The 70,991-nt window shown below is 38.4% G+C and overlaps 6 protein-coding genes across 9 annotated transcripts; 4 read left to right on the top strand and 2 right to left on the bottom strand.

The window, feature by feature from the left end:
* Positions 1-22,686: 22,686 nt before the first annotated feature.
* gtf2e2 (general transcription factor IIE, polypeptide 2, beta) lies at positions 22,687-31,325 on the top strand. Of its 2 annotated transcripts, none has more exons than XM_088419528.1 (8): positions 22,687-22,898; positions 23,928-24,108; positions 28,283-28,365; positions 28,942-29,049; positions 29,177-29,359; positions 29,465-29,558; positions 30,076-30,191; positions 30,749-31,325. In XM_088419528.1, exons 2-8 carry the CDS (start codon positions 23,949-23,951, stop codon positions 30,866-30,868), a joined length of 864 nt encoding a protein of 287 aa, XP_088275654.1. In that variant the 5' UTR covers positions 22,687-22,898; positions 23,928-23,948; the 3' UTR covers positions 30,869-31,325. The 2 variants fall into 2 exon arrangements, with proteins under 2 accessions (XP_088275654.1, XP_088275655.1); XM_088419529.1 differs by having other exon boundaries at positions 23,940-24,108.
* smim18 (small integral membrane protein 18) lies at positions 25,071-27,023 on the bottom strand. 2 transcript variants are annotated; one of them, XM_088419532.1, is made up of 2 exons: positions 26,807-27,023; positions 25,071-25,512 (listed from the first exon to the last, which is right to left on the bottom strand). In XM_088419532.1, exon 2 carries the CDS (start codon positions 25,505-25,507, stop codon positions 25,187-25,189), a length of 321 nt encoding a protein of 106 aa, XP_088275658.1. In that variant the 5' UTR covers positions 25,508-25,512; positions 26,807-27,023; the 3' UTR covers positions 25,071-25,186. The 2 variants fall into 2 exon arrangements, with proteins under 2 accessions (XP_088275658.1, XP_088275657.1); XM_088419531.1 differs by having other exon boundaries at positions 26,803-26,969.
* A 217-nt stretch (positions 31,326-31,542) lies between the features above and the next one.
* On the bottom strand, positions 31,543-33,756 carry dctn6 (dynactin subunit 6). The gene is made up of 7 exons (XM_088419530.1): positions 33,610-33,756; positions 33,313-33,377; positions 33,095-33,200; positions 32,434-32,519; positions 32,286-32,333; positions 32,056-32,198; positions 31,543-31,955 (listed from the first exon to the last, which is right to left on the bottom strand). Exons 1-7 carry the CDS (start codon positions 33,636-33,638, stop codon positions 31,863-31,865), a joined length of 570 nt encoding a protein of 189 aa, XP_088275656.1. The 5' UTR covers positions 33,639-33,756; the 3' UTR covers positions 31,543-31,862.
* Positions 33,757-34,080: 324 nt separating this feature from the next.
* Positions 34,081-40,711, top strand: hgsnat (heparan-alpha-glucosaminide N-acetyltransferase). Of its 2 annotated transcripts, none has more exons than XM_088420501.1 (18): positions 34,081-34,274; positions 35,060-35,178; positions 35,252-35,388; positions 35,666-35,781; positions 35,860-35,929; positions 36,035-36,104; positions 36,259-36,362; positions 36,786-36,862; positions 36,954-36,984; positions 37,070-37,230; positions 37,306-37,421; positions 37,546-37,667; positions 37,801-37,927; positions 38,035-38,121; positions 38,482-38,559; positions 38,970-39,040; positions 39,114-39,226; positions 39,420-40,711. In XM_088420501.1, the coding sequence occupies exons 1-18, from the start codon at positions 34,106-34,108 to the stop codon at positions 39,599-39,601; spliced, it is 1,950 nt and encodes a 649-aa protein (XP_088276627.1). In that variant the 5' UTR covers positions 34,081-34,105; the 3' UTR covers positions 39,602-40,711. The 2 variants fall into 2 exon arrangements, with proteins under 2 accessions (XP_088276627.1, XP_088276629.1); XM_088420503.1 differs by lacking the exon at positions 34,081-34,274 and adding an exon at positions 34,661-34,776.
* An 861-nt stretch (positions 40,712-41,572) lies between these two features.
* On the top strand, positions 41,573-47,568 carry LOC148421067 (recombining binding protein suppressor of hairless-like). The gene is made up of 11 exons (XM_088420210.1): positions 41,573-41,638; positions 42,134-42,172; positions 42,297-42,392; positions 42,476-42,641; positions 43,840-44,014; positions 44,104-44,241; positions 44,357-44,469; positions 44,978-45,118; positions 45,456-45,611; positions 45,708-45,811; positions 46,216-47,568. The coding sequence occupies exons 1-11, from the start codon at positions 41,619-41,621 to the stop codon at positions 46,550-46,552; spliced, it is 1,485 nt and encodes a 494-aa protein (XP_088276336.1). The 5' UTR covers positions 41,573-41,618; the 3' UTR covers positions 46,553-47,568.
* Positions 45,913-58,258, top strand: LOC148421068 (stromal interaction molecule 2-like). Its single transcript, XM_088420209.1, has 13 exons — positions 45,913-45,926; positions 48,438-48,577; positions 50,683-50,813; positions 51,900-52,011; positions 52,093-52,204; positions 52,291-52,406; positions 52,676-52,853; positions 52,930-53,107; positions 54,038-54,199; positions 54,669-54,769; positions 54,872-55,125; positions 55,222-55,405; positions 55,500-58,258. The coding sequence occupies exons 1-13, from the start codon at positions 45,913-45,915 to the stop codon at positions 56,965-56,967; spliced, it is 3,150 nt and encodes a 1,049-aa protein (XP_088276335.1). The 3' UTR covers positions 56,968-58,258.
* The last annotated feature ends 12,733 nt before the right edge of the window (positions 58,259-70,991 follow it).

A 70,991-nucleotide genomic window follows, 5' to 3' on the forward strand; every position in this document is an offset into this window, starting at 1 on the left:
TGTAATGATGCGTCCCATCTTGGCTGTTACTGGCTGCATATGTTCCCATTACATTACTTGGCCAATTAGTGCTGCAAGAGATTCAGTGTGCCCAATAAACATTTGACTGGTGTGCTAGCTAGTTGTGTGAATTCTTAACAATTTATTCTATAAATTGTTCTTGAATTATGTTGAGAAAAAAAAAGTGGTTGGAGGAATAAAATGGCAAACAAATCCCTGGATTATTATTTTGTTTTAAATACCATTTGTTAAAATGTATCATTGCAACCCTTTTTGAGGATGCTATAAAACCAAGAAAAGGAAAATACTTTGCTGTGAAAATGACATTAGGGTGGTACTTTCCAAAGTAAAGTCACACATTTCTGAACTTGTTTCTCAAAGACAACAGCAGATGCCGCACTGATCTATAGTTATGTCATTTGTTAATTACGTGGCAATTGCGTGGGACAAAAAAACAAAACAAAAACAATTAAAAAAAAAAAAAATCACACTTATGATTACACTACAGAGAATCTAACCACGAATCTCAGAACTATGAGATAAGTACTAGACCGCCATGCTGCCCATTCCAGCAAACTGTACTTAGGGAAAAATATAGCACACCATAGGAATTCTCAAGTTCATATATTGGCAAGGTCATAGAGTTCATAGACTCATTCAATCGATGTGTGCGAAGAGCTGTTCCTTGAAATGTTTTACAGTTTTATACACCTTTTATCTAACACATTACTAGTTCAACTTATCATCTGTGTTATATAACTGTTTATTTTAAAATGAGCCTCATCCATCAAGGAAACTTAATTTTCTCATTGTGTTGCTCGTCCCAAATCCCCAAGGATGGTCAAATCAGGGCTTGTGTATGAAGACAATATGCGGCTCATCCGAAGGCCTTCTTCGCTTTAAACTGATTCGGGGGAGTCCCAGGCGTTTAGCCACTGCGAGGTTGTTATCAAGGTCACTCCTACATCTCGGTTCATTAGTTCTACCGACCGTTGTAATGACAGCCTTGAGAGAAACGTTTCAGTCACCTGAGGGAGAAAGTAAATGACAGCTGTTGGAGTATTGGGAGTCTCAAGGGGCCAAAATCTCCCAGGGGTTGGGATGAAAGAACTTTGCTGCCGGTGGGAGATAAGTGGCATCATAGACCTCCTCTGTTTCTTTGCCAGATGGTCTCTTTTTGCCAAGTCTATCTGTCCTTTCTCTCTAAAACCATCTGTAATGTGACATTTTCTGAATAAAAACTAAAGTTTAGAACTTATGTACAGTATCAACTATTGTTAGGCATACACAGCATGACTGCATTGCCTTAAGATTTTAGTCTTCCAAATCTTCTACCCCAAACATCTATCAAAACTAGGCCTGTTACAGAACCGGGCGAAGATCAGGTTTTTGACATATTGTGTAGCGGTAAACAGAAATAATGGATGCCTCATGTCATGCTGTGTAACAGATTTGCTTCCAATCTCGACACTATCTGTCACATTCTTAGCGAGACTGCAGCATACTAGATTTTTCAGTGTATGAACTGACAGTAATGGTTAGAGACCAAAACATAGGGGAAAAATACAAATACAAAGAAGAAAAGAAATAAGCAAGATCCTGATTTAAATCCCTACTTTACATAGAAGCTAGCTTTACAAATCTGGGTTGATCTGACATCGACTGAGGGCTATTAATCAGTATTGTTGTGTTGCGGTTTGCACTAGACTATCGGAAAACTGATAAATGTTAACTTTTGCGCCTTTTAAATTTCTCAATATGATGCTATGCAGTTCCATAATGCTGCAAATCACAACCACAATAATATACACATTGTTAAAATAACACTTCACTGAAAGTGTTCAAATTGAGGACTCACTTGTTTTGAAGGTTTATGCAACACGAGTTGCAGGTGGTGTGAATGGGGTTCATAAGTGTGTGGTCTCATTAAAAAAAAAAAAAAAAACTACTGAAACATATAATCAAAAGATATCGACTCACTCTAACACACTTATGAAAAAGCATATGAAAGTGATTCCTAACTGTGCCAATGCCGTTAATTCAACAAGCTCCTTACAATCCTGATGAGATAAAAAGAAATATATTTTTTGTCCTTTCTGCTGCATTGCAAAGTTTTTACTCCCATTTAATTAGTCAGATTTTTCTGAAAGCAAATACAGTACGGTTCAAATTGTAAAAACAATAATGGAAAAAAAAAGAAAAACAACCACACGCATATTTTGTTTCCAACCTTGGACACAAACAGGATTGATGCAATCAAAAGAAGCTGTGACCTTAGTCAGCCAAGCCCTCGTGAAGAAGAACAATATCAGCAGTCCCGAAACACCTGAACCTTCAAACACACATACACACACGTACACACGCACACACACGCATGCACGCACACCCACACACACACACACACACACACCCACGCACACACACACACAGACTCTCTGATAAATTACATATGCAATAGTGGAGAGCGAGAAAACAGTTTTGTGTTTATTCATCCCACCACCACCACCACCACAATACTGCAGTAGCATAAAGAAAAGGCTCCCCAACATCCCCACATCTGACCTTCAGTGTTATTAAGGAGCCTGCTTTATTCCTGACACTCCCAGCCCTTACCCAAAGAAAGCAATTCATCCATTTTCCAATAACTTATCCCTCTAGGCAATTACGTCTGTTCTTCTGCCACCTCTCTGCTTCTCAATAAAGTGTTCATAAATGGGGGGATCAAAGATCTGAATCAAGGAAGTGAGTCTGAAAAGATTGCTAGGAGTGTGAGGAAATGAAAGATATTGTGTACGTGTGCATGTGTGTGTGTGCGTGCACATGTGTGTTTATGTGTGTTTCTGTGCCTCTATGACAAAAAAAGAGAGAGAGAGAGAAAAATAGAGTGAGAAATGGCTTCGTTAAGAGAAGTGTGAAGATAGCAAGTTTGATATTCATAGATGGAATGGGTTAAAAGAGTGACTGGTTGGAAGAACTTGTGAATTTGAATCTGCACAGTGGATGCATCATGCTCAGCTGGGTCTGAAATATTGTCCTAGAAACACCTGCGGTTTTAATAAAACTAAAACAAACCCAACAAAAATTGAACAAGCTTTTGTGTGAATGCTGTGTTGAAAGCAACACAACCAAGCGAATGATTTAACACAGTTTTTATACAAAAAATAGACAAATTAGCATTAATTTATGAGTATAGTTGAAAAAAAAATAGATACCAACTGAATATCAATACTGAACTGGATGTACAAAATAACGAAAATTGAAAAATACAGTGGCAACCGTAATATTAAGGGTAAATTAACAACAGAAACTGGAAGGGAAAAACAAGATATAGCACTGCAAAGTGCAAGATAAAAACAAGACATGGGGAAGAAAAAAAACATCAGGAAACAGGAGTTTAACTACACACTTCCACTAAACTGGTAATGAGGAAAAAACAGTACTTTGTTACCCTGACTAAACCTAGAGAAGGAACATGTTCATGCAATTGCTTATTCCAAGAGAGGCAACTGGCACAAGACAAGACAAATAAAACAATAGTTCCACAGCTGGCAACTGCTTCCCCGGAAGCTTGAAAGCTCAAATGATTGTAATGCAGCTCAGGTGTTTGCTGGATACTCCCCCATCCCTGGCAGCTCTGGAAAACATGTCCCTTTTTCAGACAGTAACTTTACTATAACACACACACTTTTATTATATATATATATATATATATATATATATATATATATATATATATATATATATATATATATATATATATATATATATATATATATATATATATATATATATATATATATAGTGCAGTTGATGTCTTCTATTTCTCATGCCATATTTGTCTATTAAACCAACAAAAAAAGTCCACTGGCATAAAATAAACCAAAAATTAAGCATATATTTTTAATTATCTGTTTCATTCTTTTGTCAAATTCCAAAATTTGGGTGCTTTCTTTTGCCTGCAATATTCTGGATTGCAATAAATATTGATCATCATTAAATGTAAGCACTCCTTGTGTGTGGGCTTAGGTGCACCTACAGCTTGTTTTATATGTATGTGTGTTTCCATAGTGATGGTGGGAATAGGAAAAAATGATTCTAACACCAAGCCATTTAATAAACAAACTCACAACATGAAGTAAAAAGATAGGTAGTAGTGAGAATACTATGAATAAAGCATTACAATAAGGTGCAAAAAAATTAAAAGGTGCAAAAATGTACCACTTGATTAATAAATATGATCTACAATATCACTCTTAGCAGTGGACATACCTAATAATAGTAAAATATTGGGCCTCTTTTGTTGTTGTTGTTTTTAGAGATGAGTTCAGGGACAGAAATGAAATGGTCTCGCCATGATGTCATAGTATCTCCGGAAGATCACTATCCTCAATATATTTATTCTTTTGGCATTTGAGTTTAGTGAAAGCTGGGTTGAACGATGCTTGTTCATCTCCTCTTTGGGACAGTTTTTACACAATCCCAAATACGGGGCACTCAACTGCATATTCACTCACTAACCAAGTGGGTACATTATTGTCAACGGAGCTGCCAAACCAAATAGTGGATATACAGAGACAAGAGTAAATGCATTGGATTTGAAAAAAACAAGGTTTTACTCTTTTGGCAGTGTTGACAATTTTCACCATGGAAAAAATGAGGGAGCACAGAAATCACTAATGAAATTTGACGTGATCGAATTGAAAGTGTTGGTGGAGGAAGCAAGCAAAAAATGATTGAGTTACAGAAAATAAACAAATCATTCCAATGAATATGCCAGTAAATGTGGCCATCATTTATCAGTGGTAGGACCACCCATGTGTCATTGATACTCCGTCATTATTTCAAGACGAACAAAACTGTAATTCCCAGTCTTTTAGTCCTTTGATTTTATTATTTATTATTATTTAACTACACTGCTAAATTACATTTCATCACTAATGTTTTAGAACCATTAGGCGGTCTGTTCAAATTATTTTAACCATGCAAAAGTACATTTCTTTTTGCATTTACGATTGTGATAATAAAGATGTCAATAATGATAATTACAAAAACAGGAACAGGGACAACAATCGTATTTGTTCAAACAAAACAGCTAAATTGCAGTTTATTGCTACTAAAATTGTAGCCTTCATCGTTGTTTTAGAATGACCGATCTCCTTTTTCTGCCACTTCTTTGTACACCATGCACATTTGCAGAACAGTGTATCTACTCCAATAAAGAAACGCTACATACCTTGAAAACTAAAACAAATATGACTCAAATATCCATCCATAGCAATATCCATCCATCTATCCATCCAGCAGAGCTAAACCCTGAAGTGGTTGCCAGCCAACTACAGGGCACACAAAGAGAAACAACCCTGCAATCTCACACAGAGAGAGCATACAAACTCTGCACAGAAAAGCCAAAGCCCAGAATTGAACCCAGCTCAGAATTTGCATTGTGAGGGGAATGTGCTTACCAGTCTGTGAACTTTTGTTCCCTTGACTCAAACCGCCAACAAACAAACACAATACAACATACCGCATCATGCGCTTTGTAACTCATTAGTAAATAAATCCAAGATAATAAAATCCATCCACACGACTCCCGCAGTTGCACCATTGAGCCATTGAGCATAGAGCAAAAGTGTTGCCCAAATCAATTTTTTTTTTTTCACAAAATATTCCTGAAGTATATATATATTTTTAATCAAGATTTAACAGAAAATAAATTAACATTCAAGTTTATTTGGAAAAAAACATGTTTTGTTTGAATAAACACATCGAATAATAATAATAATAATAATAATAATAATAATAATAATAATTTCATGTTCAACATGTTTACATGATCATCCCTTGTGACAATTTTAATTAACTTATATTAAACCTAGAATTGGTTATAGAATGGTCCAAACAGTGCAGATTGTTAATCCAACTTTAGGCAGAGTTTTCACATAACCCGCCATTCGTAATAATCCATGTTGACTGCTTGCTCATGCAGTACGATGGATCCTTATGCATTCTTATGCGTTTTTATGTGCAACAGGGGAGTTTGATATACTCCCTCAGAGGTTATTTGTATTGTGATGGATATTTATTGGAAATGCAGTCTGACAGAACAAGATTTGAGAGGGTACAGGCAGAGAAAAAAGACGATAGCAGTGGCACCACATTTACCTTGAAAAAGCAACTTACTTCAATGATGACTTGATTTCAAAAGTAATAAAATTAATAATTGCATCATTTTCAAAGAAACTAAATTATTTACTGCTTTTTTGCTTGCATTCAGCGGCCTTCAACAATACTTCATCAGCATAGAAATAACTATGGGTATAGCCAAAAAAAAAACAACAACACTGCCACACTTCAGTCGCACAGTACCTCCATCTACCTGCCTGCAATGCCTACCAGTCACAGCCAGGCAAACCAAGAACCTGGTCCCAAGAGCCATGCCCTGGGCCTAGTGACAATTCACGTTCCATTCCTTCACTTTGATAACCAAGTCGTCAGCTACCTGTGCCACGTTGAATGATTGTCTCACTTTTTTTTATTCATACAGTATATAATTGCTACTGTCTTATTTTGCACTGCCTGTGTGTTCACACCTGTGGTGTCGAAGCTTTGAGCCTTATCCAGCAAGAGGTCTTTTGGTTATCCTGCCTCAATGTCACCTCCACATGACTCACAGCGGGAATGCAATATCATGGCTTCAGCCGCCACAGGAGGGTGGCTTTGAAATATCGCAAACAGTTAATAGTTAGCGACAAATTAACAGAACACTCAGGTCATGAAGGCTGCTAAGACAATGTATCTGGGAATTGGGTGTGATCCCTGTGTGGTTTTTTATCTCCTCCCCCCTCATCCAGTCTCACATACATTTGGACACGATTTCTTTGTGTTTTTGGTCCATTCTACTGTTTTTTAATGTGAATGAGTGTGATTGCCTGCGCTTATTCATCAAGGCCATTTGAAGCTGGATCCATAAAGGGTATGCAGATATTGTCAGTTGGCCTTTTAGCAGCTAGCTTGTGGTCCTGACTATTTCTCTTTTCTTTCTTCATCTTCTTATTTTTTTAAGTATACCAAAAACAAAAACGGATAAACTATTGATTGTTTGTGAGGCACAGCACAGCTTGAAGAACACGTTGTCACAGCATCTTATAAAGGACATTTCAAGTGCTCCTTCTTGATGAATATTTTTTCATTAATTAGCTTGTCCTGATTCATTCACCATCTGAGTGCCTCGCTTAATTTTACCTCTCTAGTTGATATCAACATTGCTTATGTCTCCAGGGAGACTAATAATAGCCTCAGCTGGAAAAAAAAAGTCTGTCCATCCATCTATCTATCTTGTGCTCAATCTTCCTTTTTTGCTGCTTTCTATAGTTCCTTTGTCCATTCAATTCTTGATATGTCCTCAGTTTTTGCTGAGTGTGTAGAAAATGGATGGAGGGAGAGAAAGATGGATGGATGGATGGATGGATGGATGATGGATGGATGGATGGATGGATGGATGATGGATGATGGATGGATGGATGGATGGATGGATGGATGGATGGCTATGTCTCTTGCTGTTCATTCAATATATCTTGCTCAATCTGTTTTCTCAGTCCAACTATCCATCTCTTTCTGTTGTTCTGTCCATCAAGCTCTCCTGCCCACCCGCTCATTTGTCTACTGTAGTTTTTGGTCCACTTATATGACTAATAATATGACTAATACATAATCCAAACTATCCATTCTCTGCATGGCTCTCCCATGTCTAGCCATCAAACTATCTGGTAATCCCTTCTGGTAATCTGATAATCTCTTGGTCCAGTTGTCCATCCTATTTTATATCTATACTCTGCTTTCTATCACTTCACCTCTCATCTTTTGTATCCAACCAATTATTCATTTGAATTCAATCATGTATGTCCAAATATAATACATCCATATATAACCAATAACTCATTTAAATGCATTCATTTATGTCCAACTATAGAACATATGTATGTCCAACAACGTATGTTTCAATCTTTCACTCTATCTATCGATCTTTGCCTACTTCGCTCCAGTTTCATTCTCAGTCCATCCATTCATCCCTTGGTCCATCTTCTATATATCAGTCTTTTCATGCATGTTTTATCCTCTTCTACACATGCATCAGTACTCAAATACACATTTCCTAAGTGAAGCAGTTCATATTTTCATCAAGGGTAGGGTTTTTCCGTTTTCGCATCTCAGACACTCACAATCACAAACACTCTAATGTCGCTTTCATGTTTCCTTTACTCTATTTCTGTGATCTCAAGTGGCGCATGATTACTGGAATGGAGATTGAGTGACATTTCAGGCCCTGTTATGAGCATTAGCAGAAGTGTTCATGTATTTGGGTTTGGTTTGGTTCTGTTTGGGTTAGGTTCTCAGACTTCCACACATATAAGCGTGAATGCAACAGTGAATGAGTTCTTCGTGCAACAGCTTCACATGGATTCTTCCGATCGGTTCAAGTCAGTTTTCAAGTGTTTGCTTCACGGAGCTCTGCTCTCCCCGGCCAACCTTAGCTCACCCACTATTGGAGATGTACTTGAAGTTTCTTATGAACATATTTTATGGATTCAAGCAAATGACTCCCTTCTTCCCCCATGTCAAGGACTGTAGTGTGTGACGCTTAAATGGAATCAGAGGAGCTGTAACTCAAGACAGCTGTCTTCAAGAACAACACAGGTGCATAACAAACTTTTTAATGCGCGTTAGTGCACCGACTTGTGCAAAAATGCACAAACTTAGATCAGCTCACCTGTATGCAGATTGCTGTAGACCGCATCTTGTGCAAGACTTGCATGAGGCAAGAAAATAGAACCCTAAATGCAGCACCTTCAGCACCTCTTGGTGTCCGTAATGAAAATCGGTCTAAATCCTACAAATTGTCCCTTTAAGGGATTGTTATTTAATTCACCACATTGTCCAAACCCAGACAGTGGTTGCCTTATTATTGGAACAGATGAATGGGATAAAGTGAAATATTGTGCCAGATAGAACCTCATTATTCAAATGGTTTTCCATTTTGGTCTGGGAATGACTTGTGAGAAGAGAAGAGGATTATAAGAGAGGCTGAGAAAGTAACGGCTGCCATCTGATATCAGGGGAATCCTTGAATAAATGAAGCACACAAACACAAACTGACCCTCCAAGTTCCCATGACATCTGCTACCACACAGTCCAGCTGGTCAAAGCTAAAATGATCCAACCTCAAGCAGAGGAATTAATCATTGTGAAATAGCTAGGAACAACAGAAGTATTTTAGCAAACACTTATGAACAGGAGCTTGACAAAGTAAGGTCAACCTTTTTCTTTATTACTGGTGACACAACTGAAACCCTGAGTTATGTTTATCTAATAATCATGAGAACTGCCTTACCATACGGAACCTAATGACTGCACATAAAATATAATTAAATAAACCCTGGAAATCCTGATTTCCAAATGTTATGGAAGCAAGATGATTCATTTACAACTGCTATTTAGATATGTTGCTTTGCTTGTTCAACCAGGCTTTATCTATAGTTTGTACAAAATATGCAATATTAATAAGCCAGTTTGAAGTGTTACATCTTTACTTAACCACAAACTATGATTAGGAACACTTCATACCATGACATTGAGGTCGCTACCTTGGAGATTTTCCACAAGCTCCTTTCTTTGGTGGCTGATGTAAAACTTGCCACTTGTAAAGCAGATAATGCGGCTGAAATGCTATTTGCTTAAATTAATGCAGAGAATGAGAGATTGTGATGATCAATGTATCATAAATGGTAAAATGGATATTCACTTATATAGTGCTTTTCAACCTCTGGTACTCAAAGCTCTATACACTACCTACTGATGATGCACCTTCAGGAGCAACTAGGGGTTCAGCGTCTTGCTCAAGGACACTTCAACATGCTCACAATGGTAGGGGGATCAAACCTACACTCTCTCAGCTGCGAGACAACCACTCTACCGCCGAGCCATGCCGCCCCCATACACATTTGCATGTCTAGGTATATTGTGGCACTGATGACGCACATTAGGCAAAAGAAGACTTTATTGAGCAATCAGCAGGAAGAACACGCCAGCATCTTGTGCAGCTCGTAAATCACCAGGTTACTCCTAGCCATTGCTGCCACTGTTGAATCAAAAAAGAAGCTTAATTACTTTCCTGATTACATGTCTAAAACGGGTTTTGTTTCTTAAATAGTTACTTGACTTAAAGTAACAAAGTTCAACTACAACTTACTTGAATAGTGATCATAAAGTAATTCTGAGTACATTCACTCAAAATCTTTGCTTGTTTGAATGAGTCTTTGGTAAATGGCAAAGTACTATTGAGGTATTGCTTTTTTTTCTCCCCAATACAAAAAGTTTGGTACTTTGTGCAGTGCCTCGCCAAGCGTATTCCAGTTATACTCGTTTTCTTAAAGCAGAATTTTAAGAGCATGAAAAAAACTTTCTGTCAGAGACGCCATGGACATATTTGCTCCTTGACTCCTGGGAGCGGAGCTGTGATGTAGAGCCTTTGACAGGCAAGTCTGGATTACTATTAGCTGTCCCAGGCAGCACCAAGAGATGGCCCAGTCAACGATTTGATGTCACATCCGTTCCCATAATGATGCGCGCAGTCCATTTAAATGAACTAAGTGACAAACTGTTTTGGCAAATACAGGACTAGACACAAAAATTGAAAAACCAAATATTTATCAAGCTTTACAATATTGCCGTGTTTTATCCATCAAGACCTGAATTTCTGACCTCTGGCGGTACACTTTAATCACATCGACAGACATTTGCGTGGACTGCTCTTGTCACAAGAACATTTTGAGCATGTTCACTAAATGTAATTGTGAAAAGAGCCGAACAGGTGGGCGTCGGTCAGACGTATGTAAATATGAGTTGTGAACACTACAACTTTACAGGAACAAAAGAGCTGCTACTTTTGCTGACAAATGTTCGCTAGTCATTAGTTGTAAGGGCTTAAATCAGTTGTATTTTTTTATATTTTTAGTAAAAACGTACACCTGCAAATCACCTATGCACTGATTATGTTCATTTTATTGTTAGCTCATTTTTAACATGCTATTTGCATTATGCAGAATTATTGTTGGCTTAAATGAGGGTTGTCCATCCGAATTGCACAAAGGCCACTATCCTGCATGTTGTTGGTATATCCGTTCTACAAGACACCTGATTCAAAGGATCAGGATCTATCTGGCTTCTACTGAGCTTGTTGATGAGCTGAGCTAGCATTAACAATATTTTAAACAAAATATCATCAAAATGTATCCTAATTGGTAGAGGCCGGCACTTTGTCAGCACTGGTGGACTGTCCATCAGTCCGTCACCCACAGATGCGGGTTTTGCTGATGGACCGATGAATGATGGGAATGCTAAAAAAAAAAAAAAAAAACACAAAATGTTGAATGTTTTCATTTGTTGTTGTCGCCGGGATGGACATTACGCCAGGTGTCTGTCATACGTCCGTCAGCTCACCACAACCCATTTTCGCCAACTGAAGTATAATTCAACTGACTTAGACGTTCATCTGCTATATTACTGCATCATTATAATTGTAACTGCAGTCACCAGTCAACGTGACAATTGTCACTATAGTCTCTTTCCAGTTCCACCTAGGAGTGGAGAAATATGTACAGTTGAGTAATTAAATGAGGTTGGTAAAATTCTGTACTTGTCTTTCACAGCTATAACGCAGCACACTTTATCATAGATATATTTGTAGTTGCTCTGTTTCTTAGTCCTGGATTAAAATCTTCCTGGAACCCATGAAGGCAAACCAAATTCGCATCATTTCTCTGATTGGCTCTTGGCCAGGAAACACAAAATAAAAATCCCGAAGTACATTTTTAGTAAATTCAACTTCATCAATACTTTATTTCACTTATGGTGTATGTGGTGTGGCACATTAAATTTAGACAAATGTGGACACATGTTAATGAAACCGTCTTCTATGCTTGTATCGCAGAGTCGTGTAAAGCATGATAATGGCATCCAAGGGACTTGATTGTTAATTGCACTCTTGTCCCCTGTATTGGACATGATGGTGTACTAGAGCCCTCGGTTGAAACCCTTAGCTGGCTTTGTTTGTGTGTTTCACGGATATTACTGCATTGTGTTTCAATTGCGGTGTAACTGTGGAACTACAGACATAGTGTTAACTTTAATTGTCGTTAATGAAACAGAAAAATAATTAATATGAATGTCGGACTAGCAAAAAAAAGTAAGTTGCTTATATCTGTTAATCGATTCCAATATAATGACTACACAATTTACACTTTGTTGCAGTGCAGACAGATAGATGTACTGTGTGCAACCCCCTTGAGTTCTTTAACGATGTAACCCGTTTGTTTACTTGGTCAATTTGCATATTTGCACTCCCAGTATAGTAATTTGGAAAATGTGCAGTAGTAGTGGGAGTTTTGTTGCATGACAATATTTTTGCCGCATTTCTGTGAACACTAAACACCATTATTAGAGGTTCTGGTCATGAGAGACAACCCATTGTCACTGTTGTCATAGAAACCAATTGCAAAAACTCTCTCTCTTCAAACTCTCTCATTCTTTTGTCTTTTGCACAACCCTCCGACCCCACTATTGGTGGCCTTACGAGCTCCTGCAGAGTTTGACTCCATTGATTGAAAATTTGCAACTTTGTTTTCCTGCATTTCAAAACTCCTCATATTGTGGGTGTGCATTTTAGAAAGGTTGTGTTTATCAATATGAGATGTGGAGCATGTGGAAGAATTTTTTAGAAAACCACATCTTGGCACAGTAATCAATATTTTATTACAGACTAGTTCTACCTGTGTGTTTGGACAGCATAATCATCAGTGTTTGTACTCAAATAATAACTTGTCAAAAAGGAAAGCAGGCTCAGAGAACAGTGGGGGAAATAGAGCAAGGGAGGAGATGGCTGAGAAAGAATACATCAAGCATGGCTTGTTTGCTGTTGTGCATTGTCTTATGTTTTGCACAGTCCCAGCTGGCAGAAAAAAAAATGATGTGTTGCTCAAAATCTCCCATGGAAAATAAAAACACAAACAAACATTAGCATCATAAAGTAACGCTTGACATATTCTGCTTTCTGTTTCATTTGGCAATGATGGTCAACAATTCTCAAGCGAAAATTGTGGATTTGGATCCAATTTAAGTGAATAAGAAAGGACCGACTGGTGACAGACTGTAGGCGGACAAGGCGAGGCTGGATCCAGCACCAGGCTTGTTGTTTGTTTTTTGTTTTTTTTTTCCTTCGCACATATTATTCACATGGGCAAGTGATATATTTGATTGATAAAATATGGATTTCTCAATTATTTTTAAGGTTTTTTTTCAATTATTATTCATTAACAGATCATTTCTTGCAGTTGGCATTGGCAATGAACTGAGGTAAGAAATATGACTGACATTAACACCTTTGGATTCAAATGGTATCAAATACATCAAGAAGTCAAGGAATCGGGCTATTAACACAATTAACTTACTTATTTACAGTACGCACAACTATGTGCAGATTTTTTTAGCATTGATACAAATCCCAAGATAACAGACCACAATACTGTAAGTAAGTCACTTCAGGTTGCCATGACAGTGATATAGACACTCTTCTTCTGACAAGCCAGTGTAACAGTGAAATTATTTTAAACCTAATTTTCAAAGTGAAAAAAATTAAACGCACCATGCAGTAGTTCTGTTGGTGCCTTTCGAAACAAAATTTAACTTTCATGAACTGCACTCTGCACGCTCGCTATTAAAGATGCACTGAGAGAATCGGGAATAGGATGCAGAGGAGAGACACTAGCCATGCGCGCACATACACAAATGAATGCGCACTCAAACATCACTGTCTATGTGATTGAAGTGTTTAATGCTGCAGATTAACGTTATACACACACACACACACACGCGCACAAACACACACATTCATACACACGCGTCATGTGTTAGGCCCACAACATGGCCCCACTCCTCAGGAGTTGGCCCATCTGTGACATTTGGAAAGGGCAAGAGAAGCAACACATACACACACTCTCACATTCATAAGCAGACACATACACATGCAAGAATGCCCACACGTTCACCGGGTTTTGACCTCTGTGACACCAGGTGTCAGCATGCCCCCCTCCCCACAATTAACATCAGGAACCAGGATTAAATGACACCCGCAAGGCTTGGACATGAAACTCTCCTAACACATTGACAAAAATACAGATTTAAGAAGTATAAGGCAACGCTCTTATGTATACATAACACATTGTATGCAATCTATGGAAATGATAAATACTTTAACCCTGACAGTTTTGCAGATGGTGGGCTTATATATTTAAAATAAAAAAAATAAATAGAAAAATCCATTTAAAAACTTTTTCCTCACCCACTTGGGCGGTATCTCCCCCAAGTTTGGGTCCTCTGCCGGAGCCCTAGTAGCTTGAGAGTTCTGCACAGGATCTTAGCTGTTCCCACTATTGCTCTTTTCTCATCCACTTGCAGCGTTAGGAGCAACTATATGTCAACAATATCAAGGATAATGACATGGTCAAAGTGACTCAGGATTGAACCAACAACCTTCAGGTTGAGCGATGGGCTACGCCATCCTAAAAACATCGTAATAATTGTGTTGTCACGTCGTCTTTCAAACCTGTGAGCTCCGGGTACTTTCTCTGCCACAAGGAATGTGCAGAATGCTTCGAAAAAGTGCATGCAAAGAAACTCTCCCTGCACTCTACTGTTGTGCCTGTGCTGTCTTACATAATGATGCCTCACCAGCCAGCCACCTCACAGCTTGCCCTCAAATCCATAAGAGGCGTCACTTCCTCACTTCTAAATTGTCCGATTTAGCCAGGGATCGCCACCTTTGGATTATGATAGCACATCAGACCTTTTTTACCTCCTCCATAAAACAGCCTCTTGTTGTGATACCTTTTCCTCTTATTGAGTGAGTGAAACCTGGATGATGCTCTGCTGCATACAGGCGGTGCTTTTATCCTGGAAGGTTAGCAGAGGAGTGAGGAGTTGCAGATCTGAGACCTGGGCCAGGTGAGAAGGCTGGCCTGTTATTTTTTTTTGTTTTTGCTTTTTTTTTTTTTTAATCGCTTCTGTCCGTCTGTCTTCGGTGGCTGCTGCTCCTTTGTGACCTGTGACTCATTCGGCTTGCTGCGCTGAAGATAATGCTGTGCTACTGCCACCTAACGGACAATGAATTTAAAGTACTGTACACTTATCAGGACGTATGAGCGACTTGGGAAGGTTACATTTTCCAAGAACGAAAATGAAAACCGCAATCAAAAAGCTTCCGATATTAACATAAAATGTAATTCATTCGAATAATTTCTTGAATACATTACCGTTCATTCATTTTTGGAGTTTTAACATCTTTATGCGCTGTAAAAATAATAAAAAAATAAGAATAGATTAAAAAAAAAAGCCTAGATGTTGCACCTAAAGAACAATGCTATGTTTGTTTTAATGAGACGCTATGAACCAAGCATAATGCAGACCGTCAATGATACAGCCTAGATTGATTCTTAATTTTAATGGACCACCTAAGACTAAAATGAACATACTAGTGGTCTTTGGTCTAGTAATGGCCTTTTTCAACTCAGCTTTTGTTGAATATTACTATGTGCAGGTTCTGGGTACACAGGAATTTGATTCTGTATTCATTTGGAATTGAAGCAAATAATGATTTCCTTGGTCTCAGTTAAATATGAACAAAACACTGCAAAATAGTATGTAATTCCAGTCAAAAGGGGAGTACGACTATTCCCTTTTGTAAAATTACAATGACCCCATGCCATAAATGAGGTCCATAATGAGCACTTTTCCAAGTCGGTTTTGGATAAACCTCTGTGGCCTGCATGAATTCCAGGGGGCCATGTATTACCCATTGAATATATTTGGCATGAATTAAAACGCTGACTTTGAGCCAGCTCACGCTCATCAGTCTCTGCAGCCTGGTTCCAAGGGAGACTATTACAGCTCATGGCTTGTGAAAGATATATTCATTATTAAGATAATGGCAGCAGGCTCGTTACTTATATAGAGTGGGTATAAAAGGTCTACACACCCATGTTCAAATACTTTTTTTTGTGATAATAAAAACATTAGTACAGATCAATAGGTTCAAATCATTATTCACCATTGATATGATAGCTATTACCAAAAACAAAGAATACTGTTTTTGAAGAGGGAATTATAGAAGAGTGGCGCTGTCAATGTGGAGTAAAAATGTTTGACTGGCAAATGTTCAAATGTATTTTCAAGCGTGTTTGAATGTATTTACATGTCCGTTCCAACATATAGAAGTCCGTATTTAAATATAAAATTTAAATTTCATAGTAAGTACTTCCGAATGTGTTACCAAACACATTTGAACGTACTTGAAAATATGTTTGAACGTGTTTACATGTCAAAAACCTTCAGTCTCGAGTTAGAAGGACTCTGAGCTGGTGTACAAGGTAGAGAAGTTTCAACCAGATATGGTCAAGTTCCAACTAGCTGGAACTCCTCAACCTTGCACAACTGCTCAGGCACAGTACAACTTTCACTATTATTTTAAAGAGAGATGTACAGTTTATGGACCGCATTGATGGTGGAAAAGCAGAAACAGTTTATCTTCATCACATTTTTTTAACTACTATACCTGTATAAGCCAATAGGAACATCATTTCTATTGACTTTGATCATGTAAGTGAAGGTTGCAAAGCACAACACTAAGTACTGCCCTCACGTGACCCCAACCCTCACTTCAATCCATGTGAATCAGATCCATCTTGTAATCACACAGTAGGAGATCAAATGAAACTCATCAGGTACACACCAGAGTTCTGCTGGTAACCTTTTGTGAAACTTGACATACGGTAAAAAGAACAATTTTACCAGATCAGGACTACAGTACCGCCTTCAAATGCAGGTATGTCATATTGTATTCTAATTGAGACAGTTTTTGAGAGCCTTTTTATGACATGGTCTCAATAAATAGCTAATAAAATCTAGCTGCAGTATTCTTGGATGTGCACTTTTTACAGATAGATCATCACCGAAGTTGTTTTTTTGTATTCCTTTGTTCAACAACAGAAATATAGCTTCCTTGCTGAAGAATACCAGTTTTCAGTATGTAGAAGAGATCTCTGTTATTCTTGGGTTCACAGCCAACAATAGTGCACCACAGCCAACAGCATAGAAAGTGTTAATTAGAAAAAACGGATCCTGTTGAGTATTTGTGTGCAGTCGTGTAATTTTTAACTATTTCATGTGCACACCATGTGATTTCACTCCAAAGCTCACTTGAGATATTGAACTGTCAGTGAGGTGCTGACATGTACACACACGCATACACATACACCACACACACACACACACACACAAACATACACACATACATACGTTCTTATTTAAAGCTGTCACTTTCACGCTTCTTCTTCATGCAGAATTACATTAGTTGAGTGAAGGGGCGTCAAAAGAGGAAGAAAAGTGATAATGATTCTAAGGGCCCATGACTGACAGTGACCTGCAAAATAATACATATTTTCTATTTGCAGCACTGGAAAGGTGCGGCATACTGTGATATTTAATACTTGCCCCCAAATCACTAGGGATGGCAGTGGTTGGCTTAAATTTTATGACCTCAATTCTTTCACTTTGGCACAGTTCTGAGGTTCTGGGTGTGAATCATGTTGTCAGGCCTTCTTGTGTGGATTTTGCACATTTTCCTCATGCTTGTATGAACTATTTTCCAGTCATTCTAGTTTCCTGCTACATGAAAAAAAAGACAATCTCTTAATAGAAGGCTAAATTGTGCATGTAAATGATTGTTCGTATGTGTCCTGTAACTAGCTATTGGCTGGGGACTAATACAAAGTCTACGAGCAATAGGCTTTTGCTTACCCAAGAGCCAAATGAGTGAAGGCTCCAGTTAGCGGTCAACTCTATGACAAGGAGTTTGGAAAAGGGATGGATGGGACTCTTTTGCAATATGGTAATTACCTCACCTTTACTTCGCTCGTGTTATCTATCTCCCACCCTCATTCATAGACAGATAAACACATAACAGGCTTGAGTGTGCACAGCCTGTTCAGAAATGAGTCTTCATGGCAAACTGTAGCTATGAAACACAAAATGAACACTCAACCTCTACGGGTGAATAAAGGGAATACGCTGACACAGAAAATGGATTGAATTCATTCTCTGCTTTTGTTACATCATCACTCTAATTGGCAGTCCTTGTATCTTGACATGCCCAGGTTTTTGTGGCTCAAAAGTGACTGCAATTGAAATAATGAGGATCAGCAATCCATTGCAGAATAATTAATGTTTGCCACTTCATATGTCTTCGTATTCTCTGATGTCTAAATGGTCTCCCTCATCACCGCATGCAGTGTTTCATTCATTATGAATTAGGCCCTGAATTAGACTGCATGGTTATAATCATTCTTGTGCTCTTTCTTCTTGGCCTGACTTGTGGAATAACAGTAATTTGGAGTTCTGGAGATGCTAATTTGATCTTTGATCTACCATAGCGTGAAAAAGTTGGAGGAACATATGGAGGCTTGTTTAGCTTTTCTCATTTATCTGCGCCGACTTGGTTTTTAGGGACTGGACCTTACATAGTCACTCATATCAGCGCCAGTCTGTCTGAGTATAAAAGTGTTTGCCAAAGCAGAAGTCGACACTTTTATGGTCTACATCAGGGGTTCCCAAACTTTTTCGTCTGAGGGTCACATCATTCTTCTCTTCTCAGTGGGAGGGCCGGTTCAGTTTGATACAAAAGGTGTGACAATTGCAGAGATGTTGAATAAGAATATTTATTGTTTTTCAGAATGCCACACATAACCAAATAATAATATCCCTTTTTGGGATTTTGACCCGCCAAAAAAAAAGAAAAGAAAGAACAATATTATTGCCACACTTTACCAAATATTAATGCCCCTTTCTAGCATCTATGATCATTGTTTTTGTGGCGAGATACATAGTGTTGGCTCATATTGTATGCTCTGAATACAAGCACTGTTTCTTGGCATATGAGATAAACTGTGTTTTCTTTGCATCGTGCATAAAAATAATCACTGTGGGTTAAAAACCATACACTTCGAATCAACCTTTCTCTTACCAAAACTTTTTACTGTTGGTTTTAGGGGTGTGTCCAGGATTTTTTTTTTTTTTGGTGTGGGGTGTTCAGACTGTACAAAGACTGCAGAAGAGTGGGATAGAATGTCACGTTCCATGCAAGTGTAAATCTCAATTGTGTAGTAGAAAGAAAGAAAGAAAGAAAGAAAGAAAGAAAGAAAGAAAGAAAGAAAGAAAGAAAGAAAGAAAGAAAGAAAGAAAGAAAGAAAGAAAGAAAGAAAGAAAGAAAGAAAGAAAGAAAGAAAGAAAGAAAATAAAAATCTTAATGCTTCCTTAGTATTGTTCCGGGGACCAGGCAAAATGCGTAGTATGGGGACCATCGGTCTTTATCCTTGATAAATTATTTTTGCAGAATGGCTATTGCGCCTTAGAACCAAACTCTCTCAAAATATAAAAATATGTACAGGACAGATGACCAAAATTTTCTTTGTTGGGGGAAATATTGGAGGTCACATAGGGTGGAAATGAGGGTTTGATTAGCAAGATGAAAGTCGATGGACAAAAACCAAAACCTTCTATCTGCAAACTTTTGTTTTTTCCTTTTCATGTTAAATGGTGACAACAAGACTGATTCCACATTTTCAAATATCGTATTTGGGGGTGGGGGGGACTCCTGGAAGTTTCCTGCAAATACATTGCTTGCTCCAGGTTAAATGGTAATATGCAGTTGGGTCCTTATAGACAAGACCCTTTATACTATACCTCAGTTGAGCGAAACAAATAATGACAGTCATACCTGCTCAGATTTCGCCCAGATCAACAAGGTCTGCATCAGTTAGAAGGTGTCTTTTCAAACACTTGAAAAGTGTTGGCTTTTCATCTTTCATTTTTTTCAGCCAAATTTACACTCTTTAAAGTTTCACAAGTTGAAGTCGACAAATGCCGCAATGTGTGTTGAATTTTGATTGTCATTGGTTATAGTTTTTAGACATTTACAATAGACAGCAGCTCTATGGCCTGTTTACTGCTTTCCCCAGCTAACTAGCTGGCACAGCTAAATCGGAGACTGCCAATGTCACCCCCGGCAACGTTCATGTACTGCCAAGGTTAATGGTATTAAATTGTCCTTTTACAAAAGAGAAATGATCAAGGCACAGACAGCCGCCACTCTTTGGAGCAAACACTGTCTCGTGTACACTAAGGACTGCAGCACGGAGACATGCACTCTATGAAGTGACTGCTTCAGCGAGTGTATGAATAGCAATCTGTGTGACAGGTCTCAGAGGTTGTCTTCCTGAAAATTTTAGGTTGGACTTTAATAGAACCAGCACACCCACTTGTAACCCCTGTTAGGCTGGATACTAGATGGACCTTTTTGAAAAATATGGATCACTGCACCTCGATATGGCAAACTTGACAGCCGAGTGTGGCCATCATCAACACGTCAACTTTGGAGAGTGGTGAGAAGTGCATGGAGATGTCAATAGATCGCTTGTAAATCTAATAAACAACAACCTGTGAACAAATAGGGGATATATACATTGGGTATATATACACAATGTGTATATACAGTATATATGTGTATAGCTAATTGCTAGAATATTTTGAATAAATTGGATTGAATTGGGTAATTGTAGTATGTGTCCACATGTAATTTGTGTGTGTGTGTGTGTGTGGGGGGGGGGGGGGGGGGGGGGGTGGACTCATCCTTATTTTTGACATTATCAGTGAGGTAGCCTATAAATAATGATTTTGAATGGATAAATTTTCATTGGTTTGTTCTGGCATGAAAAAAGGAATGAGTTGTTTGCCAGATGGGTCTTTTTCAGGGTCAGTTTTGGAAGCTGTTCCTTATTTATTGATTGCTCAAAAACAAAGTGGTAAAGTTGAAAATACAAGCCAGTATCATATTCCAAATTTCAAAAAAAAAAAAAAAAACCTGAATTGAGCTTGTTAGAGAAAAACAGGTAATCCCTATAGGAGTTGCCATTTAATCAGGCATCATGGGCACCCCCCCCCCTCTTATTTTTTAAAGTACAGTAAATCTTATGCTACAAAATGCATGGATGCTTTAACAGCAGAGATCTGATTTACTTGCAAGCCCTCTTTCCTCATTCTTTACACTGTGACATTCTGCAGCTCATATTTCACTTTCTGGTGGTTGAACATGCTCAGCTTTCTATTTGCTTTTAGTGACCTGGATAGTCGGTGGCCTCATCTCACCTGTTCCCCCACCTCATTACCCAGTAGCACAGTTGGCAGTCAGCAAACTTGCAGATCCAGCTTGCTGCACCAATGCACTCTGTGTAACAACTGCAGCAGTATATCTGGTGAGTGGAAGTTATGGCTCATTGGGTCTCCGTGTCAGTACATGTTTGAAAACTATTATGCAAGGTGCTGACATATTTATTGATGAACGTGCAAAAATGATCATAGTTTATGTCAAGTTCAAAGATGCAATACAGGTACATTAATATAAATCCCAAGGGAAGCCTTTTTTGTTACACGGTCACTTTCCAAAACATTAGGACATCTGCAAAACCTACATTGGACAAGTGACAGAAAAACATAAGATAGATGTTATTATGTGGTGAGCTTCATGATTACTGATGCAATAATAATAATAATAATAATAATAATAATAATAATAATTATAATAATAATAATAATAATAATAATAATAAATTAGTATTTTTTTACACAGGTGTTTGGCCACATCATTATTCCCAGTCATTTAGCGACTCTGTATTTGCCATCTCATATTTATTTAAAAGGCTCCTCATTAAATTATTACCTTGTGCAATGCATCAATATTGGCTTTCATACCGAAAGATTTACTTTGCATGTAACAATATTTCATTAACACTCAAATGTTTTAAATAGAGCTTGTTCATCAAAAGAATACAAATATCTACATTTTAATGTAAATTCTGTCATTTATTAATAGTCTGGTTTCATCGTAGGTCAAATTTAAAACGTTGCCTTGTTTCTTGAAAATGTTCTTACCTACAGTATAAACTTTGAGTGCTGTTGACGTAAAAGGATGTCTACGGAATGCGTTCCAAGGAGCGCGCTGTCAACGTCAATTCATGTCAACTACGCTGCCTATGTTCTAGCAGAATGCTTTTTCGATTGTTCTCATTTTCAAATCTTTCTTCGTAGAAGAATGGCAAAATGTGTTCCCTTAAGGTAAATGGTGACCCTTCTCTCTTAATTCCCCAAGTGCCCCACATCCTTTTCCTTCATTTCTAAAAGTTATAGCCGGTTTTCGTGCCTGATATCAGCGTTAAAAAAACAAACAAACAAAAAAAAAACAACGATTCTTTGAGGGTTGAAAAAAACAAACTCCGATGCAAATCTGTGGGCATCAATTATACGCAGATTTTTGCCGTATGCATCTCCGTATTTCCTGCACGTCTCTTTATCATTAAAGTAAATATAACTGTATTTTTCTTCAATTCAAATATCTGATCTACTGTTGCAAATTGAGTGTTTTCACCAGCATGGTAGGTTCAAGAAGTGGGTCATACAAACTGCGATACACAGGTTTAGCCACTGAGAGGCACTGATGTAACCAAGGGTTGTTAATCGATCACATTTGAGCCACAGCAGAAGAAGATGTAGCGCAAGCGAGAGGAAACATAGCAAATGCAAACAATTGATCGCGTTTATCATGTTATTGAGTGTAGGGTTTCAAAATAATCAATAGGGACGAAAGGCGCAGTAGTAAATTGCTGTTGGGGTTGAAAAGGACGACTTGTACAGTCGTCCTCCCGGATTTAACACCACCGGAAAGCAACACAAGTGTCTGTCTGGTAAGCATACTAGTGACTGACTAGCCATACGGTGATTGTTTCCTTAGTTGATTCGTATTGTTTATTTGTTGGTCATTTATGTACCAGAGATGGTCAAACTTTTTGTGAAGGTTTAAATCATATGATATTCTCTAATTTAAAACGTATCAGAAAGGAGCGCTGAACGAGCTAACGTCAGTAGCCCGCGACCATCATGCTATGTCAAATTTGAGTTCAGTTGACGTTGTGAAATGCATTCTTTTTCATATTTGTGTATGTTAATTTCGACTGATTATATTTCATTCTTTTTGTTTATTTTATATGCGTTATATTTTTTTTGCATTCATTTTTGATTCAAATTCTTTGCGTTCAGTGTTGTACATTAGTTTCAATTAGTACAGATTGCACTGATCAATGCACTGTGCCGTTGTGGTCACCAACCTTTTCTAAGCGAAATTCATAAACCCTTAGAAAGCATCAAATTTGGTCAAATTCACTTTGACTATTATAGTTAAATAGAGATGTTCGAGCCCACTTTTTTCAGACCACACAAGCACAGGTATTTTCTCTGATTAGTCACTGATGCCGAGGACAAGTGTCTCATGTACTTAGATATTGAAATTTAATTTAACACAATGACAAATCATTGTGGCCAAAACCTTTTTTCAGATGCAGTGTGTACTGGTGTCAAATTGCTGATGTTATAAAGCCAACTACATTCACAATTATTTAGTATGGAAACGACTGTGAAAGCTTTCCAGTTTCTTTTTCTCGGTATAAAAGTTCTTAAATGCTGTGTAACTTGTGTACCTTTAATAAATGTTGTTCTTACTTCAAAACGTTAATTCCAAAAATATGCATGTCATTTAAATTGAAGACTCTAAATTGTGCATACATGTGTGACTGATTTTTTATGTGCTCTGACGATCAGTCCAGGATGTATCATGGCTTTTGACCCAGTCTGCTGGCAAAAACTTAAGTTACTAACAAGCTAATGAAAACGTGTGTATATTCTAATAGCTATGAATATATTTCATTTGTCTTACGCAGTAATTTGGATAGTTGGTCAGGATGGATCCTGCTCTACTGAGGGAGAGGGAGCTCTTCAAGAAGAGAGCTTTGTCCACGCCGGTTGTAGAGAAGAGACCAGCAGCCTCAGACTCCGGATCACATAAGAAGAAGAAGGCCAGGGTAGAAAAAGAGGGCTCATCAGGGTCTAAACAGAATGCTGGTGAGTGTTTTTTGTGACTATATTGCAACATAACTTGCTTTAGTGCATGAAAACATTAAAAATAGGAAGGGAAATATGCCCGTTGTCGGGCCCGTATCTTTTTGGAGCTTTTAACCATGTGAAAATGTTAATTTCTCACCCCAAACACCTCCAAAGTCTCGTTTTTCTTGCATTTCTTAGACATCTTTGCTTAAGCACTCTCAGCACCAGCCCCGCCTGACCGGATAAAAATGGTTTGCGGGAGGTGATGATAACAGGCCCCTATACTACCTGTAGTCCACCCCCGTAGCAACCGTGCAAGAGTAAACACACCCCCACTTTATCCGAGGAGATGCAGTTTTAACTTTTTTTTTTTTGTTGCCTGGTTGGGGAGGAGAGATTTTGTACCAAGTCTGCCAAGTAAACAGCAATGTTTTGTTTATTAGTTACCAGGTTTCCCTGTAGAATACGTCCAAGTGGCGAAAATGTGTGTTTGGGAGCACATGGCTGGACAACGTACGTAATATGTATTCTATAATTCACCTGGAACTAACTGTTGTTATGAGTTTCTCAAGGGGGCCGATTTTAAGAGGAATGGGTGTTACTTCGTATGTTTCCCTTGACACGTCTTGTGGTTTAGTTGCAATCACCTTCATTTCAGTATCTGTAAAACACCTGTTTTTGGCTCATTCATTCATTCCACTGACCCCCATTACAAATGACTACAATGTTAACTTTTTCATTGATGTTATTAGATGTCTATCATCCCCTAAAAAGTTGTAACTCTTGGATTCATAACTGATTTTTCAATCAGTTTACTAGTGCCCCTTTTTGGTCAGACTGCTTAAAGAACCATGATTCAAAATACTGTACGATCTTGTTTTCTGAATTAAAGCTACTGTCCGAGCATACGTGTGAAATTAGGGTTTGGGGTATGAGGCTTCTGTGTGTGTACGCTGCTTGTATCAAAGGAAGTTAGACAGTTTGCCTTCATCTATCTCTTTATTGTCCATTTATTCATCCTGACGAGTTCCTCAGCATCCTCTTCATTGTGTGACAGTTTTTGAAGGTCCCTTTAAGAGATTAACTTTGTGTTTTTCTATACCACCTCCACCTCCGTGTGTGGTTCTGGTTCATTGCAAATGTTGGTCATCAGATTGCTGCAGTTGGCTGACTCATCCTCCTGGAGTTGTTGCTCTTGTTGTTGTGGTGGTGTTTTTTCTTTGGCAAAACAGCCACAGTCCAGGAACTCATACAGCACGGCCAAAGCCGCCAGGGACAACACCGTAAGGATGAACAGCAGTATAATAATCAAGCTGGCCACATTCCAGCCATCGTGCAGGGAGACTTGGGAGAGAGGAACGGACTCTGGGTGCCAGGGCAGATTGTTGGTAGTGTTCATTGTTGTGATGTTGGCCATTATTTCTGGTTGGAAATAAAATAAGCAGGAAAAAAAAAAGTTTTTATTCAATTTCCTTGATTTTTTTTTTTTTTTGTATTTTTTTTTTTCAAACAATTGGAAAAATTGTTGGCAGAATGTTCTGTACTTAGACCTTGATGCAATACATTAATTCCATAGAAATGTATTATCGGAATGAATACAATTACAGTAATTTAAACAAACGTGTGAATATCACAGAGCAATGGTTTTATGGCAAATACTATATACACACTTGTTGAGTGTGAAAGGGATGTATACTTGCTATATTTTCACTAGAAGTGAAATAAAAAGGCACTTTTTGTAATTTTTTTCTTCTTACTGAATCATTTGGTGCACCCCTGATGTCTATTTTAGTCGAGGTATAGCCCAATTATCGGAGAAGTTGTTTGACAAACATATGCTTAAAGACATTTTAGCAAAGTTAAGAGTTGGATTTTTTTTTTTTATTTATTTTTATTATTATTTTGACAAAAACTGTTCCTCAAAATAGGTACTTGCTCCAAACACAACTCATTGTTCTCCTTGAAGACTAATAATTGGTAACGGTATTGGCCAAAACATTGGTCTTTCTCTTATCAGTGTACGAATTTTATTTTTGTTTTTTTGCGTGCCAGAACTATCAGTATCGAAAATGTTCACGGTACTTAATGAAGTAAATATGAATAATTCTATGCAATTTATTCATTATAATAGTATTCCGACATATTTTAAGACATTTGAAAGAGAATACTTGTTTGTTGTGGTACATGCTCTTTCTTTTTTACTTCTGTTAAAATATGACGTTTCTAAAATAGAAATATAATTTGACGTTACTAAGAGTGCATCTAATGACCCTAGTGAGCCCCCACTCCAGTTCTCAAAAAAGGTGCTATGAGACAGAATCTGGACACGCACTCAGCTGTTATCGTTCACTCGTAGGTGATTGTCTCCCATTGGCTTGGCTCCTCACAATTGCCCCTCCATCACTAATTTGTCAGTGAAGGTTTCAGTTTCCATCTTTACGTGCACGCACATGCATATTGATGCTAGATAGCCCAGGGAAGACTCTCCTAAAGGATTCATGTTTATTTTATAGAGTGCATGTTTCATCTTCGCCTAAATGGAAGCATGGCTAGCTTCCAACATCCAAACATCCATCTTTGCTAGTGCATATATTTGAACATAACTGCCAATGAAGATGCATTATGAAACCTCTGTTGCCGCATAGTCTGAGAACAGACTGCATGCTTCACTTTTCTGTGTCATATTCATCTAAAAAAAAGGAAGAAACCCACCTACTCTGTGGTCTTGGAAGTGAATAGATGCTCTTTCTTCCTTTTGCTGCCCCACCTATGTCCTCTTCTCCGCTGCCTCCCTCCCTTTTGCGCTTGCTCCTCCTCAGCGTTCATGCAGCACCGACCGCCACTCCTTACAGCATCTCATAGATGAGAATGGTCTCCTCTCAAGTCATTGGCTCTTTTTCCCAGGCTCGGTCTCCATCCCATTTGTTACTCGGCCTGTCACAATTCCAATGGCCCGCCCACAGAGCAGCTCAATAGTTGTAGTTGCTCCCGCCTATTTTGTCTGTCATTCACAAATCAGAATGTCGCTTTGCTCTGATTGGACCATCTCTGCTGTCTCTATGGGTTGAGTTTTCTCATTGGATTCCTGATATATAATGGGACAGTTAAGAAGGGCAAGGATGTGGCCTGCTTTTTTTTTTTTTGCATATTGCACTGCTTAAACAAGTACAGTAACTACAGATACACGCGGTATACATGATTGAGAGTAAATAAGATTTTAGCTTGATATATGATTATATATATTATATATGATCTTGAGACAGCAAATTCCTTTCAGCTGAATCATTGAGCCTGCTGGTTGCCATCTTACATTTACATGTTTCTTCAATTTCATGGACTATGATTATCCATAAATGAAAACCATACATTACTCATATTTATTGATTTTGCACATAACTAACTGATGAATTCTTCTGAATTTGTAAGTATTTTAATGCAAACTGCCATTTAATCTTTTTTTAGGCCCATTGCTGAGTTATAGTTAATTGAAGTAATATAAATATCTGTCCATCGCTGACTTGCTGAAATGCAAGTGTTTAGTTAGAAAAATATCTTGGCTATTGCTCTTTACATTAGTGAGTCATTTAATGTGGATGCGGTTACAGCTGAGTGTTTTGCATTTATGTGGCAGGCTAAACTTGGAACTGCTTCTGTGGTGAGCAAACTACTTACAAAAAATGCATATAACACTTCATGAAAGGTGCTCCCTGGGCACTTGTTTACCATTAATTGGACTGACAACCCTTACATGCTCCTCCATTTTCACGTCTTTCTTCTGCTCCTGATTTTGCCCACCCAACCTCAACAGGAACCTATTACGTTATGGCAAACACAGTGACAGCCAATAAGTGCACACTACCTGCTCACTACCTGCTATTTACCTCTGTGCACAAAAAGTGCAAAAGCTTGATGCATGAAAACTGATTTAATCAGCATATAGAAAGCATAACATTCGAGATCTGTAGTACAAGTTAATAATGTAATTTAAAAAATGCTTTACGTGAATGAAATTGATTGGAATTCATCTGTTATTCTGAAAGCCCTAATTATGAACGTGTTTTTTTTTTTTTTTTTTACCTGATATTAATGCCACTGGTTGCCACTTTTTTTTATTGATATCACTACTGTTACTACATTCAGAATCTAGTAGTGAAAATGTTTGATTTAATCATCATTTTTTTCTCCTTTACAGAGTCTAGTAATGGAAGTTTTAATATTAAGACTAGCTCCGGCTACAAGTTTGGTTGTCTTGCAAAGATCGTCAATTACATGAAGGTAAGGTGGAAACTGTTTCATACAGTACTTACTGTATTTCAGAGACAATTATACTCACACCCACATCAGGTGCGCTTACAGAGCTAATGAGACTGTAAAAAGTTCTCAATACTTGGATAATAAAATGCTGTGATAATATTGCAATTTTGATTGAAGTTGTCTGACATATTCATTTCACCGTTCCGTTTAGTGAAATTGTCTTTCTTTTGCTCAATAACCACAAAATAAAGTGCGATTCCAGTCCAAGGCGACAGTATCCTCTGCATAATGTTTGAAACTATGTCTTAGGGAGCGCAAACAGCTTGTTGTTCACGTTGTTACACTGCAGAAGCACCCCATAACCTGACTCAATTTGCAAGATTGTCTTGCAATATGGGAATTTTATGTCTCATCTGTCAGCACTGGGCTTTTAAGCCTTTAGTGCAAATTGCTCTGGGCCTTTGTTTAGTCCTCTTCGTAGTCTTAAAAAGGATAATATTATCTGATTCGGGTCTGCGATAGGCAATGAGTTTGTACATTTTGGTACAAAACTAAATTCGCCATTTGTCTATATGCTGATCAGTTTTGGTTTTACAGACAAGACATCAGAATGGTGACACGCACTTCCTTTCGTTAGAGGAAATTCTTGATGAGACCAAACTTCTTGACATCAGCATGAAACAAAAGCAGTGGCTCATGACTGAGGTCTGTACACAGTAATCGTCTTCAAGTACTCATTTGTCATTTAATCGGTTGTTTTTGCTGAATTCTGCGAATAGAACGTCTGTGTCTGATGAATCTTGAGACGCTGTGCATCCTCTCTTCACTGTAGGCATTAGTCAGTAATCCAAAAATTGAGGTCCGGGATGGCAAATATGGCTTCAAGCCAAAGTACAATCTGAAGGACAAAAAAGCTTTACTGAGGCTGCTGGACAAACATGACCAGCTGGGCCTGGGAGGAGTGCTGCTGGATGAGGTGGAAGAGGGACTGCCCAACTCTGCTAAGGCCATCAAGGTAACTCTCAATCAAACATCCCCCATATTTCGGTAATTATCTTTAACAGTAAAATTACATCTTGGCCCTGTTATAAGAAATTAATTCTCAAACGGTTGTTTTCAGGCATTGGGGGATCAAATCACATTTGTCACAAGGCCAGATAAGAGGAAGATTTTGTTCTACAACGATAAACACTGCCAGTTTCTGGTAGATGAAGGTCAGTGTTTACATGGCATTCTGCGTGTCTCAGTCCTGTTATCTTTTTATGTGGATTTTGGCAGTAGCAACCCAAAAAAGACAGTGTTTTCAATTTAGTTTTGTAATTGTTCTTAACATTTGTTTTTTTTTCACAATTTAATTGAAGTATTAAATATTAGTGGGGATATGAATCAAATGTCTTACATACTCTCCACAGATTAGTCTGCATGCTGACCAAAAATGTTTGCATGTTTTTTTTTTGTTTTTGTTTTTTTTTTTTGTTTTTTTTTGTCAAGTAAAAAAATGGATGTACTCCTGGATATTAAGTTACATCCTCATTGTTGTTTTTGACATCTGTGAGGTGGACAGGCAGTCTAGAAAATGGATGGATGTTTTTGAACCAATCTTTGAAATTTATTTTTATGTCATGAATACTGTTTTTTTTTTTAAATGCTGTTTTAAATGCAACTTAACATTGCTGTAGTTTCATCAGTTTCAGACATTTTATAAACTCTGAAAATGATTGTTTTAACTAGAATTTCAGAAATTGTGGAGGAGTGTTCCAGTGGATTCAATGGATGAAGAGAAGATTGAAGAGTACTTGAAAAAGCAAGGAATCACCTCCATGCAGGAATCAGGACCAAAGAAGGTGGTCAGTATCTCACTAGTATTTTGTTAGCTCTACTAAGTAAGGGCTACATTAAGTTATACAAAGTGAATACATCCAAAGAACACTTTGATATATTCTCTTTTGCTCCTTAAGCACAAAACACATTAAAAAGCGAATACATCCGAAAGTATATTAAGGGATAACACTGGTCTATTAAACATCTTGAGGGGTCTAATTTCTAAACGTAACGTGGCATGTAATCTGCCAGTAACCGTATTATCACGATTGAAAAACTATTTGCGATTTAGCATGCACAATGTAAAATAAATACAGTATTACCATCAATGACTCACGAATCATGTGGAGCCAACATTAAAAGATGCTGATTGGGCCCATTATTTTTTGAGGGGACAAATCTAATTAGACTGAGGTCGGAAAGATGGCTTTCTGCGAGTCCATCTGCCTTGAAAGACTCGGCCAAGCTTCTCTCCGCCACGGCTTCCATTGCCTCTCGTATTTTAATAGAAATGAATAAACTGCAAACATTGATTATAAACATCACTGCCAAGCCTACGCTGACTGTTATGTGCTTCCCGCAGTTACCAGTTCAAAAGAGGAAGAAGCAAGCGGGCCAGCGAAAGAGACACTTCAAGACCCACAACAACCATTTGGCAGGAGTACTGGAGGACTATGCGGATGGTGTGCCGGTCAAAAAGTGAAATTAAACACTAGGAAGGCGGACGGCTCAAATACTGTATTAGGTCAATTTTCCTTCTTGTGAATAGTGACTACTATGTGGTATCCATTTTAGCTATTGAGCCGGAAAGACGTTTGAAGATGGAATATCGGTTGCCTAAGATCTTTTCAGACAAGCCATTATTGGAAGGGGCTAACACCACTTTACAAACTAAACCAGGCCGGAATTGGTGTAAATAGTTTTTTTCTTAATTATACTTTAACAGGAAATGTGTATATGGAGGATATTTTCAGCAATGCTTTTGAAATAGTTCTGGACTGGTAAGTTACCCTTTCAACAAAAAAAGTGGAGAAGACAGTTTTCTCTATCACAGAGATGTCATCCAGCATGGTTCATCTTTGTCAACATGAGTTGATATTTCAGTTGTTTTACTTTGCGGGGCAATTCCATCCTGCTTTTAATAAATACTGTTAAACGAACTTGTTAGACATTTCTTTTTAAGATCTCCTAAATTATGTCTCATGCCTTGTAGTTTCTATCAAATGAAAAATGCAACAGGATAATTTCACTGTATTACAAGGCAGCTGTTTTCAAGTGTAAGGAGTACCTATTTAGGCTGCAAAATCTTTAGGAAGAGTTTGGAAAAGTGCAATATTCGATTTTACGATATGAGTGGTGTGGAGGAAAGTCATCAGGTAGCCTCACAATATATTTATATTTTTAGTGTTAAAAGTGAGCCTATAATCATTTGATGTTATCTAGTGACACTTACAGAATTGCTGTAATTGAAAGCAAAATTCAATTTCAAATGAAAACAGCATATTTCTGTTTTACATCTGTAGAATACAGCATAAGTGCAAAATTGAGCAGATTTAATTCATTAGATTAGTTAGCACAGCGGAATAAAGTGTTGTGGTTAGTAGAAAATACCAGTCAAGAAAAGGATGAAAATAAAGTTGAGAAGTACATACATTGATATGAAATTTAGGCTTGGGCTATTTTTACTACTCGAGTGTTCAACTAGCAGTATGGCTTGCTTTTATGGTCTTCTTCAAATGATGGTAGTTGGGCAAAATCTTCATTAAGAAGTCTAATTGAAGTGTTTGAGGCTGTAAGACAAAAGCAAGGAAATGTTAATGCAAAGGGGTGATTTTCAACATTTGAAGGCAATGAAGCCCCCAGTCTACCATTAAGTGCACCTGTGTGTACCTGTGGTCTCTCAGTCTGCACCCGCCTCATGCATCCAGAGCCATAAATGACTGTATTCTCAGGTATGACCTCACAGGTGTTCACCTGGCAGAAGGCCCCAATGATGCAGCCACTGGTTAAGATGACGTTCCTGCCTACATCAGCTGCACCACACAAAAGAAGACACTGAGTAATCACAACTAAATATGACAACAATGCTTGTACTTTCAATCGGTGAATGTAAAACTCACCTTTTGATTCTATAACATTGTTGTCTCCAATTTTAAGGGCTTGTGACACTGGAGAATCAGTTAAAGTAAACGTGTCTTGTTTGGACAGGTCAAAAGCTTTACAGAGGCAAATTTTCATTCAGAGAAGTAATGGCAAAGAAAAGGATACAGCAACCAACTTCAAATACATTATTGATCCCAATGGTCATTGTCTTTGGTTCAACTTTATCATCTGGAGTGATGTTCTCGGGATAGCTATTGAAATGGAAACAAGCGGGTAACATGCTTAAGTAGGTATTCAATGTTATTAAAAAAGAAATGCCAACATTGTTCAGAATCATTCACAATCCTTGGCTTATGTATTATAGGTTTTTTTTTAATCCAGTACATAGGATTGTCTTTATTTGAGGTGAATAAAACGCAAATTTCTCAAACTAGGCTCACAGATATGTGCTGTTTCATTGAAGATATCTACAAGTCAATGTCAGCTGAATAGTAGTAGACTACACAAAATGCCAAAAGACAATAGTTCCATCATTTGTCGAGGACGTTTCGGATATCGTTTAGCTAAGGGCGAATAACCGCCATCAGTCCTTTGGACTATGTATTAAGACTTATCTTACGTTTTTTTTTTTTTTTTTTTTAATCCAACCATTCAAAAGTTTGCAAGACATGGCTGATATCTATAACGTCACTTCCAAATAATCATAATTAGTTATACATGCTGAATTCTGCGTCGGGTTTGGGGCCATGAATGTGTGACGCCACTGGCCAAAAGTAGCGATTGCATCACATCTCAATATTTTTTGACAACACTGACATCAAGTCACCTGTTAATGATGACAGCTTGTTCCTCGATCAAATTGCCTTCTCCAATCACAATGGGTCCCGCTTCTGCAATAATTCGTGCTTTTGGATGAACCACTGTCCTTGGGCCTGAGTAAAAGAAAGAATACAAAGCAGACTTATAATATGGGTGCAGTTGGGAGTTGCTATTTTGTAGTAAAGCGTGATGTCGCATGGAAGCTACAAGAAGCGAGGCATTTACCTATCGTAACATCCCCTTTGATCTCACTTTCAACACACACCACAGCTCCTGCTGCAATCTTAACACTGAGGGGAAAACGTTAACACATTTCAGACACGTTAACAAAAAAAAACATCATTTCAGACACGTTAACAAAAAAAAAACATCCTTGCATTGCTAACAGCTACATCACATAGTCGCGAACGTAGCTGCTATACGTTCACTTCACGTCAGCAAGGTTGTTTGTTCGTCATAAGGTAAGCCTAAGCACTAAATAAGACATCCGATCGTCGTTAAGGAGTACGTAGAAGATACTACCTTTTCTGAGAGTTATGCTTATCCGCCATTGTGATTGATGAAATCCGAAGGGTGTTGCCGTACTCGACACTCGACTATACAAAAAGTACTCGACATTCGACTTGACGAGCCTTACCATTGAAGTCAAGGGGCATGCGCAAATTCATGAAAGCATGAAAGTTCTCCTCATCAACCTTCGGTTGTGTAATCGTTGCTCATTCCATCTATTTTTCCCCCTTAAAAAAAAAAAAAAAAAAAAAAAAAAAAACAGAAGCCCCAGTGTCTTTTGCACTGTGTATTTATCACAAAACAGAAACACAACATGATCGTATAAAATGAATAATCGTGATTGAATACAATGCCAGTCATAGCTTTCTGTATCATCTATCCAAAATGTGTAGATATAACGCCATTTCATAGTTTACGCAATTTGGCAGAAATTGCCAATGTACTTTGACCCTTCTCGCTCCCACTCACCCTAAAAACGGGAACAACTCGGAAGTGATAAATATCTGCTATGGCAAATAGGAACATAAACAAAAACATTGCGACTTCAAGACTTGCGGATGTGAAGGCAAACGAGAGAGAAATGGCAAAACCGATTAAATACAGCATGTTTTACTCTTCGGTCATTGCCTCTGTAATAGCCATTTGTGTAGCGCCACTGAAAGCTGATTTTTATTCCTGTAAGTATATTCGGCAAACGTAAATGCGTGTTATTGTAACTTGGCTAGGTTAGCTTGCAAGCTAATGGCGAAATCACAGCACTTTCCACATGGATTGAATAAGCTAATTTCCGTCTTGAGATATCGTTTTGATGGAGTCCTATATAATAACTAGTTGCAATTTATTTTTTATTAAACTCAGTGTGGTCCTCATAATGCATTGAACTTTTCTTAAATCAGGCCTAAAATAGAGCAGCGTTCATTCATCCATGCATTCACACAATCTTTAAAATTGACCTTCAGACATTTGAAATTCCCTCTTGGACTATCTGTCGCATTAAATAGGCATGTGACTATAAAGCCATGGCAAAGCCAGCCCACTAGCTCACATGCTTCTTTCTTGAAGGCATTAACACTTACCGTGTCATTTCTCTGTGTGCTCATTTTTCCCCACGTCAAATTCCACGTCCGTCACATTTAGTATATTAATCTAATAATGCTGATGGGAAGTCAATTTTTTGAGGTAGGTTACAGCGCCTTTTCAGTTTCTAATCCATTTTAGAACATCAAAAAAAGCATTGATCTGATTTGTGCAAGAACGTAATTCATTCTGCACGGCTTCAGTGTGGTAATCATAGTGGTTCGGGTCTATTTTACTAATATTTTTCTGTAGCTGCAAAGAATATATGGGTGCGGTCAGTCACAAAGGAAAAAGTAAAGTTCATCATCATTCATTGTATGCTGAGAGTAACACACAAATCACACGCAAGGTGGAGGTCATTATTTGCTTCTTTTTCTTTCTACAGCTGGATTATCTCTGTCCAAACAACATCCAAATTTGAAGATGGATGAAGCTTTTTTGACAGTCATCAATGAACTAGATACCAAAGTGGCGGTGTCCTGGGTGTCACAGCGGTGCTATCAGGTAAATGCATGCTACACATTCAGCTAATAGTCCTAAGCCATACACAATGTGTCTTCCTTTTTGTCTGTGTTAGTGTCTTTATCAATTGCTTGGAGAGGTCCCTGCTATGACAAGTCCAGGTCAGCCAATCTCAGGAGAGTTCATAGTAAGCACGCAGCATGAAATTACACTCCAAGTCAACAGCACTCCTGTCCGCCTGGATCTCTGCTCGTGAGTTCAAGAAACCACAATTTTTCCTTAGAGTATAATTGTGAATGAAATGATATATACAAAAAATAATTGAGTATTTATAAAACTGAATAAGTAGTAATGCTGAACCTATAATTGACTAACTGAAACAGGGACAGGGCTGCATCTGTGTCCTTACAGGCATGCACAGTAGTAGCCTTTTCTAATCTTTAGAATCACTGATAAGTCGTTTTTTTGAAAGTATATACCGTCACTTTTTTCTGCATGATGTGACAAACAAATTCACTTTCATTCGCAGAGTTCCTTTCCACTTTGGGGAGCAGGGCAACTACTCTCTGTGGTTGAAAAATATAAGTAACTCTGCGGTCAACTGCTCCATTGTGACTGATGCAGATCCAGTAAATAGTTATATTCGTAAGTTCATCGCACATAATAGCATGAAGCATGATTTTATATGTTGATGCAGTTGATGTTGTTTTCACATCGACACAGCCATTTGGGTGGCATTCCTTATTTTTGCTGGACTGGCATTATTGTCTGCTTTGGGAAGAGCTGTATTGGCGTAAGTCATGATATGATCTGAATTCCGAATCATAACAGATGGTTTGATTTAGATAAGTTTGACTTTAATATGGACTTTATAACCAAATTTGTATCTCTTCAAAAGACTGGATTTTGTAAGAGGTGTCCTATTCAGACTCGGAGGTTCCATGGAGACAGAGAGGCTAATCAACTCTGTGAGTATTTATCCAAGTACATGGCTTTTGCTTTCATTTTCAGAGACGCATTGGGTGTTAAATTGTACACAGACGTAATTGATGCAAACAAGGTAGTAAATCTTGTGCCATACATTCTATATTCAGTGATGCAATTAGCTAAATGCTTCTCTAGGAGCTGGGTTCCCCTGGCAGGATAGTAACACCTTTGACTGATAACATCCTTCCGCCTCCGCCCAGTCCCAGCAAGAGGCTGCGATCTCTAGACACATTCCGAGGGTAAAACTGTCAGTCTTATTTTCATGTCATGTTAACCACTGAACAACTTTTCTGGTGGACTTATTTGGTTTAGGACACATGTGTCAAGCTACCGTCCTCGAGGGCCTAAGTCCTTCATGTTTTCCAGGTTCTTCTTTCCAAAACACCTGATTAAAATGATTAGTTCATCAGAAAGCTCTGCAGGAGCTTGAAAATTACCCCAATGATTTGAAACAGGTGTGTTTGGAGGGAAGTATCGAAAACGTGCAGGATACCGGCCCCCGGGGACTGGACTATGACATCTACAGTATAGTTTAGGAGTAATGTCATGTCTTGTCAAGTAACAGAGGTGGGCAAAGAATGTAAATTCTGTCATTTTTAAATGAGTTTCAAGCAAGTGTTTTGACTAAGTTGTGTCATTTTGTCATGTAAATTACTTGACAGGATCTCCTTGATTATTATGGTGTTTGTGAACTATGGAGGAGGGCGATATTGGTTCTTCAGGCATGAGAGCTGGAACGGTGAGGTTTTTTTTTTTTTTAAGCACTCCTCCATAAGCGTTCCTCTTTTCTTCTTTATAAAAGGTATTCTTTGCTCTTTGTGTCATTCCAGGCCTAACTGTTGCAGATTTGGTATTCCCTTGGTAAAGAGCCAAGTTGCATCGTGTCCATTTTTAAACAGTTCATTTTTGTTCTTGTCAACCATCCAAACCTCACTTCTTTTTTCAGGTTTGTTTTCATAATGGGAGCATCTATTGCACTTTCAATCAATGGCATGCTCCGCTCAGGTTACAGCCGCACTTCACTGCTGAAAAAAGTAGTGTGGAGGAGCCTACAGCTTTTCCTTATTGGCGTCATAGTCATCAATCCCAACTACTGCCAGGGTTTTTGTGAGTTTCAGCCTTTAAATGTTTTTGCTATTTATCTGTATTCACCTCTGTAAATAATGAAATTCCGCGCCGCAGTGTCATGGGACAATCTACGGATCCCAGGTGTACTACAACGCCTCGCCTGGTCATACCTTGTTGTAGCCTGTCTGGATCTGTTGGTGGCAAGGGGTCATCTTGACATTCTACCAACGGTTAGATACTTTTATATACACTAGAGACCTCTAAAGGTGTCAATTCCCTGTAATTGCATACTGACCACAGTCATGCTTTATTAAAATGTCTATAGAGAAATAAATGGTAATGTCTTTTTGTCAGAATGCATGGTGGTCGTCTTGCATTGACGTACTGCTCTACTGGCCAGCCTGGATCTTTGTCCTCCTCCTTGAAATCCTCTGGCTCTGCCTCACTTTTCTACTTCCCGTACCAGGCTGCCCAACGTGAGTCTGACATGGTGGCGTGTGTTTTTGTGTTCAATACATGGACATGCAGTATGTGTCATGTAATTAATAGAGGAGGTAGACTTTATTTTGTTCTGAATTTGACTTTCCTTTGACCGCTCCTTTGGAACAGTGGCTATCTTGGACCAGGAGGGATTGGGGACATGGGCATGTTTGCGAATTGTACCGGTGGAGCAGCTGGCCTTATTGACCGCTGGCTGCTTGGAGAAAACCACATCTACCAGACGTCCTCAGCAAGGGTTAATGAGAGACAAATATAACCGAGCAGTTAAAATGGAAACATGCCATACCTGTGAAAAATGTTATTATTGCAATTTTTTTGGACTAAAGTTATTTTTCGTTGAAGGTCATTTATGCCACTCACATCCCATATGATCCTGAGGGTGTTCTTGGCAGCATCAACTCCATCGTTATGGCTTTTCTTGGACTACAGGTACATCATTCTGTTGCCGTTTGAGCTCATTTTTGTTCTTATTAACAAGTTCGGACTAATGATTGTGACCCTGCTGTTAAAGAAAAAAATAACCCAAGAAAAAAACACAAGGGACTGAAAAGAGTGCGCAAAAATACAGTATTTGTTTCAAAAAGTTGTGCCACACAATATGAATTTAAGAGTACCATTCTTTATGTTCAATTTGATGAGAATTCAAAATGTTCCCCACCCCCCATTATTTCAGTGAACATTATGGTGTTTACTTTCCCAACGGAAGGGTACCAACAATCTACACGTGTGGTAGCTCATTAGAGGAACTAATGTAAAAGGTTTTAAGATTTGTCTATTCAACTTTCTCAGGCAGGAAAGATAATCTTACACTACAGAGATCTTCATTCAAGTATTATATCGAGGTTCCTCATTTGGGGTCTCTTTTTGGTGAGCACATCTGCTTTTTTCACTCTGCATTCTCTTTGGCAGGCTTATAGTGTAATTGAATACATGTGAATACATGTGTTACAGTGACAGAAAAAAACACAATCAGATTACACGTACATTTAATGCAAATTGGGATTAATTCACAGTTATAATGTGGTGAGATGTTGATTGTTAAAAATGACTCTGCCATTTATTTATTTTTTTTTTTTTTAGGAGGTTGACTAAATGACTTAAGTTAGTGCCTACTGTATTGATCATCGGTGTCTTTTTCAAAGCAGAATTTTTACCACTCTATAGCTTCCTTGAATGTACAGGTTAAATTTAGGGTTGGTATATGTGTAATTAGCTGTAACACATGTATATTCGCTGGGCAAGCTTGTATAATATAACAATATTTATGTAACACACAGGGAATCATATCAGCTGCTCTCACCAAGTGTTCGACAGACAGCGGATTTATTCCTGTCAATAAAAATTTATGGTAATTATAATTTTCGATGATCTTTTAAACTCTTTGCAAAAATACTTGACTATAGTATACTATTTCGTTCTAGGTCTTTGTCTTATGTAACTACTCTCGCCTGCTTCGCTTATGTGCTGCTTGTTCTGGTCTACTACCTCATCGATGTGAAAAAGTGGTGGTCTGGAACACCATTTTTTTACCCAGGTGAGCACAACACTCGTCGGCACATTCGATCCAATTTGGTGGAGTTTTGTAATGCACAACCAGCGCAATTTATTAACATTCAATACAACGATTTACATAGATTGCATGTGTTTCTGGAACTATTTATGAGAATAAAAAACACAGCATTAGCCAATTTTCTGCCTACATTCTGTCTTTTTTTTTTTTAAACCAGGCATGAACTCCATCCTTGTGTATGTGGGTCATGAGGTTTTCGAGGACTACTTCCCTTTCCGCTGGCGCATGGTCAACACTCAGTCCCATGCTGAGCATCTCACCCAGAACCTGGTGGCGGTTTCTTTTTGGGTTCTCATCTCCTACGTGCTATACAGGAAAAAAATATTCTGGAAAATCTAATTGGTGCTGCAACTTTGCACCCAGCTTTACTTGAGCAATCACCTAAAATGCTTGGAAAATGGAAACTGGAGGACTATCTGGGCTGTATTTCAAAATCTACATGACTGTTGTATTTTCATGACATTTTTCTTAGTGTTTTTCTATTTTGCTCACATATATACTGTAAAAAGGACACTCTGAATGACTTTTCACATAGCTTTCTAACAGCTGACCCTCTGCTCGATATCTTGTGACTCAGGAACAACTTGGACCAAAATAGATGGATATATTGAGAATATGATGACAGTCACAGTTAATCTTTGTTTCCCTTAACACTAGCAACTCATTTTTAATTCCTCATTTTGCATAGCCAGCAAGTATGAAAGTCATCACATGTAGCTGTGTTGCCCTGTTGTACAAGTAGGTCAATTTGATTTTGATATGCAGTCGTCACCCGGCAGCAAACATTCACCTTCATTTTTGATATTTCTATTTCATGTAAAACTGAATGTGCTTGATTGTATAAGTATTGAAGGAAGTGCTACTTCAATTGTCAGCAATGCAGTAAACTCTACACATTGCCAAATAAGTCAGTTCGGTATTATAGCTCTTTTTTTTTGCTGTTTTCTGTTTTACAGAAGTAAGCTAAAGTCTTTGATTTGGCTCAGGTTTTTGCTGACTCCATGAGTTTGTTTGATTTTGACTAGCTCATTAAAAAAAGTCATCTCTGAAATTGACCAATTTCAGTTTGCCTTGACAGATATTTTGTTTGATATGTTTGCTAATGTCTAGTAAAGTTTTGATTCAATGTGGCCCCTTCCTGAATTCTTCTTGGTCAAACACAAATCCCATTGCTGTCAATAATATGATTTATTTTTGTAATCTATGCTTTTATTATTTGTCTGTTGCAGGATAGATATATACGGAGAATATTGTTAAAGTTGTCTGTAAATGAGGGTTCCAAAAATTATTGTGTGTTTACAATGTACAAGAAGAAGAATTTGTATAATAAAGAGAAATTGTGACAGAACCTGCAAACTATCGCATCAGCTCTTTGGTGTGCAATACCTAAATTTGTTGTTTGGATGTATTTGTGATACATTTGTATAATAAAGAGAAATTGTGACAGAACCTGCAAACCATCGAATCAGTTCTTTTAAATGTGTTGTTTTGATCTATTTGGGATATTCAAAAACTATTTGGGTCCATTTGATTTATCATGTATCTGCGGACTGCCAATTTTGCAGGATGTAAGTCAGCTTTTGCTTTTTAAAATGTACCGAAAATTACAAAACATTCTGTTTTTAGATTTGCATTTTTCTTGTTTTCTTAAAAGTCCCATCACTCGTTCTTAATGTCGATGGCTTTGGTAGCTACAATTCGGGAAATTAAAAAAAAAAAAAAAAAAAACACGCACACACATTGATTGAATGTGTTCCAAAATGTTTCACTGGTAGTGTACTCACCCCCCCGGTTATTTATTACCCACATCTGTTAAAAATAAAATGCACAGTGCGTAGTTTTCTTTGCACCAAGACTTAAACTTTCAAGCAAAAACTTTTTTTGTTCTTGTATAAACATTTGCTTGTGCTAATTTGAATGCTTTTACCGTTGTGGCCTGTGAGCATTTGTGATCTTTAACCGTCGTTCACACGTCTCCATACTTCATTGCTCAACACACCGTGGGAATGTAGACTGTACTGTCCTTGAAAGAAAAAAAAACTGGTGCGAGTGATTGTTGGTCTCGCGATAGCTACGGACACTCATGGGTGTCTATTGTGAGAATTTTCCTGTTCACGCGCGACTTTACAACTTTCCCACGCCTGTTGTTTGGGCGCCTCGTCTCAGCCCTTGCCTCCTACTCGTTCTCACCCTTTTGTTGCCCTCCTGTCTTTTCTGAATTTGGACCAAACTCCTCCTTCCGTCTCCAGTCAGGTTCCGTTGGCCCGGTGGCATGGTGATAGTGGGCTCGGTGTGGGGTGCCCGCAGAAGGGGTCTCGCAATTGTTTCGTGAGGGAGGGGGGCGTTTGGGGGGAAAATGGCGCCCGTTGTTACCGGGTAAGTAGTGATGTTGTAGCGCAAATGTTCGCTTCGTTGAAAGTGATGCAACGTCTCAAGGTTAGCGTACGTTTGCGAAGGTTCTGTGACTCACGGTGTTTGAACAAAGTTTTTGCCGGAGTAGCTTTTCTCTTGGACCTGCCGCATATCTGGACGCACTGTGTCAAACTATGTCAGCAAGTTTATTTTAATTAGCTCGGAATGTTAGCTTGCTTTTTTTCTATTTCTGCGAGTCACAAACCCGTTCCTTCATGCATGCATATTTATTGTGGTCCATTCATTTAGAAAAAAAAAACGATTCTCCTTTTCATAATTATAATAATAACTCTCTATACTTGCAATGAAGTAAATCAACCAGCAATTGCTATTGGTACGTATTTTGTGTCCTGCAATGTGAATTACACGTCTGTACCTGTCATGCAGTTGCATGGTCACCTTGTATTTTGAGAATTAATGGTGTCATTACATGCAAAGTATTTTTTTTTTCTGTTGCAGGAAGTTTGGTGATCATTGTCAACCTCAACGTTTAACAAGGTAAACGTAAAACATGTCTTAGTTCTGAACTTAGTTCAATAGAAAGCTTTTTCTAGTTGCCATATTTTTTGTCTGTGTCATGCAGTTACATGATGGGAAACTTAACATTTGCTCTTCCTTTCAGGGAGGCAATGAGAATGTACTTAAAGGAAAAAGACGATCAAACAGTCCTTATTCTGCATGCAAAAGTGGCTCAAAAGTCCTATGGCAATGAGAAGAGGTATGTATGAAAGCGTCCGATTTGTGACCTTAGTTTCACAGAGAAAGTATCTTTTTTGGCAATGTTTGGCTTATTTTTTTAAGGTTTTTCTGCCCTCCACCATGCGTCTATCTGCTGGGTAGTGGCTGGAAGAAGAAGCTGGAGAAGATGCAGAGGGAGGGCTGCACAGAGCAGGAGGCTCAGCCCTGTGCGTTTATTGGGATCGGCAACAGTGAGGTGGAGATGCAACAGCTCAACTTGGAGGGAAAGGTGAAAACATTGTGCTGCAGAAGGCGGTATGAGATATAAATAACATTGAATAAACTAAATTCCTGTCCTATAATCCAGAGATAGACTACTTGTTTTTATTTTTGTAGGGCCAATGCCAGTAAGATTATTGGTAGTCAAGAAAGCCGATTGCAGAGCCGATATTCATTTTCAGTAAACGATAATAATGTATTGACATACAAATGTTAAAAAAAACTACCAAAAAAAAACTGATTCCAACTGTTAATGTTGTTGAAATATTTTTATATTTATTAGACATCTTTTCAGATTTGCAGATTAGAAGTTTTATTTTTATTTTTATTCTAGACATCAATACATCATTGTTGAAAAAAATATAAGAAAAAAGTTCATGTGTCATCACTATGTTTTAAAAAGTTCACAGTAAATTTAAACAAGTAAATAATGCAGCTCCCATTAGTTTTACACAGTATAAGCCAAATTTCAAAATAATTAAGTTTTAATAATGGGACCGTACAGTATCTGTTTTAATTGCAAACACCAATTTTATGTGTCTTATAAAGTTAACTGCAATTTCGAATAAATAGTTTCCTGAAGTTACAATGTAAAATAGATTTTTATCAGCTGTAAAATGCCGTTCATAGGAACCATTTATTCACCTAAACTATATTGAAGCTCAGAAATGTATCTTGGTACTGATGACTAAAAAGGGAAAAAGTTACACACTTCTGAGATTAATCTGCTCAAATTACCATAATAAATATTTGTTATTACTAATCAACGATTCATTATTGTGAATTGTTGGAATAATTAGCAAAGAGAAAAATATAAACATTGAAAAAAATCAGTCAGTCTGCTAACGGTCACATTTTCAAATCATCACTTTTGCAGCATTCTTAAGAAATCACATTGTTCTATCATTGGTAAGCTATCTTTAGAACAGACCTGTGGGCTACTCATTAGGGGTTACCTGGTCCCCACTGGCACCGTGTTGGTGACCCCTGATATTTGCTGTATTCGCTGTGTCTGTCAGTGTTAGCCAGATATTTCCCTTGTGTAAGCCTAAAATTTACATGAGGTGCAACGTGTGACCTACGATTACTTTTTAGAGGAACCAGATCCGAAACAAACTTTGTAATTCAGAATTTTGCTGCAGTAGAACGAAGGACGTCATGTTTAACTTCTCGACTGAAACGAGTTTTGTTTTTCTTCCTTGTTATAGAACTTCTGCGCTGCTAAGACCTTGTACATCAGTGACACAGACAAAAGGAAACACTTCATGCTGTCTGTGACAATGCTGTATGCCAATAGTGCGACCATCGGAGCGTTCCTCAGCAAGAGAATCAAAGTCATCTCCAAGCCTTCCAAGAAGAAGCAGTCCTTGAAAAATGCAGACTGTGAGTATAAACGCATAAACAATATTCTGTTTTTGGAAGGAATTCGGTAGAGTACAGGCTGTATTTTTGTTTGCCCCTGTGCCTCGCAGTGTGTATTGCATCTGGAACAAAGGTAGCTTTATTTAACCGCCTAAGATCACAAACAGTCAGCACCAGGTATCTTCATGTGGAGGGGGGAAACTTTCATGCCAGTTCCCTGCAGTGGGGGGCCTTCTACATTCACCTCTGTGAGTTTGACTTCACCCCGACAATTGTCAAGTTTTCTCCGGTTCTATATTCTGTCTCGCTTACTGTTTTTGGATGTTGTTTTATCTCAGTATTGCTTGCTCTCGTTTTGTTCAGTGGACGATGACGAATCTGAAGGGGAGGAGTTTGCTGTGCGGGACGGTTACATACATTACGGCCAGACGGTGAAACTGGTGTGCTCTGTAACTGGCATGGCACTGCCCAGGCTGGTATGCGCGTGACCTCACGTAGACTCTATGGACACAAGTATTCGGTCACCAGGTTAATTCTCAGCCAGTGGAAGTGGAACGCAAATCATTTTGGAATGTTGTCTTCATGGTCATATTTATGCATTCGTTCAGAACAATTTTTGGAGTCAATCCCAATCAGCTGGTCTAATAGGTCCAACTGAGGAAACTCTTAATTTTAGAGCATTGCTGTGTTTTGTGCTTTGGCCGAAGCTAGCTAGCTTTGTTCAAAATAGCCTGGTAAGAGAAAGATTTATGTAGTCACTGGTGCGTCTCCAATTTCGCCAATGAATTGATTAAATATTTGTCTCAATAGTTTGAATGTTGCTGATTCAACTGAGTATTACAATGTTGAATAGCTGTATGCTATTGCAGTCAACTATTGCTGTCTTTTGAACAGGGTGGACGTTTGTACAATTTTCTACTGATGTGCCATGCTTCCTAGCAAGCGTTTACATGTACTTTTTTTTTTTTAATCTTAATTTGGAAGGTCATACGCAAAGTGGACAAGCAGGCAGCGTTGTGGGATGCAGACGATCCGGTGTCACAGCTCCACAAGTGTGCCTTTTATCTGAAAGACACAGAACGGATGTACCTGTGTCTCTCACAGGATAGAATAATTCAGTACCAGGTAGGCGGCTAAAGCTATTCGTTTGATTTTAGGTTGGCTAAAATCAGTTGTGACAATTCAATGCAGTTCTAAAGAAATAAGATTAAAATAGTTTGCACTTAAAGGACTTATTCAAATCATTTGCAATGCAACAGTTGTATTTCCAATGTGGTGTCTCTTTTTTAAGTAATTTTGCTGCACAAAAAGTTCTGTGAAATTTTATTGATAACCAGAGTTAAATGCTAATCCAGCAAAGGAACCTTTTGGCATTTTCATCAAATGAGCTTTTTGCTTTTCACTCTGGCAGTTAGATTTAAGTATAATTTTGCATTTAATTGAAAAAGATGTGGTGTTTCAGGCTGCGCCATGCATCAAAGAAGCAAACAAGGAGATCATTAACGACGGTGCCTGCTGGACCATCATCAGCACAGACAAGGCTGAGTATACATTCTATGAAGGCATGGGCCCTGTGACCGCTCCAGTCACTCCAGTGCCTGTAGTGGAGAGCCTGCAGGTACACACACACACATACTTTATATTTGAACAATGTGCTTTTTGTTTCATTTACAGTAAGTAGTCTGTGTTTTTTTTAATGGTTGTGTCATTTCAGTTAAATGGCGGTGGAGATGTGGCCATGTTAGAGCTTACTGGGCACAACTTCAACCCCAAACTAAGGGTGTGGTTTGGAGATGTGGAGGCTGATACCATGTATAGGTATGTTGAGTTGTGATTACAAAATTACACTTGATCACAAAATGTTCGTGGTATTGGGCTTGTAAAGCTATGTGGTCACATTAATCATACACAAAATTTTAATGATACATATTTGGCTTTTGTGGAATAATTCGAAATGACCCACAAATGCAACCTTTACAGGTGAACTTAATTTGGCTTTCTCTAAAATACTGAAATTATAGTTGTACAAAAAAAAGTCACACGCTCAACCCTACTTATAAAGCAAAATGTGACTTTTGAAATTTTTAAATTTGCCGGGGTGACAGCAAAAACCCCCTCCGCCACCCCCACCTCCCGGATCAGTCACTATTGACCAATTGTCATGCCTTATATGTGTCTTGACTTATACAAAAAGGCTGTATGATGTTCATGTGTGTTTCAAGATGCGGCGAGAGCATCCTGTGTGTCGTGCCTGACATTTCCGCTTTTAGAGAGGGCTGGCGCTGGGTCAGGCAGCCGGTGCAGGTTCCAGTCACATTAGTCCGTAATGATGGCATAATATACGCCACCTCCCTCACCTTCACCTACACCTCAGAACCAGGACCGCGGCCCCACTGCAGTGTTGCAGAGGCCATTTTGAGGACGCATGCCACCACCTCGTCATCAACAGCTTCTTCATCTTCACCTTCCTCCTCACTGGGTGCACTGACAAATGGTCAGGTGGCTTATAGTAGTCGTGACACTGGCATGTCATCGGCCGTGTCCATGTTGTCATCGTGATACTCATGGGGAGCGTGTTTTTTTTTCTTTTTTTAAAACACGCACACTGACTCTTCTGAGGAGTACTTTCACTTGTTTGAAACGCGTGGACTCGGTTGTGCAAAACAAATGACTGTTTGGCGCCATCCAGTGGACTTACATGGACCTACATGGAATAAGAATCTTACGTACCACATGCCCAATCGAGAACGTTGAAATGAAGACAAGAATGTATGTGCCTTTCAGCTCATTGCAAAACTGCAAATTTTAATGACATTATTCACAAGTGATCTATGTTCATTGTTTTTTTGTGTGCAAGGAACTTGTTGCAAGAACCTTTTTTTTTTTTTTTTTTTGTTAGCATACAAATGGTTTGCATTATTTGTATTCCCGCTATGTCTTACAATCTTTTGCTAAGGTACAGTTTACATAACGTTCATATAAAAATGATTGAATCTCGAGGTGAATGTCATTTTGATTACGTAATTTAGCAGCATGAGAAGGTCAATATTTTTCAAACACCTCTCTTACTGCACGTTATACAAACAATAAAAAAATGTTACATAGAAACCGCTTTGTTTAATTCAACTAAGCATGTTCGGTTCATGCATGAGTTCAATACCAATCACATGGATTAACTGCACATTTTTGGATTTTAGCTGCCAATTGATTTGAAAAATTCCTTTCTTTTGAATTCATGTAAACTATTTTTCCAGTCATATGTTGAATCAGAAAAAAGGAACATTATTTGTAAATTGGCATTCTTTTATGCAAAAACTATTATGTATATTTGACTGCAAAAAATGCACCAAGTACAATCTGCAGGTAATTATTTTTTGAGTTAATTGAAAGTCATTGTTCGATTAAACGGGGAAGACTCAAATTCAGCACCTCGTTATTGTCAACGGAAAGGCAGAAGTTATATAGCTGCGACGATGGGCCTAATTAGAAATCACATGTGTTCCTTTTCTAGTACCAAGCAAGCGCTACTTAGCTCAATCCTGCAGGGGCCCTGCTGGGCATGGCTTGAGGTCAAAACTCTGCCACTATTTTTAAACTGGGAGCCAGATTGCTGGAATGAAACCCTAGACTTTGTTAGGCTACTGTTAGCATGGGTATGAGTCTGTTTGTGCCCTTTGCGCTATTAATGTTCCTGCATAATTATTTGAGTTGTACACCTTTACTAGGTGTACTGTGTGCTTTGTTTGATTTGTCACACACATGACAGCACCACCGAATTACAGTCATAGTTAATTGGCATAGTTGGATGATCTGTGAAAGAGGCATCATATGATTCTCCACTCCACCATAGTCAGGACTTATGTAATACTATTTTCGTCCCGATCTTAAGAATAAAACTTTAAAAAATTGGACTTTTTCATGGCATCTAAGTCAGTACTGAATCCCTAAAATTAAAGGGGGGATCCAATCTGCATATTGCAATTAGGACATCAACCGTTTAGGACTTTTTTTTTTTTTTTTTTTCCCCACCCTCTACATATTTGGGATGGGGGTTGGAGTTAGAAGAAACCTAATAATGTGATGAGACCCTGTTGCTGGTCTGAGACAGTGAGAGAGAGTGAGGCTTCTTGAGGTCTTCACACTGCTAGGAAAGAGAACTGAAATACTGGATTTGTGGGATCATACTAGATGAAGAGTCCAAGTGAATACTGGGAAATGGAATTGACAACAGTTGTTCATCATCCTCTGGATCTTTGTTTGCTGTGTGATCACCACATAGGACTTCATGATGGAACATTTTCTGGATGTGCCATCATAGGCTTTTGAATACTGTTTATAGAATATAATTACACCAATTTTGTGGAATTGTACTTGGTAACGTGTTAGGCACTGTCCAGTTGTACTTTTGTACTTGAACATTTTGTTTATCACGAATTTAATTTAGTTTTTCCATTTTTGAAATGCTGCCATTTTTGCTGTTTTTATTCCTCATTTTCCCTGCTGCACTTTTGGCCACAGCGCAAAGTGCCGGGGAACTGCAGGGTGTCGGCTTCTCAAGTGGAGTCACAGGTTTCAATCCAGGGGGTAAGTTGACTGAATGAATCACACACCTAACATTGTATCACACAGAACGTAGTTCACAATGTGTGTGTGTGTGTGTTATGTGGGTGTGTGTGCGTGTCTGTATGTGTACACGCATGAGGCATGAGAAAATGAGACCAACGTGCCTGGATCAAATAAAAATTACCCTTCCCTCATCATCGGGATGGTAAAAAAAAAAAAAAAAAAAAACATCATTACTTGAATGCCAGTCTAGCTCTACACAGCCTCTTATCGCTATTCCGTTTATTGGAGTTATCCAGAACACATTCGGGTTAGGGTTAAATTTGTTGTTGTCTCCACATATGCATTTCCAGACTGTGAGTCAAGGCCTACCAATGACGTGTAAAAAACAAACAAACAAACAAACAAAAAACATTGTGTGTGTACAGTATACACACACACACACACACACACACACACACATATATATATATATATATATATATATATATATATATATATATATATATATATATATATATATATATATATATATATATATATATATATATATATATATATATATATATATATATACTGTACACACAATGTTGGGAAAGTCTTACCATATACTGTATACCATAGCCTTCTATCAACAGGGAACTTCAGGAATTCATCAGCAATCAAAGGGTTGTGACCCTTGCTTTGGGTTTGGTGTACAGTTTGATGTTTAACAGATGGCCAGTATTACTGTTTTTTATTACAGTATTACTATTACAAATGGTACGTTGAATAAACTCAAATCATTAAGCAGTAAGTTCACCTAGGTCCCTTTATACTCTCAAACACTTTCTCTTTTTTTCCTAATTTAAAATCTCTATACAGACAATGGTGATATTTGCACAGAGAGCATGCTCATATACTCGTTTAACAAGGAGACATTTTGACTTCTTGTCTCTTTAGCTCCCCGGAGCACTAAGATGTCTGAGTCACAGAGACAAAAATGGGTCGTGAGTAACAGGCCCGGAAAAACATTAAGCTGTAGGCCATTTTACCGTATAGTATTGGTCTTGCGTATTAACATCCCAATTCAGGAACATGCTGTACAGTTCAGCTCCAAACCAAAACAAACTGTTTTGATCTGATCAACATTTTCTCAAGTCAACATTCAGTACATACAGTATTATCTAGAGCTTGTGTATATGACAGTCCATTATTTTCCTCTTGTAGCTCCTTATATTTTAAGAACTCCTGCCCTAACCTATTATTAAGTTCAAGGATTTACAATGAAAATAATTCTACAAAAAATAATTCTTTTTATTTAATTATTTTTTGACAGAAGGTAGTGTTGGCTCCTAACTAAGATCAACACACAAAAATGTTACTTTCTATTTGGTTTAAATTGCAACTAAAGTGTATAATTGTATTTTGGGATTTTAAATAAACACAACATCATTCAAATAAAAAGTTGTTTGTAAAGTGAAGAAATGGTCGATATCCTGGTCTTCATTTCATACTGTTTGAATGATAGAACTTTTTTATTTTTTTATTTTGAACATGCAGTTAAAAGTACAAACACTGCGTAGCACATTCTGAGAAAGAGTAGTTGAAACTTCCAAACAGAGCTGCGACGATTACTCAATGAATTGACAACTAATCAGTCAGATTATTTGGTGACCATATTTAACAGTGATTAATCATTTGGAGACCTAATTTAATTTAAAAATGTCCAAATCCAAGTAATGTCAGATTCTCAGTTTTCCTTTTTCTGTAATCATGTGTGTTTTTATTGACTCAAAATCAAAAAAATTGCAAGCGTTCACTTTTAATTTTGAAAATAATTATCAACTGCTTTTTCTAGCATTTACAGACCAAACCACAACCTATATCTTCTTTTTACTTTTTGTGTTGCAATGCCAATTCGTAACGTTTCCTGTATTTTAGAAAAGAGTTCAAAATAAGAACATCTTCTTTCAACTATGATTCATTGATTAATCAAAATATAAATCAGTTATTAAAATAATCATTAGTTGAAGCCCTACGAATGAATCACGACTGAATGTGCTGATCGTACACAAGTATGATTTAAAATTCAAGATATTATGTATTGTAACAGTGTAATTCATTTGCACTTGGCACCCACGTAGATCCATGCATGGTGGTGTCTCCGCCGTGTATAAGTGAGGCCGATCGTTATAGTCTGGAGGCCCTGCAGAGCATCCATCAGATGATGGACGATGACAAGGATGGAGGGATTGAAGTGGAAGAGAGTGTGGAGGTACAATATGTTCTTTTTTTTACCCAAATGTTGTCAAGTTCTCATCAGTTGCAAGAGACATACAGGATAAAATCAGTGCGGCGACGACAACAGGTGCTCTGGATGAAGAAAGTGTCAAATTCTACTTCAAGGATAGCAACAGTTTAACTTGGCTTTTGGCACTCTGACAAATGCGGTTTGCTCTCATAGACTTGCACTGATAGGATATTGCAGCACAAACACACAAATGCAATGAGTCATCTGCACTTGAAGATCCCAAATCATCTTATGCAAAACACACTAGAAGTAAGACAAAACCGTGTAAGAAAGTAAAGCATTGCTTTTGCGGAAATGAATCATAAGAATATCCGAAAATAATTAATTTGGGCTTCCCTACTTTTGCCGCCGCAGCCGCTAATGAAGCCATTCAATGAAATTACTTAATTTGTTAAGTCTGACTATATAAAGTCTGCAAAATTGGCTCCAACAGATCATAAAGTGCAGCTGGAGCACTTGTGTCTCTTTGGCTGAGTGCAGTGAAGCAGTCAGTAAAATGTGCTTCTTGATTGTCAAACACATCGGTGTGCAAATTCTCAGAGTAATAAGACACACTAAGAAACCTTATTTAACATGAAGGGCGTAATACAGAGGTGTCGGTCCACTTGAAAATGTTTCACCAGCCAAGTGTAAATGTATTGTGACAAGTGGAGACGCATAACTGCCATACCACAAATACTCACCCTAAATATACACAGACTAGGATATTAAAAATACACTTTTACAGTAAGATCACAACACACAGTTGCTGAGCAGGTACATGGTACTTTGCCACGTGGCATGGAAATATACTGTATATATTTTTTAAATTGAATGATTTTGACAGTGTTGTATGCCAATTGCAAAAGCAAATGCACAGCAATTCTATCTTATAATTTAGGGAGAAATTTGCAGTTTGACAAAGCATTTTTAATTTGATACCCCCCACCCCAAAACAAACAAACAAACAAACAAGCAAACAAACAAACAAAAACAAAATACTTTAGCATCCATACCCTTACAGAGTAAAGATGATCATTTTTAACATAAGATACCCCTTTGTCTCGGCAGTTCATCATCGAAGACATGAAGCAGCAGCAGACCAACAAACATAGCCACCTGCACCGAGAAGACCAGCACATAACAGTGGAGGAGCTTTGGAAGGGCTGGAAGTCATCTGAAGGTGTTTGTCCAGAAGATGAAATGTGTACAAAACTAAGCATTTGAAACCTCACCATGTCTCATCTGTTGTCTCGCTTCCTAGTTCATAATTGGACCCAAGACGACGTTATCCGCTGGCTCAGGGAGTTTGTCGAGTTGCCGCAGTATGAGAGGAACTTTAAAGACTTCAAAGTCAATGGAAACACACTCCCAAGGTGATAATATTGTGTCCAAGCCTAGACACAGATCTGAATTTAAAACAAATAAATATATAAAGAGCTTCTCTTTGTCTTTTCTGTAGGATTGCAGCCAATGAGCCTTCGTTCCTTAGTGGCCAGCTGAAAGTTCAGGATCAGAGGGACAAACAAAAGCTCAACATTAAAGCTCTCGATGTAGTGCTTTTCGGACCTCCTACGCGTAAGTAACATTAACGAATGCTTGTTTGCTTTAACACAGGTTTCTCCAATTTGAAGGACAACTAATGACAATGATGATGCTACAATTGATTTTTGTTAACTCTCTGAGAGCTCCAGAGATTTTGCAAGTCTTAAATGATCAATTTCTGGATCAATAAAACCCCTACCCCTAGCTTGTAATACTCTGTTAGTATTCACGGTACAATCAACAGCTCATCGTCCAAGAAAAATACAAAAATTGAATGATAACCTTTCTTTGTCTGCCCACAGGCCCACCTCACAATTACATGAAAGACCTCCTTCTCATTGTGTCAGTGGTGATGGGAGTTGGGGGTTGCTGGTTTGCTCAGGTCCAGAACAAAAGTAGCAAGATCCACATAACCAAGATGATGAAAGATTTGGAAAGTCTGCAGCGGGCTGAACAAAGCCTCCTAGACATGCAGGAACAGTAAGGGCACATCCCATAGTGTTCAACCTGGAGAACTTTCATTTTGTCAAGTGACTGTGACCTGTTTTGTATTCAGACTGGAGCGAGCCCAGGAAGAGAAACGAAATGTGGCAGAAGAGAAACAAAACTTGGAGGAGAAGATGCGGGATGAGATCATGGGGGCACAAGAGGAGGCCCATCGACTGCAAGAGCTGAGGCAGGGGGCCGTCAGTGAGCTCAGCCGCCTCCGATATGCAGAAGAAGAACTTGTGCAGGTACATGCGTTGGCAATGTATTAGAGACATGCCCAAACATGCGATTCACATAAGAATCACGATGATCATTTACTACTATTTAGAATGCATGCACACCACCTAAGAAAAGGCACCAAACGCGGGTGTCACACACCAACAGCATGCTGCCCAGGCCAACTTCAAAATTTTGAAGTTGGACTCAAGTTGTCGCAGCTGTGATGGTAGAGCGCTGAGCTTGACTTGTCCTTATGACTGATCATTGCCATCACATCATTAACACTTTGCAATAAAAAGAAATCATATTAAATCGCTGATTGAGGACAACAAGAAACCACTTGTCAATTACACTGTCATTGTATGACGCCACAAGTTTCCAGTGTTAGTGCTAACTACTAACTGTGCTAGCAGTACATGTGGTGCATTCAAAGGCAGTGGGGCACTTCAAACAAACAAACAAAAAAGCCAATCAATGCATGGAACACTAAATATCCAAACTATTAGGGGTTCCTATTAACATATACACTAAAAGCTCACATATTAAGAAGAATAATGGGTGTGAAGTTATTTTCATTTTTTTACTTCATTACAATAAATGGCACATCTATTCACTTTTTTTTACAAAACCTAATCAAAAAACAGTTCTATATTAGTTGTTGGTATGCCAATGAATCAAAATAAAGAAGCAGCTGTGGTCCACACTTTCCTTAAAATTCAAAACGCAATAAATGGAAACAAAAAATCTATGTTAATGTCTCCATTTGTCATTCTGTCTTGCAACGCAGACAGGAGTAGCTCATGGCAATTTTTGCACAACTATAAATTAATGCAGAAATTATTTTGAGTCAAACCATTTTGAATCAATGATTCTTACCCATACAAATTGCATGAAGCAATGTCAGTCAAATTTAAAACAAACCCATCCAAGCTGGCAAATATTATTTATGGCCTCAGGTCCGTGGCGCACTAAGGCAGGCAGAGAAGGACATGCATGCTACTTGGACTGCCTCAGAAGTCCTCCAGCAGTGGCTCCAGTTGACACATGAAGTTGAGGTCCAGTACTACAATGTCAAGAAACACAGTGCTGAATTACAGCTTGCCACAGCCAAGGAGGAGGTAACGCATGGCAATGAAGAAATTGTGCAGGGATGTGTCTGAAAATGTACAAGCAATTGTCAGAAAATATATCCTCCAAAGCCAAGTTACGACTTTTCCTCTTCAATGCGAGCCAGACAAACAACCATCATGACTACAAAGAGATCATGTGGCAATTGCTTGGTTCTATGCTTGAGTGTGATAGAACAAAGTGTGGCTGTTTTACCATGACAACACACTTGGAATACTTGAACCTTGGAACAACCTCCCAACTCTTCCAGACTGGTTCTGTGTAATCTCAGTATCTCTGAAAAATTCTTACTAGTGTACATTGAGACATGGCAGAGAAACCTGGAGAGTGTGGTTCATTTGATTCCAGAGGAACTTTGTGACACCAGTGCCGGAATCTTTATGACATAGATTGCACGGAAAACGAATAACAGTGACTAAACATTTCAACCTAATTAACCACTTGTATACTTTTATTCAGGCAGAAAAAATTAAGAAGAAGAGAAGCTCAGTTCTTGGGACTCTCCATGTTGCCCACAGCTCATCCTTGGATCAGGTTGATCATAAGATTCTAGAAGCAAAGTGAGTGGCATAGTAACTATAGTTAGGCTAGTCTCCCAAAGTGTCAATTCGCCTCACCAAGAGAATATAAACCCAGCACTCATATCTACTTATCTCTGAAAGGAATGCCTTGTCTGAGGTAACAGCATGTCTGCGGGAGCGTCTCCATCGCTGGCAACAGATTGAGCGCATCTGTGGCTTCCCCATCATCAGGAATCCTGGCCTTACCAACCTCACAGCTCAGCTCTACTCGGACTCGCTCACGGCGGGTTTTCCACGAGTGCCGCAGCCATCTTGCTTATGGCACAGCTCAGTTCATGGGTCTATAGAGGACCTGTTAGAAGAGTCTTCCGCAGCTATCCTAACGCAAATTCCAGGTAAAGCACTGCTGCAGCTTTCCTTTTCTGTGCCTCTTTCTGTTTGCGCCCGTGCTATGATTCGTTTTGCCGATTGTTTTATGTCTGTGGTTCCAGCTGCACCACTTAAGAACTCTCCTCGGAATCGAACGTCTACGATACGGCGGTCACGTCGTCATGGTGTCACACAACCACCAACCACTCTAATCTCGGCAGATCCTGACCTTCTCATTCCAATTCGAGCTCCATATACTTGTTTCGATGAGGAAGATGGAGTCTTTTTTAAAACCATAAGGAAACAGTAAGTCTCCGCTCCATTCATGTTCCCATTCAATCATTTGAAAGCTTTGATTCAAATTGGCATTGTTACTTTTTCCCTTGTTTCTTTTCAATAGAGACTCCCAAGAAAGGTTCTCAGACTCTGACCACTCCACGTCACCTCCTCTCAGCAAAATATACCCTTGTTCAACAGCGGATGCCTCCCATAGAATGATCTATCATGAGGAAACAGAACCGCTCGCAGAAAGGTCTTTGACAAAGCCTGTGAGCAAAGAACTAGAAGCTGATTTTGAATCTCCAGCTCGGAAAATTTCCATGGAAGCTCTTGAAACTCCTGGAGATATTTCCTGCAGGAAGATGGCAATAGATAAAGATATGGACAATTCTTTCGAAAATCCTTTGTTGACGATGTCAAAAGAGGGGTCTTTATTACCCGAGGCGTCATCCAGGAGGCGATCCAGAGATCAAAACGAAGTTGCATCAGATTATGGAATCAGAAAGGTTTTGTCCAAGGAATTAGACGCAGAATTTCCACCCAGAAAAATAGATCGAGAAATAATAGAGGACATTACGGACAATCTAGCAAGGGGTATACCTAAAGATCGAGCTGATTTACCACCTGAAGTCAGGAAGATTGTTTGGGATGAAGTAGAGGCATCAGAATTCGGACAAAAGAAGTTGTCGAGAGCTTCGATGGGGGCCTCAGTCGACAGCGGCTCAAGAAAGCTGCTGGAGGCTTCTGAGTGTCCATTTGACTTAGTACCCAGAAGGATTATGAGAGACTCAATGGGAAAGTCCTTGGATGGAAGTTCTAGACAGCTCGATTCCTTTGTGAGGGGGGTGGCCAAAGACAAAATGGTTGAGGCGCCTCCAGTACCCTCAAGAAAAACCTCGAAAGAGGGTTTTTTTGCAGACACTGTTTCTATAAAGGCTGTACCCAAAGAAGAAACTGAAAAACAGATGCATCAGATATCGGCAGCAGAGAAGCTCGAGTTTGGTTCGGAACCTTCTATAAGTAGGAGATTGTGTCAAGACGAGTGTGAAGTACCTCTCAGAAGGAGAACACCTAGAATGCCAAGAGATGACCAGCTTCCTCAAGAAAACACCCCCTGGGAGAGAATTGAACCAACTACAGAAAAAGCTCGTCCACAAATAGTGAGGGAAGATTCAGAAGATTCTGAATCCAACCTGTCACCGGGTGAAAATGAGCAGCCAGACATAACAGTCACCTCTGACGTCCCGTGGAAATCGTCTGCGGATAATTTCCCAGCGGGCCCATTGAGCCAGCTTGTTTACGATGGAATACTGGAGAAGTCGTGCAATTCCACGGCGGCAATTCCAACGAGCCTTTCCGCCTCAACCCCCAACCTTCCCCAGAGCTTCTCCAGGGTTTTGGCAGAGTCTGAGCCATTTGTGACACCACCAAGAGGAACCTCCCAATCCACTCCATCCTCATCGGAATCTAAAGATGACAGAAGCAGGGATAAAGAGAAAAGCAGAAAGTCTTTGAAGCTGAAAAATCTTTTTAAAAAGAAAAATGAGGCAGTGACAGAGAAGATACAAAGTGGGCTCCAGAAACTATGACAATATGGAATTTTTTTCAATTTGTGATAGTACTTCAGCACAGTTCAGTCGTTGCTGTTCGGAAAACATCAAAGTGGTTCTCTCGCAACTTACGTATAGTGGGTTTAATCATTGTAACCATGTCAAAGTGTCCTTGAGCAAGATACTGAGCACCGCAGTTACTCCTGATGCTCTGTCATCAATAGGTGAAAAAGTAGTCAAATTTAAAATGCTTTGATGGAATTGAAAGGCGAAAAAGCGCTAACCCATACCATAAGTACATCTCCCTCCCTCCAAAATGCATTGAAATGTGTTTTTACAATTGTATTGATTAGTTTGTTACTCAATTGGTAAGGAATTTTCTAGCGACACTTTTTTCACACAAACAAAACAGTAAATTGGAAATTCAAAGGGGTCTCGTCCCACCTTTCAAAAGATCAAGCTTTGTCAGTAGGTTTTTCAATGTCAGAGCAATCCCACTTTTTCTGTTTGTGCCCATTATTTAGGTGGTGGTAGTACTTTTGACGTTTGCACTTGTTTTCCCCGCTATGGATCAGAAGTTGTTTGACACAGAGACATAGTTGCTGTTGAATAGTCAAACAGTTTTGATGAAACAGAAGTCTTATAAATGTACAGTTCACGTGAATCTGATCTAAAGGTGCCCTTTAAAATTATTGACGGATTGATAGAAAGTTCTGTAAATGTTTTATCGTCAATTCTTCCTTTTGTTGCGTAATTTCTTTTGTACGGAATGGTCAATATCGCTTTGTAATTTAATAGTTAAACGTCTACGAACAGCTACCTATATAATGATTATGTTTTGGAAAGCCCATTTTTATCTAACATTGACACTTTTGAGTGGTTTTATCTGACATCCGACTCTTGAAATGGATTTTTTTATGAATAACTCAGAATGCCAGAATGAAGTAAACAGAAGGCTTTGTAATAAATGCAATTTGCTGTTATCACAATGACATTTGTTAGTTTTGCCAAATGTAATATGAATCATACAGTATACATTTAGTTGAAACTTGAATATTGTATTTAACCGAAGGATCAGTGTGGCCATTGTTTACAAACTTCATCAACTTGATCTATGTCTCTTCATAAGCATGCCTGTGAGTCACTAAGAATTTTGATTGACTGCTTGTTTAGAGAGAAGATTTCAGCATTTTATTTCACTACCTGATCGATACTGTCTTTGTTTCTTTATTTGAGTCCGACAATTCTGACTGAACTTTAAAAAAAAATACCATTAATTTATTGCTTGCTCCTCACACTTTCTTAAAAATAAAGTCATTATGTTTGAAAATATTGTGAATGTTCTTTGCATATGATGTAGCGCAGTGAAAATGGCTAAGTACTGAAGTGAATCCATTTGGTCGAGGAGTCTACGATATCTTATTGTTATTATATAAAGAGACGATGAGGCTATAGATTTTAAGTCTGTACTGTACAATACAAAGCTTGATCTTGCGTTATATTTCCACTAGGGGTCAGGATTGCTTTATCTAGACTTGTTATGGGTACTGTATGCGACAGGAAATTTCGTCTCTTTTGCCGTGATGACTTTCAGGTCTAAAGTAATTACAAGAACATAATAAGACCATGTCAGTGACAATACAATGGTACCTTGAATTATGAGTGAGCTAATGCACACGTTTTCAAGACGCCTTTTATTTGGCTAGTTAGGTAGGGTTAATTTAGATGGATTCTTGGTTGTTATGTTGGCTCATGTTCTCCTTCTGAAAAAAATAAAAACAGCCCTTTTTGTTTGAACTTGACCTCCTTGTGTCGCTGGCCTTTTCTGGTGGTGAGAAGACTTGGGGAGCAAACATGCAAGGGTAATGTCCCTAACACTAAGACTGGGGCAGAACAGATTCATGAATGTTGTTTTTCCCTCTATGCACTCCAATTGGCTGGCAACCAGTTAAAGGTGTCCCCCGCCTACTGCCCATAGATTTCTGGGATAGGCACCAGCAAGCCAGTGACCCTGGTGAGGCTAACCGGATATAGTAAATGGATGGATGAATGAATAGGTATTTCAACATAAACGGCGGCGCAACACAAGTAGACAATAAATATTGACATATGGAGATTAAGAAACAAATCGAACAAGAGGGCTAGTTTAAGGTAGGGGTGTCAAACACATTTTGGCTCAGGAACCGCATGGTGGAAAAATCTATCCTCAAGCAGGCCAGAAAGATTTTTGCTGTGCACACTGGCCTGGTCCCAATTAGCCCCCAAATCGCTAGGATAAACTGTAAATATATTGTTGAAAAGCAAATTAAAAAAATAAAAAAACATACAATTAAAACACCAGTAACTTCCGTTTGGGTCACCTATGTAACATAATAAAGCATATTCCCCTAAATTGCATGACATTTTCTATGATGTTTTTTTTCCATTTGTTGTACATATTTTGTATATACAGGTAATACATAATAAATCAACAATTAAATACAATGAAAGACAAATATCCAGAGGGAGGATAATGCCCCAATCAAATTTTGTGGTTGTACAAGTTCTTTGCAAGGAGTGCATTGAACTGCAAAGACTTGAACAGAATAAAATGATAATGCAGTGTCACATTCTGGACACTGGGTATCACTTCACATAATGACATATGTAAAAAAAAAAAAAAAAAAAAAAAAAAATCACAAAAAAAAATAAGTCATGATATCATGTTAAATACATCGGGGCAATGTGCTAACCAGTTGAGTTGTAAATAAAAAAAAAAAAAAAAAAAAAATCCAAGACTGATTGTTTATTATGCAACAATGTCCAAAGCTGAATGTTTTTGTAATCAGTGCAATCGCACAATGGAACTAACGTGAATATTCCACTTTGTCACTGAAGCGATCAACTAGCTGTATTTGGCTCAAGCATAGCACCTGGTCACTTCGGCTTGCAAGTTGCAGCGCTAATCTTCACATTGCTTGTAAAAGTAGGAATTCCTGCTTACTGTAACAGGAGGCACGAGGAGCCTGCGGAGGAGGGTTGAATCAGTTGTTATTGAGCACTAGTGTGAGTTAGCAACTTGGGACGATGCACTCGTTAACCTTTTTTTTTTTCAATTTTTCTTTCGATAAATGAAGTGAATGGATAGAACCACGACTCAATGTATCCTACAACACATGCAAGGGACGGCGGACTAATGGGTTCGGTCTTATTGATTTTTTAAAAAAAGCTTCACAGAATCATCTTGCGAGCTGGATTAAAGCTCCTATCTCTGACACCCCTGGTTTAAGATGAAATACCACTTTTTGAGAAAAAAAGTAATGTAGTAGTCCTTAGTGTGGATATTACGTTGTCATAACACCTTAAATTTCAGTCAGTCTAAATTTTGTCAATATACATGATCCAGAACCAAGCTAAAATGAATGACGACCAATTTATGTTAACATGAGCCAAACTCAGTCCAGCTCAAATGAAAACTGACAGGCCAGCTACCAAGGTCCAGTGTGATCCAGTGATCTACATGGAAGACTTTGATTCATTACCACTGACCAAACAGTCAAAAGTGGGACGCACAGATGCCACTGCTGGCTGCACTCCAGACAAATGTGGGCACACACACACACCCACGCACCCACACACATGCAGGCTCGCATGCCTTTTAAAGATGTTTCCGGATAACAAAATAGATTACTAGGTCTTCACACTCAGTATGTTCCAGTCCATCTAAATCATTTGACAGACGTTTTCACCATGCCCCCGAAGCAAAGGTTGGCATAGACTCGATAGCTCAGTAACTAACCTTGAAGTCAACTCCAATTTATGTTGAAGAATTACAATTTTTATAACAACTCCCAACCCACGCTCAATAAAAAAGATCCCACGTTTCTTGCAGGAAATATGAAGTAAACTTGTTTTTCTGGCAATTTGTAAGCTTCCTTCTACTATGAGTGTTTTGTTCGTCTTCAAGGTCACTTGCGTACAAAGACATAGCCTTGAAAATACAACATATTTAAACCCAAATAATGAGCTCTCCTTGAAAACATTTGGTTGTGTTTTTATGCCTCAGCAGACCTGAATCCCAAAATGATTCATTCTAATATCTTACCACTGAAGTTTGCAGCAGCAAAGCTCCGCAATACAACAGAGCTACAGTGTTCTCACAGTAGCATTACAGCAATACATCAATATACAATATTACATTTGCAATGATACATTGCAATTCAACTTATTCTACCTGGCCTAGAAAGCACTTTAACTTGAAGTCAATTCCGAAGAGGAAGCTAAACAGAAATTATGTATGACTGAGTAGAGCCTGGAGAGCCATTGGATGGAAAGCTAAACTGTGCTGAAAAATTTAATGTCAGCAATTGCAAGGCAGGCTGCAAAGAAGCCTTTTGTGCGCGATTGGATGAGTCCTCGACTGTGACGTACATTTGTCCTTGCACTCTGGTCGCCACGCCAGTCCGTCATGTCATCGAGATTTACAACGTTGCTTTTTACCCCCCTCAAACCCCTTGCAGTAACAAATAAAAACAAGGGAGTGGGCACAAGCCACGTCAAATGTCAACCGCATGATCGAGCACTGGAGTCTCATGTTGCTGAGAGTGTCTGATTTGTATTAAAAAAAAAACAAAACAAAAGAAAAAACACTCGAAAGTGAACTGTAATACTTTTGACATTTGTTGTGTCCACCATAAAATCACCATAAAAAAACATACGCACACAGACAAGAAATGTGAAAGATAAAAGCTGGCAAAGCTCAATGTTTATTAAGACCCTCAAAGACATCTTTCTCATGTAGTGGTTACAATGACTCACCAGACAAGGGTAGTAGGGATGTTTGATAAAACCTCTTTCTTTTCAGACCAATACCAGAAAGAGTACCGATACCACTGGTGGTTTTGATGCATTACATTTCCCAAAACCCAATGGCAGCATTTTGAAGAAAGACCTATAAATCCCATTCAAGGACACCCTTTCGAGATTACACAAAATCAATGGATAATCTCCGTAATCTTTTTCTATTTTTGTTTGTAGTGAGGCTGATCACAGCACCCAAGCACCCCCTTGAAAAAGAACATAAAAAACCCCAAGAGGTGTAATGTTAATTCATTTAATTTGAAAACATATGCGATCCATGGTTTCCTATTATTGAGGAGGCCAACATATGAGGAATTACGTATTATCATCACACTGAACCACAGACAATTATTATTATTATAATTATTATCAATGCCCTTGCTGTAGGGCTAAATCCCTCCTCCTTGCATGATTGAATGCCAATCCCATCCCAGTGAAGACCAGGAGATACCAGTGAGCACAGCGTTGTTTGTGTGGCTGAGGAATAGCCTTCTAAATGGAGGAGAAACAGATGTGGAGTTGTCGTCCGTGATTAATTGTCGGACGCTCGGCACATATTTTCATATAAAGCACATCGAGGAGCGTCAGAGCAACCATCTGTAATTGATGATAATGGAGAATTGCGCAGACAGTCTGCACGAGTGTGAGAAGGTGGCACTTCCTTGACTTGTTTAAGAGAAAAAATGGCTTTAATTTCACTTCTTTAACAAGGAGAGCCTTAATGCGGCCCAAAGGTCGTTAAGCTGGGCGTTTCAAATGAAAAGCCTTCAGCTTTGTGCGTGCGTGCACAATTCTGTTAATTGTGTGTTTCATGCGCAGCATGGCCGCTGATGCATTCCTTTCTGGCTACATGCATCACCTCGAGTTCATGTGCTCATGCTGTCTGCGTATGGGAAATTTGAATTGGTGTTTATGCCCTCAATGACATGCACAAGGTCATCGCCTCTGCTTCTAATGTAACTTTAACTGCCTGCTTTACAGCTACTGTTACATTTTGCCTGTCACTAGCTGGCGATGTGGAGCTATATTAACGCCAGGTGTTGTTACTAGACTCATCTTGAAGTACCGTTCTCTGCCCTTCGTCTTTGTGTATACTATTAATTCTTTTTGAGAAGTGTCATTTCCTCCTTGTCATTGTTCCTCACAAAACTTGTGTTTGTGAGACTAAAATAATGCCACTTGTTTGAACGCAGAATTTGGACCAGCAGGGAATTGCACAGCTCCCTCCCGTGCGTTTAAATGACTCATGCATTATTCACTGAGAAATTATGAAAAATTGTTTCAAAAGTGAAAGTAAATGTTATTGAAAGTGAAACAAAGGTTGGAGTTAATTGTCTCTTGACAGTGCCGATCAACACTTTTCCACACTGTTATTTTCATACATTTTCTACCAGAGCTTTGTTATCACATTTGAGATGTGTCAGAGAAAAAAATTCAGGACTGGTGTCCAAAGGCATTGCGTTTCTCACCCAGGGATTGTCAAATGCTCAGAGTGTTGTCAGCAGCCTTGTTGTCAAGGTGAAGCCTCCACAAGTTGTCCTACTACCACTGTAACCTCTTCTCATGCACTGAAAAATGCAAATGCCGCAGGATTTTGTTCTACATGTGCGAGTTGATAGTCAGGCTCACATTCAAAGGGAAATCTTGCAGTGAGCTTGAAAAAGATTTTTTTTGACACCAGTCGTGGGACTTTTCTGACAAACATTATATATTACTTACTTTTATATTACTTTTTTTTTTTTTTTAGCTCAGTGGCCATGTCCATCTAAGAGTGAATGACTGCCTGTTCTCATCCATGCCCTGATGTGGAAAAGCCATGTGGAAAACGAAAGGATGGATGCGATCTGTTTTAGTGGCTTGAAGCATCCACGTTTGAAAGAATACAATTGAATTTGCACACAAATTTCAAAACCAGCAATGTTAGTACATGTTTTTATGAGGCCATGGCTCTTTTTAAGGTTTGCCAAAGTGAAAGTGAAGGTTACCCATTGAACCTGTCAGACAATTTTAAACGTCTTCAGATTACAATCCAGACAGAAGTCTAAAACTTCACCACTCAATTTAAAGTTGAAATAATGTTTTACAGTAATGTGTGACTAAGTAATGGGCCTCAGTTGAGGTGCATTTGATCTCGCTTCATCCAATTATCTTGTTCAGTTGCCTAGCAGACATTTATACAATCATTCAAAACGGAACTCAGGAAAAAAATGGAAGAATAATAATGGCTATAAGGCAGAAAATTATAAATGTGCTCGTATGTGTAGTGCCCATTATTCTTGGATTCCAGGTGTGTGGCTATGACTTTATTTCTGCTCAAAAATCGACCGTCGTACATAGTTCACACATTCAGATGGCCAATATGTTTGTGTATTCATTGCTGTTAATTAAGAAACACAATATACTACAGGGATAGATGAATATGACATTGAAAAATGTTCCCCATGTACGGTGAATACAATGCTGTTGTTTTTCACAGCATTGTTTTGCACCCAATGATTGCTCAAACAAAATGTCAGAGGCATTTTCTACACTCACCGCAGAAGAGATTTTCATGTTCTTCTATGATCCAACAAATAAATTAATATGCTGCTCTACTGTAGAGGTTGTTGACATTCCCCAGATTCATCCCAAGAGGTTGCATGTCATCAAATAGCATCTGTGGCCATTTGGTATTTTGCTCAAATGCTTTTCAGTAACTGCAAAATATTGTGTTGCCAATTGGAGTCACTTTTGTAAAACAATCTTTGCTCCACTTGTGACAGTGTCTCCTGGAAAGATTTCTTATTTCATGCAAAGGAGTATATTCAGTAGTCAATCAATTTTCTACCAGGTGCAAGTTAATGCTAATTTCATGATACAGGTTTAGAGGTTTTCTTTGATTTTTATCATAATTCCTAAAAGTTCTACGTCCTTTTCTTTTTCATTTCAAAGTGGACCTAATGGTCCTTTATAGTTTCTCATTTCGTGTGTATGATTTAGAGAAGAAAATGTAGAAAGTGCCCCAAGAGCTAAACCAAAAGGCAGCTTAATAACTAAAGGGAAACACTCAGCTAATACCAAGTCTTAATGAAAAAAAAAGCACTGCAGTGCATGGATGAGAGATTTTTTTTTTTTTCCCAAGTACATCTGGAGTGGTTGCTCAATGACATATTTCCACTCAATTAGTGAAAAAGCGAGCGAAGGGGTGGGCCTCAAGCGGCGTATTTTTAATTGTCTTGAGTTACCACTAAACCTTGAGGATCAACAAGAAACTCATTTAAATATATGACATCTTTGTACAGCCACATCATCACCTATTAATTACATTTTTAACAGCTGACTTTAGCCTCAAGCCGGTTTCCTACATTGAATTAATTAGACCTCAAGGACAAACGCCCCTTTTGACATGACAAACGAAAAACACACTTTGTATAGGATGTGGTTTTGCATGCTATATTGAGAATGCCATTGTAAAAGGAAGCAGTGGCAGGTAGAAAAAGAACTCAGTGTAATTACACTCAACAGCTTCGATATTTAGTGCAGCTGCACAGTCGAAATCCAAACCAAGACCTTAATAAAATCTTAAACAAATGTCTTTTGATCTTAAACACATGTTGGTCTAATGAAACCAAATATAAACCTTCCTTTGCCATCACATCTTCAACAAGATGTGCGGAGGGGGCGGGTAGTAGCCCTCTTCAACGAGTGGCTGGAAAAAGGTTGAAAATGACCAGCTGCGCTGCGTTGTGTGTGACCCACGGCACCTTTGAAACGAGCGCTTTTCTCGGCCAGGTGCATGGGAATATGCAGTGCTAACAGCATATACTGTAATGAAATGTCTTTATAGTGTACTGTAGTTTCATGACATATGTTGGGCTTACTTGCCGAGAAATGTAATGTTTTTTTATTTCAAATTATTAGTTTTGTCAAGTATCACTCCCAACACTGCCGGCAAAAACCCTCATGGCCTGAATACATGAAGAAGAATGACAGGTATACAATTGGAGCTTTGCAATGGTATTTCTTTCATCATCGTTCGAGCCTATGAAATTCATTAGAGCAGTTAAACATGGCACAATTAGTGAACTTGTTGTTTTGTTACTGAAAGCTTAAGCCCTTTAAACTTTACTTGCAGGTTTTAAGGTATAATGGCATACACCTTAAGCACTCACACTCAAAATGAAAATGTTATCCATCTTTTTTTAAACTTGATTCTCACGCATGCGCAGATGCATTCCACGACTGACTTATTACCCATTCACAATGCCTTACTGCCACTAAGAGACCTAGACTGAAATGCCTGCATGAGATAGTGTCAGGTGAGCAGCAGAAAATGGACAGAGAAGCAGACGGGACACAGAAGTGGAAAAGTAAAAACCCATCTTAAACAAAAATCCATCCAATCCATAATTAAGTATTGGAAGCAAGACTCAGAAACTCGAATCAGAAAGAAACTGAAAAGACATCTTTACATGACAGCTCGAACGTTCGAAAATGTGTGACAGGAACTAGGGCACACATACAGTCTTAAATCAATCCTATCTGACACAATTTAAAGGACCAAAGGACCAAATTGCATAGCAACTCATCCACTTAGGAACACACCAGTCAGAACAGTCAATAAAGACCCCTCTCGATATGACATAGGTGGTACATAAAAATGTCAAAGGTGACAAATGCGAGACCATTAGGACAAAGGTAACAATCACGTTAGCATAGCAACTGAATGGAAAATTTTATTATGGTAAAGGTTGTGGTTTCGAGTCTGGATTGTGACCATCTTCTGTGGAGTTTGCATGTTCTCCCTGTGCTTGAGTGCATTTTCTCTGGGTTTTAAAACAGACATGTCATATCAACTGAAAACTCTAAATTGTCCATAGATGATGTAAACTGTTGTCTATATGTGTCCTACAATTGGCTGATAATCAGCCAAGGGTCTACCCTACCATGCCTCTCATCCAAAGTCAACTGGGATTTTCTCCAGCCCATTTTCGCCCCAAGTGGGGATCATCATTATACAAGATGGATGAATGTGTTGCAGTGGACATTTGACCTTGGAAATAGTCCCTTTCTCTTAATTTTTGTAGAGGTTCTCATATTTCGTCTCATTAAATTGCATGGTTGCACCTGTGCTGTTGAATAGAAACCAGAATGCCAAAAGATGAAGTAAAAACAGAACAAAAGCTGTTCATCTCACCATGACTTCCCATCAAGGTCAATTTGCAAAGCTTTATCGTAATTGCCTCAAGTGCGCGATACTGCTCAGCAGGACTCAGAGTGTGTGTGCGATATTTTCTTATCAAGAAGACAGAGAGCCTCTGCAGAAGTTGTGTTTGTCACTGTGAGCAGACACATTAATGAGGGTGTCTCCCACTTCACAGCCTTCACACACGCACACACATGAAGACATTGCAGTGGAACCTTGGATGTCAATTTCAAAATGTTTTTTTTTTCCTTTTAAAAAAAAAGAAGTAAAGTTCATCACTTTGCTTTTTTCAAAAAACAAATGCAATGCAAGGGAGGAACGCTCACAAAAAATGATTTAAATTTTGCATGAAGCAAAAGGCAAACATGGCATATGTAATGAAAAAGTACCAAAAGAACAGAAACCAAAAGGTGAGATATGACACAGTGTATGGCATACACTTGTATGAATAAGTCTGGGAGAAGCATTATATAGGCTACTCATTTTTTCGGTAAGGATGACATTTAAAATGTTCTCTTTCGAAGTCTATTGCAGAGTGCTACTCAAAGATTCGTCTGGGAAGTTAGCTGAAAAATGCAAACCTAACCTTTGTCAACTCACAACTCACGGTACTGAATATATACCTTGTCATATTGTCATATTGACATTGAGTTGTTGTGCTATTGAGACTTATTATGAGTTATTATTGTTATTACTTTGAGTATTACTACATTGTGATTGAAAAAGTTTTAAAATACGTCATTAATTGAGGGTGTGCCTTATCTGGTGCGCCTTATATATGGAAAAAGTTTTAAAATATGTCATAAATTGAGGGTGCACCTTATAATCCGGTGCGCCTCATAGTGCGGAAAATATGGTATATATATATATATATATATATATATATATATATATATATATATATATATATATATATATATATATATATATATATATGTAAAATATGAAAAATATACAATTATATATTTATTTAAAACACCCAGACTTGTTCTTCCATTAAATATTTTTTTTTTACCAGTTATTATAAGATATTTTTATTGAAGAATCAAAGCCCGTATGTTTGAATGTGTGTGTGAATGGCTGACTGCCCATGCACTTTATGTGAATAAAGAGGGGAACTAAAATCTAAACCACATCTTGGACCCTAACCTTTAGACACACCTTTTTAAAATCCATGAAAGCATTCATAACAAACACACTCACAAACATATTTGCACCATGGCCAACCTGGAGTCAATCAGTGCCAAACAGATTTGAACAAAATAACAGCGACTCTCTCTACAACACGCCTGTATGTTGCAGGGCATCAATCTAAAGAGTTTCCTACCCATTAGCCTTATTAATCATTTTTAATCATTTGAGTGTTCATACTCATTAGTATCGGGGTGAGTGAGCCACACGCCGACCTGACGGAGATTAGCAGTCAGCAGGTTGAGTCGCGTTGATGTTGAGTGCTGCCTCACAAGCCAAACACCTCCCATTAGCGGCACGTAGGTGACTCGTTCTCAATTACTGACCGATACAAGATAATCACACGGGGTGACATTTTCGAGAGAGGCTAAATTGAGGAACACACATACACGCGCGCACTCACATTGCAACGATGCATGCGCACGCATAGTGGCGAAGAAGTGGAGCAGGTTAAATGAAGCGAGAGAGACAAAGAAGCATGAGTTAAATGAGCGAGAGAAGAGTAGCTTTCCCCTCCACCTACCGTGGTTGTATCCATAGAAAGAAAAACATCTCAGGCCAGATGGTCAGCAACGACAACACAGAAATACACACTCATGGCCACACAGGCACACTCAAGGATTTTGTACAATTCGACTAGAAGGTGTAAGTGGAAAGTGCATTTGCGAAAACATGGCAACATAAAAGCTCATTGGAGGAAAAGGAACGCAAAAACATAATCCAAGTGGCACACTGAGTGCAAAGTTCCACCAATGCCGAACAATTTCCACCTTTCCAGACACACATAACCTTCATGCATGCTTTTTAAATCAAATTTTATGGAAATGAAACATTTTCTGAAATGCCCTCCGATGCAATTAAATTGATTCGGGATGGACCCTCACTGTGTGTGTATGTTTTATCTATGGGCTGAACGGACTGTATTTAAAAATAATTCCACGAATTTGGAAAATCACTCTCGTTCTGACAGTTCTAAACTTCTATTTGTATGACAATGTTGTGACAGAATAATACTGCCTGTAAGAGTTATGCCATAACAAAAGTTCACATGCAGAGAGCAAAATCCTCTTATTTAGACTGAAAAAAAGACAAACAGGACTAAATCGAGACACAGTTATGCCACATTCATTTATTTCAATATTATGGTCATCCTTAGTTTATATGAGGCACATCAGTAGAAGTGGACCATCACAAAAAAATAACAGTACTCGAGTCTTCATGGCACAGTAGCAATTGAATGCTGCATTTTGCATGATGCAATGGAAAAACTCAGGCCCTGAATCAAATTTTGATGTACAATATATACGGAAATAAATGTTTGGTCATGCATGAAAACTAAAGTACGCTTTGCAGTGGGCCAAAGTTAAAAACTAACAAAACAGTAAGCGGGATTGAAATATTACACAGATTTTTATTGACAAAAAATGCCAGTAGGAATCGACACAAAAGGTCTGCACAAAGCCATTAGTGCTCACACCGATTTTGTTCAAGTGCCAGATATCTTTATCTAATTATGGAAAAATAAATGAAAGTTGGAGAAAATGGTGGTATGAGGATAGACAGAGAGGAGGAGGAAAATAAAGGACAAAATAAGACTTCCTTTTTATCTGCACTTGTGTTGTTTCCTCATGTGACTGTTTGGAGCCGCTGGCTAAATAGTTTGTGTTCAATCACACTTTCCTCTGAGACAGAAATTAGAGCGGAGGCGCATTGCACACACGTATTCAAACACACGCTCACCCACTGCCTTCAGCACACCGACTCAGATGCATCTACACACACACGCGCACACACGCACACACACGTGGTCTATGCCTGTCGCCAACCCCCCCCCCCCCCCCCAACTGGCTGGCTGACGCCAAGGGGCAGGTCCAACACGAATGCCGTCTCATAGCTGTTTCTTCACGATGATAATTCAATTAGTGAGTGGGATGGCCAGTTCACTGCAGAAAACGGCGGTTAGAAGTTGTGCCAGTACCCCGGGCCAGGTTACACTGAGAAAGAGAGAAGGGGGATTCTATTACCTAATGTTACCTGCATGTCATAACAAGAAGAGACAAGGTCCAACCTGTGGGGCTAACCTACCTTTGCCGGCTCACTTGCAATACACTGTAGGGCAGTCGTGGCACTTGGATCGCTGCACACACACATACACAGATCACACTTCAGTCACTGTAACAAATAGGCCTCGTTTGCATGGGGCAAGGGCCCTTTCTGCTAAGTTGAAATGGACGCCCCTATATTGAACGTACTGTATTAGGTGTCAAGGGTGTTTCACCAATAATACATGTCATCAGGTGATCTCTATTGTTGTACTTACAAGCCAGGGGAATATTTATGTGTTTACTTCAAATCACACATCTAAATTATTGCAGATTAAGTATACTTTTATATGAAATATATCAGATGAAATGTTGGGTTAAAAAACAAAAAAACAAAAACGTTTTTTCATTTGTTAAAAAATAGTTTTTCACTGCAGAATATAAAATAACCTTAGTCATTGACAAAACAAAACAAAAAAAGACAATCAAAACAATAGGCTTTATCATTTAGATACTTTAAACTGAGTACCTTTCGCACAAATAACAGATTTGCATATTTTTCACATTCACAGACAGCTTTATGAGGCTTTTCACCATCAAGCAGTTCACATACATTTTTTATATACTGTATATATATATATATATATATATATATATATATGTCAATGACTAAAGGTAATAGCTTGAATTTCTTCACTTTTTGAAGGTGTTTACAAACATACTAACATTAGATTGGTACTCCTATACTCCATACTCTATAGAGGTAGAGAGTAGCAGGGATTTGAACAAATACATATACATTTTCT

The sequence above is a fragment of the Hippichthys cyanospilos genome, chromosome 7, assembly GCF_059441005.1.
Source record: "Hippichthys cyanospilos isolate Australia breed blue-spotted pipefish chromosome 7, RoL_Hcya_1.0, whole genome shotgun sequence".
NCBI lineage: Eukaryota > Metazoa > Chordata > Actinopteri > Syngnathiformes > Syngnathidae > Hippichthys > Hippichthys cyanospilos.

Excerpts from the sequence above, each read along its gene's own strand:
- gtf2e2 (XM_088419528.1), top strand. The coding sequence starts at position 23,949 with ATGGATCCTGCTCTACTGAGGGAGAGGGAGCTCTTCAAGAAGAGAGCT. Across the intron at positions 28,366-28,941 it reads AGATCGTCAATTACATGAAG|ACAAGACATCAGAATGGTGA; the intron begins GTAAGGTGGAAA and ends TTGGTTTTACAG. Across the intron at positions 29,360-29,464 it reads ACTCTGCTAAGGCCATCAAG|GCATTGGGGGATCAAATCAC; the intron begins GTAACTCTCAAT and ends GGTTGTTTTCAG.
- smim18 (XM_088419532.1), bottom strand. The coding sequence starts at position 25,507 with ATGGCCAACATCACAACAATGAACACTACCAACAATCTGCCCTGGCAC.
- dctn6 (XM_088419530.1), bottom strand. The coding sequence starts at position 33,638 with ATGGCGGATAAGCATAACTCTCAGAAAAG. Across the intron at positions 32,520-33,094 it reads CAAGCTGTCATCATTAACAG|CTATCCCGAGAACATCACTC; the intron begins GTGACTTGATGT and ends CCATTTCAATAG. Across the intron at positions 31,956-32,055 it reads TGCAGACTGAGAGACCACAG|CCTCAAACACTTCAATTAGA; the intron begins GTACACACAGGT and ends TTTGTCTTACAG.
- hgsnat (XM_088420501.1), top strand. The coding sequence starts at position 34,106 with ATGGCAAATAGGAACATAAACAAAAACATTGCGACTTCAAGACTTGCG. Across the intron at positions 37,422-37,545 it reads ATCTTGACATTCTACCAACG|AATGCATGGTGGTCGTCTTG; the intron begins GTTAGATACTTT and ends TCTTTTTGTCAG. Across the intron at positions 37,668-37,800 it reads CCCGTACCAGGCTGCCCAAC|TGGCTATCTTGGACCAGGAG; the intron begins GTGAGTCTGACA and ends CCTTTGGAACAG.
- LOC148421067 (XM_088420210.1), top strand. The coding sequence starts at position 41,619 with ATGGCGCCCGTTGTTACCGG. Across the intron at positions 45,119-45,455 it reads ATAGAATAATTCAGTACCAG|GCTGCGCCATGCATCAAAGA; the intron begins GTAGGCGGCTAA and ends GTGGTGTTTCAG. Across the intron at positions 45,812-46,215 it reads GAGGCTGATACCATGTATAG|ATGCGGCGAGAGCATCCTGT; the intron begins GTATGTTGAGTT and ends GTGTGTTTCAAG.
- LOC148421068 (XM_088420209.1), top strand. Across the intron at positions 52,012-52,092 it reads GGGCTGGAAGTCATCTGAAG|TTCATAATTGGACCCAAGAC; the intron begins GTGTTTGTCCAG and ends CTCGCTTCCTAG. Across the intron at positions 52,854-52,929 it reads CTCCTAGACATGCAGGAACA|ACTGGAGCGAGCCCAGGAAG; the intron begins GTAAGGGCACAT and ends TTTTGTATTCAG.